At 47.0% G+C, this 52,919-nt stretch overlaps 1 protein-coding gene across 4 annotated transcripts; it reads right to left on the bottom strand.

Annotated features, from left to right (window-relative positions):
* Positions 1-14,506: 14,506 nt before the first annotated feature.
* Positions 14,507-26,445, bottom strand: LOC138916408 (proteoglycan 3-like). 4 transcript variants are annotated; one of them, XM_070228688.1, is made up of 6 exons: positions 19,811-20,059; positions 17,993-18,126; positions 17,234-17,544; positions 16,393-16,524; positions 15,450-15,561; positions 14,507-14,684 (listed from the first exon to the last, which is right to left on the bottom strand). In XM_070228688.1, exons 2-6 carry the CDS (start codon positions 18,051-18,053, stop codon positions 14,626-14,628), a joined length of 675 nt encoding a protein of 224 aa, XP_070084789.1. In that variant the 5' UTR covers positions 18,054-18,126; positions 19,811-20,059; the 3' UTR covers positions 14,507-14,625. The 4 variants fall into 4 exon arrangements, with proteins under 4 accessions (XP_070084789.1, XP_070084788.1, XP_070084786.1 ...); XM_070228687.1 differs by lacking the exon at positions 19,811-20,059 and adding an exon at positions 18,500-18,603; XM_070228685.1 differs by lacking the exons at positions 14,507-14,684; positions 15,450-15,561; positions 16,393-16,524; ... (1 more) ...; positions 17,993-18,126; positions 19,811-20,059 and adding exons at positions 23,267-23,437; positions 23,657-23,768; positions 24,287-24,418; ... (1 more) ...; positions 25,700-25,769; positions 26,361-26,445.
* Positions 26,446-52,919: the final 26,474 nt, after the last annotated feature.

A 52,919-nucleotide genomic window follows, 5' to 3' on the forward strand; every position in this document is an offset into this window, starting at 1 on the left:
CAGTGTGCCCAGGAGGGGTCAGATGTGTCCCACCCAGGAAATTGTCATCGCCAAAGAATAGACAGATCGGAGCCCGTGCCTTGATACCTGGATGCAGTGTCCTTTCCAAAGACTGTTAGAGGAGGCATCCTCTCTGTGCCCTGGAGTCACACCCAACACATTTGGGGATCATCTATCCGCTGGGGGTCTGGCAGCAAGAGGAGCTCCAGGAAGAACCACTGGGGTCTTTGCCCCAAGCTTTAAATTTAGGGAAGAGGGTCGACAGCACCTGGGAAGCGGGCAGCCAACACCTTTGGCTGAACAACAGCTAGCACCAGATTCACACATGATGATGAATGGATGGACGTCATCTCTAGAAGCTCCAAAGGTGGCTCTCTGGCAACATCTGGCCCCCTGAGTTCTGTTATTAGGCACACTCTCCAGTGTGCTGACCTAGGCTGCACACACGGTTCCCTGTCAGGAGGCAGCCCCCATGCCAGCTGAGGCAGCAGAGGGGGAACAGAATGGGGCGGGCCCAATGTCCCAAGATGTGAGTGAGGGGAGTCGCCAGGATGGGGTGATTGGGGGATGAATAAAATGTGACATCGACCTAAGCTGGGCTTGTAAGCAGCCACTTACAATCACGTTTTGGACTACTATTTGATGACAAAGAAAAGTCTATGAGATCGTTTCCCTTATCACACACATAGTCACATGAAGAGAGGCGTACATACCAACGTGTTAACCATGGTCATTTCTGAGCAGTGCAGTTAACAACGATATTTGTTTTTCATGCACTTCTTTGTTTTCTGACTTCTTTTACAACCACCACATGTTTATGACGTAAGAATGAATGTAAAGAGACGGTAACACCTAAAATGAACGTGACCTTAGGAGACAGACAAATCTGGATCTAAACGCCAGCTCCACAATGCGCCAGACAGATGCTCTTGGACATAACTTGCTGCTCAGAGCCTAACTCTCTTCATCTGTAAAATGGGGCGGGTGAAAGGAGATTGTCACACAGAGTTCCTGATTCCGGCTGTCAGCTGTTGTTTATTTTATTCTACTTGTCCAGCTGTTCTTTAAACTGCAGGCACTCTGCTCTTCATGGAAGTGTCCTCTGCCCCAGGAGAGGCCCCACCCGGCACCACAGCCTGTGGAGGAGGAGACTTGCCTCCAGTTCCTCTCTGCTGAGGATGGAGCTTGAGAGGAGGGTTGCACCAGGAACCCAAAACTTGTGAAACTCCTGTTGCTTGCTTTCTCATTTAAAAGAGCAGTTGGTCCCATCTGAGGAAGAAGTTGCAGCAAGGGGCTCTTGGGGCAGAAAGAGGCAGCTGTGCAAACAGCTGCGCTTCTCTCTCTCTAGATCCAAGTGTTTCCTACACTTGCTGAGGGATCCAAACATCTTTTTCCTTTTTTGAAGTTTTTAACACAATTTTTTATCTTTTTTAATCCAATGACACTTTTCTTAAAAAAAATGGTAATTCTGACTTAAATTCAAAGTATTTAAATGTACCACAAAGATTTTTCAATATCCCATTCTATTTCTCCAACTAAAACTCAGGGAAAATATATTGATCTTGTCTATACCTTTAAGATTAAGGCAATTTTCCAGACAACTTTTTTAGTATCAGCTTTATGGAGATATGTTCACATACAAGTCACCCATTTAAAGTGTATACAATTCAATGGTTTTTAGCATATTCAGAATTGTACACTCATTATCAATTTTAGAAAATTTTCATCACCCTAAAAAGAACGCCTTACCCATTAGCACTCACTACCACCTTGCCCAGCTCTAGGCAATCACTAATCTACTTTCTGCTTCTAGAGAGTTGCCTCATCTGGACATTTCATATAAATGGAGTTACACTGTATGCAGTCTCTAGCGACTGGCATCTTTCACTTAGCATATTGTTTTCAAGGTTCATCCACGTTGTAGCATGTGTCAATACCTCATTCCTTTTCATTGCCATATAATATTCCATTGTATAAATATACTATATTTGATTTATCCATTCACCAGTTGATGGGCGTTAGGCATCCTTTTTGACTTAATATGTTAACTGCAATCATAGCTATCATCTGTTGAGTGCCTACCATGTGCTAGGCACTTGATCTAATTTCTAATCCTTCCCACAGTCCAGAGGGCAGGTCTATTTCTCCCTTTATACTGATAAAGAAACTGAGATGTAGAGGTGAAGTGGCCCATCCAAGGTCACACTAGTGACAGAGCCGGGATGAAAAAAGGGTTGGCCTGGCCCCCCAGTCCATCTTCTTCCCACTGCCCCATCCCACCCCATGTGCTCTGCTTTCTCCTTCCAGTTGGCACTGAGGCCAGAACAAGAAAGAATTCACTCATTCAGTGATCATTCATTCAATGAGCCCTAACCAGCACCACATGGACAGCAAGTATGCATTAGTCACTGAGCCAGGTAAGACCCATATGCCGCCTCCTGGAGTCGGCTGTCCAGGTGAGGACAGGTCATCATGCAAGGAGGCTTGTGCCAGTCACCAAAAAGGGTGTGACCAAGTGCCGAGAACTCAGAGCTGTTGGAGAGCCCAAGGAAAGATTTTGAGAGAAGACGGCATTTTGAACAGGACCCCAGTAGACCAGGCAAATTTCCTCAGCAGAGATGGGAGGAGCCACCACGCAGAGGAAGTGGTGTGCTCACAGACGCCCAGACCAGGAACCTTGGTCCACAAGAAGGAATTCTGTCCTCCTGGAGGTGGGAAGTGAAGAGGGTGGGGAAGGTAGGGGAGTGGTTGGAATCACATTGCTGAGAGCTGTGAGTGCCAGGCTGGAGTCTGAGCTTTGCCCCATGGACAGCAGGAAGACGTGGAAAGTTTGGGAGCAAGACAGGATGAAAGCCATTCATGAGCACTCTGATGTCCCCAGGCCCCTGGAAATTACCCTTCCAGCTGTTCACAGAAGAGCTGTGTTTCGGCCCTTTGTGTATCTCTGTATCCCCAGCACCTAGGACAGTGCCTGATGCATTGTAGAGGCTCCATAAACATTTGTTGATTGACAGACTGATTGGATGAATGAATCTGCCTGCCAGCCCCCTCACCCTCACTGTCCTCTCCTGGCCCCTCTCCGGGCTAAGTGGAAGAAAACACCTGGTGTATTCCAGATTGTCCCATCTCACCCACCTGCCATCTCTCTCCCTCCAAGTCCCTCCTTTTCTCCCTCCTTGCTACCCCTTTCCTTTCTGGTCATGAGTACATGAAGGAACAAATGTGCACATGCTCCCACCACTGGCTAGGCAGTAGGAATTACGTTAAATTCTCACTGTTGCCCTCAGGGATAGAAATGATTCATTGCTTTTTGCAGGCGAGGAAGTTGTGATCCAGAATGGTTAAGGGAATTGCCCAGATGCTGGATGGCAGAACTGAGACTCACCCATGGCCCTTCTGATTTCATCAAATGCTTCCAGCTGAGGGTGGGGAGTATTGTGGTGGGAGTAGGATGGCGTACAGAGGAAGAGGAGGCAAAGGAAGGGACTCCTAGGAGGGGGTGAGGGTGCAGAGGTGGAGGGGCTTCTCAAGCCCATCCTAGAACCAGGTAGCTGGATACCAGTCTGAAGTCTCCTACCCCACTCTGGGTCCTGCTGCCACATCAGGATGCTGAAGCCAGATTCCTCGACTCCACTCCTGTGTCCACTCCCCAGTAAGCTGGGGTATGAGGCAGGAACACACACAAACACACACAACATCCCCAAAGCTGAAGTGGTGAAACAGTAGTTGCCTTAAGCAGAAAGAAATGATTGTTCTGCAAAATTCTTCACCCAAGAACATTTTTATATAATTCCCAAAGTCAATCATCATCTCCTTTCTTGTTGAGGAAAACATCCCTAAGAGGCTTTGTCAGAAATCCTTCAGTCGAGCAGGCCAGCTGGTGCCCAAGGCTCTCTGGGTGGCCTGATTCTCTGCCACTCCTCTTAAAACCTTCTAGATTGTAAGCTTCAGAAAGAACCTCCAATTCCAGAATCCTCTCATTTTACAGATTGGAAATTGACGCTCAGCCCAGAGGAGGGTCTGCTCAAGGGCCTCCAGCATCAGTGGCAGAGCTGGATCTCATGTCCAGGGTCCTCCTCACCCCACCCCGTTCCTCCTCTTTCTCCCAAGGCTCTCTAACCAAGCCTTTGTTGCTAGAGTGCATTCTCAGCCTGCGGGTCCAATGGGCATGGATGCCTCTGGACCCCAGGCTCAGAGCCAGGTGCCAGAAGCCCGGATGTGACTTATATGTGGCCCTGACCTCACAAATGAGGGTATTTGGCTCCTCTCAAGGTCCAAGGCTACACTGGGAAATCCTGGGCAATGAACTCAGCTAAGGATGCAATGAGTTCAGGAGAAGGTTATCTGGCTTGGCCAGAGACAAAGTGAGTGGAGCGAAGGCCCTCCCACCTGGGAGTCCCAACAGGCCAATCTTTTGGAGAAAGGTGTTAGTGTCTGGTCTACAAATCAAAACCTTCAGTCCTAATTCCTACTTGCTGCGTGACCTTGGTCAAGACACTGCCCTTCTCTGGGCCTCAGTGGCCTTTTGTATAAAAGGAAATGATTGGACTGACCTAGAACCCAAGGTTAAAGTTCCAGGGTTCTGTGATTATAGAACCACAATCCAAAGGTTATGGGGATCTTCTAGCAGTTTGGGGGTCTTATAAGACGTGGGGTAATAAAAGTAGTGCCTGTGTGATATAGTGATTTAGAATAAGAAATATCTATTTGGTCCTTGTCCCTAGTCCCTATCACAGGACTTCTAAAATCCTTCAAATTCCTCAGTGATAAGAGCACTAGGAGCATCTTTTGTTCTAATGAGGTGACTCTGGGTGGGCTCCTGGATGGCTCCTGGAAGAGACTGGTCATGAGAAATACCAAGCCATAAATAGAAGATTGGAATTTTCAGCCCCGCTCCCCACTTCTCTAGAGAGGGGAGAGGGGCTGGAAATGGAGTTAGTAATTGATCATGCCTACTTGAGGAAGCCTCCACAAAACCCCAATAGTAGAGGGTTCGGAGAGCTTCTGGGTTGGTGAACATATCCACATACTAGGAGGGTGACACACCCCAACTTCCCAGGGAGAGAAGCTCCGGGGCTCAGGACCCTCCCAGACCTCGCCTACATATCTCTTCATCTGACCATTCATCTGTATCCTTTATCACATCCTTTAATAAACTGGTAAATGTAAGTAAGTTTTCCCCCGAGTTCTGTGAGCTAGTCTAGCAAATAATCAAACCCAAGGGGGAGGTGGTCATGGGAACCTCTGCTGTGTAGCCAAGTCAGACAGAAGTTGTGAGTAACCAGGGAACACACCACTTGCGACTGGTGTCTGAAGTGGGGGCAGTCTCGTGGAACTGAGCCCTTACCTGTGGGATCTGACTCTATCTCCAGGAAGATGAGGTCAGAATTGAGTTAAATTGTAGGTCACTCAGCTGTTGTGGCAGGACGGCTTGGTGTGGGAACACCCCCCACAAACACACATTTGGGTGTGAAGTATCGTGCGTAAAAGTAAAGGAGAAACACAGGAAGGAAGACTGAGTTTTTCTTAACACATGGAGGCTGGAGAAGAGGGAGGAGAGGGAAGAGGAGGAGAGGGAGTCAAACACCAAGAGAGACGAGATAAAGTCATTATGTGCCAAGCACTTAAAGACCAAGGGACCTGGCTATTTCCTGGCCCAGCTGGCCCTCCAGTCCCTCTGACAACTAATCTCTCACAAGCATGCCAGGGGCTGCTTGCTTTGGGTTCTATCAGCTCCCAGCAGGGCACCGCTTATCAATGACCCAGGCCAGTTGGAGTGGCACCCTGGATGAGCGAGAGCAAGTCCTTGGCCTTTTTGACTCATCTGCATGGGAAACCCCATTGCCTTCCCTCCAGCCCCAGGGGACCTGATATCCCACCACTGTGGGTCCCAGGAGACCTCACTGGCTAAGCCTCTGGGGAGTGACGGGGGTGAGGAAGATGACAATTAAGTCTGAGCAACCTGGCCATGAGGCCTTGTAGGAGCTATAGACAAGGGTCCCCGGGATGAAGTCAGAGTGACATTTTTAGGTTTTGCTAATTTCATAACCCCGGGCCCAGGCCAGCCCTCTCAGAAAGCCTGTCACATAGAACACACATTCACACCTAGCAGAGAAAGGAGTCAAGGAAAGGGAAGTAGGGGTGTGGGAAGAGAGCAGGTCTAGCCAACTTCACACTCTGGGCTGTTTCTCACACAGCTGCTGCGGCAGTGCCTGGCAGGGCTGCCGAGTTGCCTGGCCCGAGGCTCCCTCCAAGAGAGGCTAATGCCAGAAGAATTCCTCTTGCTCATCTCCACCAAGACTGGGCCTTTGGACTTACATGGCTACGAGGCGGGCCATGGTGGTCTTGAAACTGTCAAAGAGTTAGCCGGTGGGGAATGTCATGAAGTTGTTCATGAAGGACGCCAGGGTGAAGATGAGCGAGAACTTCTCATCCTGGGCTTTGCAGTCTGGAGGCTGGAAACGGGGATCTCAGAAGCCAGAGTGGATGGGCCAACCTCCCATCCAGCCCAGCCTTCCTGCCAGGTGGGTTCCCAGCCTGGCTCCCCTCCAGAGCAGCCTCTCCCGTCTTGGACAGCTGGCTGGTGGAAAGTTCTCCCTTCGGTGAGCTGAAGTGTGGCAGCCTCTAATTACCCCTCAGGAGCTAGTACTTCCCTCTCCAGGCACCTCCTAGACTGAGGTTGAGGGGTAGGGGACAGGGGAGGCTGACACCCCCTTTCTCTCACTGTAGAAAGGTTGGCAGGGTGGGCAGGGGATGGAGTCCTCCCTACCCCTTCCCACCAAGTGAGAACCAGCCTCAGCCTCCTAGAGAAGTCATCACTCCCTTACGAGCCTGTCCCATGGCATGCTCATCAGCGCGGTATTGCCCGTCAGCCTGGCATTTGGTTCACACAGCTCCTCAAAGTGATGCTCTGTCTTAAAGACAAACACCAGCGACACCCAGCCGAAGAGGATGCCTACAAAGCCAAGACATTCCAGCAGCCACCACACTTCAGTGGACATGAAGTTTGAAGATCCAGAAGGCCTCTCCCATGGAGGGTCCAGATCTTCCTAGCACCACCTCCATAAGCCTCCCACCTCCCATGCCTTATCATCTTTGATCCCCACTTCCACATCACCTCGGTTCCACATGGACACACAGAAGCCACCAGAGGCCAGGGGCTGGCTGAGAGCCCAGTACCAAATCTTCCAGGCACTGCCATCAACCCAGTACAAGCACTGGCAGCTGCCCTAGAGGAGAGAGGAAGGGAGAAGGTGGGCTGGAGCATGAGGCAAAGGGAAAGCAGGAGGTAGAGCTGGAACTGTCCCTGTCTGATCCTCCTGCTGCCTGCTGGGCATTTGCCTTCTCTGTTGGACCATCATGGACACAGTCCTCGTCAACCAAAATGTTGATCCACAGTGATCAGCACCATCACATTCTATGCATCCTCGTGACACACTCATCCTTCTGGCCCTGACAAGAGGTGGGACAGGAGTTTCAACCCCATTCTAGAGATGAGGACCCAGGCTCATAGTCCTGCCCAAGTCATACAGACAGTCAGAGGCTGAGCAGAACTTGAACCCAAACATACTCACCTAAAGCCTTGGCTCTTCCCGATGCCTAGGCAGCCACCTTGCTATCATGCCCAGGTGTTCAACTCTCCCCAATTCTTCAGAGGATCAGAGAGCAGAAGCACAAAGAAATTTGCAGCATGTTGAGCACAGGCTTGGGTCAGAAGGGGCTCCCCATTTAGATCTGGGACCCCTCTTACTCAGCCTGTGCTCATGCCTCAAATCCAGACTTGACCCTGGCTGACACTTCTGGCTGAGCACTGGATGTGGTAGGGAAAGATGAGGTTATGGATGGAGACGAGTTTGCCCCAGTAGCACCTCTGCCAAGTATACTGCAAGGCAGGATAAAAGAGGAAAAATGGGGTACCCCTCCTCAGGAATACACATGACATTAGCCCTGGGTCTTGAAGTCTCCACAATTCATTCCCCCACTCGCCAACCCAATCACACAGCCATTTGAAGATGGGAGATCAAAATGTAACTTCTGTTTCCACTTGACCCTCACTTCTTACCCTCTCTTACCCACCTCTAACACTTCTGTGAGCCTCAGCCCCTCCTGACACCCCCAGGGTCCTCAGTGAGGAAAATAAACAGTGACTCAGAGCCTGGGGACATCCCCTCCCTGCCTTCCTCCCCACCCCTGGACTCAGCCTCAGCCACAGGCCACTCACCTGAGCTTGACTAAAAGTCATGGCTCTCGCCACCACAACAAAGCGGCAGGTCTTGCATCCAGGGATGCTCACCTGTTTGACTGTATCCTCTTCCTTAGGGCACTGAAAGTCTTTGTCCATCTCTTCTAGGACTGAGACTGATTTGACAGCCCCCTCTTCCTCAGGGGCATCTTCACCTCCAGAGCCTCGCTCCTCCTCTTCCTCCAGCAGCGTCAGTCCCTCCCTAGGAGCCTCCATTGTCCCGTGTTCTGGCATCTCCCCATTCTAAGGCAGGATCTCATCTCCCAAGGGGCTCTCAAAGTTGGATGTTTCAGTCCCTGGCAGAGAGAAAGTCCAACTGCAACCCCTCACATCTTTTCCTGTTCCTCTCTAGAACCAAGGACAGTTCCCTCCTTGCCCTAGCCATCAGAATGCTCAGCCTTGGAAAGAGAGGAACCTAGAACCACGCCTCCATGAGGATAACCTAGCCTCCCACATGAGGTCATGGGGTGAAGATCAAGGACTCAGCACCAGGCCCTTGTGGGTTTGGGTACTGATTCCATCATCTACTAGCTTTACTTCATTTGCAATAAGCGTATACAATACTACATTCCTCATGGGGATGCTATGAGGATTAAAGGAGATAATGCATACAAAATGCTTAGCACAGTACACTAGGTGAGCTCAAATAAAAGAAAGTCATTATGGTGATCATCATGGGCATTATCTATAAAGGACAAAATTGAGAATGTCATACTACAAATGAGGCTGCAGATATACAGATGCCCCAAGGAGTCCCTCTAACTCCAGGTTCTACAGTCTCTGTTCCCTTAAATGCACACATCTTGCAATAGAGGATGGCCAGCAAAAGAGGTGGCTTTGTGACTCTGACCCTACAGACTTTAGAAAGGAGCAGAAGAGAAAGAAAGACTGAAGGCTAAGGAGACTTACCCAGATGAAGAGCTGAAACTGCCCCAGATAGAACAGCCAGAAATAGGGAGAGATTCATCTTGGCTTTTTCCTGCAATGGGGAACATAGTTTGTCAAACACACACATACACATACACACACACACACACACACACACACACCCCACAGCCACACCATTAGGGGACATTGGGAGTGAGGTAAAGAAACAGCAGGCATGAACAGAAGCCAGGATGGGCCAGAAAAGCTAATGCTGAGCCCAGCCTTTGATTCTCCAGGATGCTAGCACTTCTTTCTGAATAGAATGAAGCAGACCATGAGGGGCAGACAAGGTTGGCTTTCCCGTGGACCTGAATGTGAAGAGGGGAATATTATTTTTATGTTTTGTACTTAATAAGCCCCTCACAGTCTCTGAAACAAAGAGAATCCAGAAACAATGATTATTGGCCTTCCTAGGCCACGCAGCACTTAGAAAGTAGGTTCCCTCCTCAGAGCTCAAAAAGCCACATGTGCATCTCTGGTTCCCCAGAAAAGGAGACCTTTCACGTAACTCAGAAGGAATGTGACAGGCAGAGGATGAGAATTCCTGTCCCTGCTGACACCCTTGCAACCTGACAGCCACACACAATCCCAGCCAGCCCTCCAGAACCTCCCAGACCAGGCCAAATGCCTCCCAGGAGATGAACATTTACTTGGAATAAGTTCCACTACACCAGAAAGCACCTACCTGCCCAGAAGTCTTCCTGGGTCCTGAGGAATTCCCAAATCCCAGATCTTCCTTCTCTCCATCCCACAGTGACATTTTATGTAGGGACTTCGGAGGAAGTTCCTCAGAGGAAGGAAGGTTTGCCACAGCCTGAGGGAGGTGGGAGGGCTGATAAGAACCCTTCATTTCTTCACTTCTTTGGGGACACCACTCATTACCCTCCAGCTTCTCTCCTGTCACCCCTTTCAGGAACCTGGGGGTGGGGGGGGGGCCACTCTCAGATGTCTCAGAGCCTGTGGTTCCAATCCTGTACTGCATTTCAGAATCTTCTTGGGAGTTTGTCCAAAATGCATGGTTCTCCTTCTTTATTGGTGGGAATGTGAACTGTCACAGACATATTAACCCGGAAGTAGGTTTCATTGGCTTCACAGTAAATCTGCCTCCAGGAAAGTTGGAGTGTGGGCATGACCATGAGGACTTAGCAGAAATGAAGTTAACTGTAGATGAGGGCTGGCCCCTCGAAGGAAGGTGCAGAGAAAAGGGGTGTGGGCAGCTTTGGGAGTAGTTTGGGACGATCAAGCAGTGGGCACTTGCAAAGGCCCAACACCAGTGATCTCCCACCGCAGGGAGAGAAGGGGTAAGATTCCCACACACAAGGCCCATGTCGCTTCCCTGACTCTGCCTTCACCCCTCAGCTCCATCCGCAGGATGGTGGGATAATACCACCCCAGGAGCAGCCTCCAGAATAAGGCCATGTCTGGAGATCTGATCAGCAGACAATGAAGACGGCACTGCATTCTCCAACCAGGAGGCCCACAGGCATTCCCGGTGAATCCAGCTCTCAGGAGCCTGGGCTGGGGCTGAGGACGTTCTGTGAGGAGGACATGGAGGCAGCGGTGTCCTGGAGGGACCCCCTTCCCCAGCCCTCTCTTTTCCCACACTGGGCTGGTCCTCCTGTGGGTGCATCAGCCCCTCCTGGCCTGAACCCATGGGTGTGAGCCTGACACTGTCCTCCCACAGCTGAACTAAGTTAGCGCTTCTGTGTGCTAGACTTCGGGTTGACATCAGTACTAATAAAGTAGCTAACTTGTCTCTCCTGCGTGCTGGTGTCCTCAGCACAGTCACCAACATAATCACATGGACCTGCACACCAACCCTGGTGAGCTTGCTGTGGTTTGTTATTAATCCTATTTCATAGAAGAAGAAATGTGCAATACATGGAAATTCAAACTGGAAGCCATGCTCATTCCTACCACTACACTGCTTCCTTAATGACTCTGCACAAAAGCCAACATTTAGTGACAACCTGCCATTGCCAGGCCGTGGGCTAAATGCATTACAGATGTTGTCTAACTCAACTTTTATTTTATTGAAGAAGAAATTGAGGCTTAGTAAGGCTAAAAAAATTGAAATGTAGAACTGGGACTCAGACACAGAGCTTTGTGACTCTGGTGGCTGGGATCCTGACTTCTGTGCTATGTCTGTCCGGGAAAAATTAGGACATTCCTGGGCACCTTCTTGTCTATATGTGTTGGGTTCAACCAGGTTCTGCTGCAGTAACAAGTAGGCTGTGAAATCTCAAGGTTTACTACACACAGCAGGTCAGACAGCCCCTTCCATCGGGTAGCTATGCCTTCAGGGACACAGGGACCCCCAGATCCCTGTGGCAAGGACAGTGAGAACAGGAAGATCATAGGAGGTCATTTAAAGGCCAGGTCTGGAAGAGACTTACATCATTTCCTCCCACATTGCATTGGCCACACCCAGTAGCATGCTGCAGAGCCCAACTTTTTTTTTTTTAAGATTTTATTTTTTCCTTTTTTTCCCCAAAGCTCCCTGGTACATAGTTGTATATTCTTCGTTGTGGGTCCTTCTAGTTGTGGCATGTGGGACGCTGCCTCAGCGTGGTTTGATGAGCAGTGCCATGTCCGCGCCGAGGATTCGAACCAACGCAACACTGGGCCGCCTGCAGCGGAGCGCGCAAACTTAACCACTCACCCATTGGGCCAGCCCCTGCAGAGCCCAACTTATGCAAGGAATACCAGGAAACACACTCTACCTCAGTCCCCAGCAAGAAAAAATGGTGAATATTGCACTCTCTGCTTCCTTATCCCCTTTTCAATGGCTTCTCTTCTCCACAACTGCCCTCTCCCCATGCCCACTGACAGTGGCACACATCCTTGCCTTCTGTGTTCCTTCTCACAGAACCACGTTCTTGGCAAGTTACCAATCAACCTCCCAGACGAATTAAGAGATAATGCTCTTAGGGGTTTCTTCTCCTAAGAGTATTTGCTTTTTAATCAAAGGCTATTCAAGACTGCAAGACCTTAAACAACCAAAGGAATGAATATATAATGGTTGAAGTTGAGCCCAATAACAGACAGTGCTGGATATTTGAGGGACACCTTATCTACCCTTGCCTGCCTCAAGCAAGCTTCAATCTGGAGACGTCTAAGCCCCTCCTCTCCCTGCCCTCCCTCTACCTCCAGTCTTGGCTGGCAGGACAGTGGGTGACCGGGATTGGCTAGAACCAAGTCCCCAACAAGGAGTAAAGTGGAGTCTTGCCATTCAGCCGAAATACCAGTCCAAGAGCTCCCTATGCAGATCTTCCTTTACTGCCTATCACTCCCACCCCTGAAAGCCAGATTCTACTGTTCTTTTAGAAGCAGAGTGTCAAGAATTACCCTGTTGCAGGGTCGGCCCTGTGGCTCAGTGGTTAAAGTTCCACACGCTCTGCTTCAGTGGCCTGTGGTTTGCAGGTTAGGATTCCGGGTGTGGACCTACTCCACTTATGGGCCATGCTGTGGAGGCATCCCACATACAAAGGAGAGGAAGATTAGCATAGATATGAGCTCAGGGCAAATCTTCTTCACACATACACGAAAAAGAATTCGCTTGTTGCAGTATGCAATGCAGGGACCTAGGTGGGGCCCTGACCCCCAGGCAGCCCCCATTCCATGCCGTTGGGGAGACTGACATGCTGTGATTAGCAGCTTCCTGACCCAATCTGCAACCAAAGCTGAGGGACACACCCCTCTGTGGAGGACAGGCCTCTTCACCAGAAGCAGTCCCTGAGGTCAAGCATTGGTGAGATTCATGGCAAGCCCAAGACCCATGGTCCCGTTGTCAGAGGCCCGCTCATATTCAGGGAACTCAGCCCTGCTGCTTCTTCGCCACCCGCTTCCCCTGGGGTTCTCCGACCCTGTCCTGTTCCACCACCTCCAGAGCCTTTAGAAAGAAAGCACATCTGGGAGACCGTTCTTTTAGTTCCTGAAACTCCACATCCCATCAGATGCCGGGACAGGCACACACACATGTTCACACACTAATGTAGACCTGTACACAGGTGTGCTCAGACACACACTAACATGTATACACACCTCAAAACATACTGGCCAAAGGCACCCAAGTACACACGTGCGTGCACAGACACATTCAGGCATCTTACGGTGCGGAGCTTCATAGGTGTCCACGGACACACAGGCCTATCCATTAATACAGAGATGTACAAAATGTACACTCTCAAACAACACACAAATACACACTGACTCAAAGATTTACGCACATTTACATATACAGATTCACACATACACAGATACACACAGGTATACAAAGAGTGACTCGCTTACACACCAAAATACACATACACGCATGTGCATGTGCATCTCCAGAAATATTTGCACCTTCTCCCTGTGCCCCATGTAGAACGACACCCAAAGAAGTATTTCTGTCTCAGAGTGCCCCCCTCATTCTCTCCCCACAACCCAAGGCTGTCTGCCCTCTTAATACCCAGTCTCAGATCTGAACTCCTGCTGCATCAACTCCAGATCCTACCGGGAGCCAAGCATCCTGCCTCGAACAAGGTAAAGAGCAGCAACAGTGCTCTCTCTCTATGTCCCCTGGGTCAGAGAACAAGGGATGAGGGAGAGAAGCTGAAGCCTGGGGCTATAGACACAGCATGGGAGCCAGAGGCAACCAGATACCCTGACTGGCCCCAAGACTCTAATGCTGGGAAGCACCTCTCCCTCCTGAGAATGTAACCCCTTTAGGGAGGTAGACTGTGGATGGGGGAGAGGGAAGGACAGGCACCCTCCTGGGTATGGAGTGGGGAACAGATCTCAGAAAAAGTTGGGGCCTTTCAATTCACCCACAGTGGCTGGAAGAATGGAAAACAGGGGCCAGTATCTGAGGCCAACAAAACAGAAGAATAGAGGAACAGGCTGCCCCCAGACAAGACTACTTTCTCCTCCCTCCCACATGCTTATCCAGATGGCATCTCACTGCTCCACCCCAATCCTTCAATCAGCAAGATCAGCTCCGTTTTGGAAAACCACCCCACTCCCACCCCACCCCACCCCGCATACTGAACCCAAACAAAATAGGAGGGCCAGTTCCGCACCCCCCACGGAATGGGATCTTCCCCCAGAGCCTGGGGGAGAGGGGTGAGAATCCCTGAGCCAGGGCTGAGAAGGGTCCTCCAGAGTCCATGCTCCGCCCCCAGGTGGCGCTGCAGCCCAAAACCTCAGCACCCCCACCCACCCCTACCGGGAGCCCTATAGGCTCCACCACCTTTTACTTTCCTCAAAGCCCCACCCTGCAGGAGTGATGGCTTTCAGGTGTTTCGAACCCCAGGGAGTCCTCCAAAGTGAGCGATGAAGAAAAGAGTCAGGAAATGCTGTGGGAAGTCTGGTTTTATTTCGAGGAGGGACAAGGGGACAAGGCCAGTGTCCAGGGGGCTGACAGGATGCTGTGAAGTGAGGAGGCTTCAAGGCAGGGTCTCCGTGCCAACGGCTTAGGAGGAGCAGATGAAAGGCAGACGCCTGCTGCAAGGAACTCGTCGCCAGTGACCCCCTGGCAATAGAGAGCACAGTGAGGTCAGCTGCCCATCTGAGTGTGGCTTGTGCCCCGCTCCTTCCCTCCTCAGGCACCTCATACCCTCCCTCGCCTGCTGTGGCTGTGATCAGTCAGCCATATGTTGCCTACACATCCCTACCAGCTCACATTTCGTGAGCTCCCACAGCGAGGGAGACAGGGTGATTGAGTGCTTTCATCTTCACAATGACTCCAAGAGATGGGTGCTAGCTCATCCCCATTTCTCAGATGAGGAAACTGAGGCTTAGTGGGGGTAATAATTTGCCTGTGTCTCTACTGGCCCGTGGCAGAGCCGGGATGTGAACCGCAGCAGTCTTACTCCAGCGCCTGTGGTCTTAGCCATTGTACTGTGCTCCCTCACATCCCTCATCCATGCTGTTGGAAGCTGGAGAACTGTCTGTCAGCCATCCCTAATTCCCACATCTTTCCTTAGTCCCTCATCCACAGTTTAGTTCACCTCTGCTACTCTCATCTGTCGCCATCATATCAGAAGAGGGAAAGGACCCCCACCCAGGCAGTAAGATGGAAAGCCCGCATCTAACCCCCACACAGGACACCCCATCACCTGGTTTTGCTTTGAGGAATCTGTCCCTACATCTCAGCCCTTCTCACAGAGAGGACGTGGCTCTCCAGTTGGGAGAAGGGTGTGAGTTTGGGGAGGAGTGTTGAGACAGCCCAAAGGGACAGTATGTAAGAGGTCACCTTACCCCCATTCCCCTTGCCCTGGTGCTCAGTTCCCCTCACCTCTGGTGCATAGAGCCACGCAGCGGCCTCTCCCCTTTCTAGGTTGCCCTGAGGCCCAGTAGCTAAAATTCCAGCGGCTCCCATCAGTCCAGCGAAATCTCCTGCGGCAGCGCTAGAGAAGGGATAGGCTGCATCAGAGGGCAGAAATCCAGGAAGACAGAGACAATCACAGGCTCCGGAGAATGCACACCGAGCACCAAGCATCCCTTTCTGGACACTCACTATACGTATAGTCTCTTCTCGCTGTTCACCCGGCTAGAAGCCAGATACCCTAGAGATCCATCCCTGAGTGCAGGCAATGGCATCATCACACAGAGTAGGCTTCTCAAACTTCATTGTGTATACAAATCTCCTGGGGATCTTGTTGAAACGCAGATTCTGATTCAGGAGGTCTGGGGTGCGGCCCAAGATTGTGCATTTCAAGCAAGCTACCAAGGATGCTGATACTACTGCTTCATGGACCACACCTGAGTAGCAAATGTGATGGCACTTATTCATCCACAATCCCAGAGCCACTCTAACAGAAGAAGGACTCCATTTTTGACATGGGGCAACTGAGGCTCAAGGAAGTCATTCAGCTAGTAAGTGACCAAGATGGGCATGGAACCTATCTCGTGACGCCAGGGGTGTGCTGGTAAGTGTTTAACAACCATCTCTGGGGGAAGGTGAGAAGGCAGAGGGACTTGTAGCAGTTGCCAACTTCCTTGGTGTAAATTCATCCACCATGGGAGATTTCAAGCTACAAGCGTGAAGTCACTGAACATTGAGTTGGGAAGAGACATGCATAATCAGTGGTTCTCCTGAGCCAGTACAAGCCAGCTCCAGCTCATCCCCACCTGCCTAGGGTCACCTCAGCTGCTGGGATAAGACTTGAGGCCAGCAGGTGTACCCTCGAGGTGACCAGAAAGAACTTCCCGTACCTGGGAGTTGGCCCCACACTTACCCAGCCTCTCCTGATGCCTCCAATCCAGACCTGGCCTTGGTTGATACACCTGACTGAGCACTGGAGGCGATAGTTTAAGTGGTAGCTGTGTATGGAGACAAGATTGCCTCGGTAGCACCTCCTGCAGACATTCTGCAGAGACAAGAAGAGGTGGTGTAAAGAATTCACTCTCCTTTTACTCAAGTCCATGAGTCTCCAGCAGAGAGCCTACATCCCTTTTCAGTTCATAGATCAGGACCTACTGCCCTCCTCAGTATCATCGCTTGCTCCTTTTACTGTTGTCAGGAACTTCTTGCAGGAAATAATAATAATACTCAGCATCATTATAGCCCCCATTTATTGAGAGTTTACAATGACCCAGGGAGTATTCTAAATACTTTCCATGTATTATTTCATGGAAACTTCACCAGAAGTCTAGGAGCTTGGAACTATGTATCTCCATTTTACAAATGAAGATACTGAAGCTCTGAAAGGTGAAGTGACTTGCCCAGGTAACACAGCCACTGACAGGCAGAGCCAGGATTGAACATAGGTCTATCTAATACCAAAGCCTTTTGTCCAAATAAGTGGTTCTCAAAGTGCAGTCTCCAGGCAACAATATCATCATCACCTGGGAACGTGGTATAAATGCAAACTCTTAGGCCCGACCCAAGACTTGCTAGATCGGAAATTTGGGGTAAGGGGCCCAGAAATCTGTTTTTTAACAGATTTCATCTCACTAGGAGATTCTGGTACACATTAGACTTTGATAACCACTAGTCTAAATGAGTATGGAACGGAAGGCTGAATCCACTCTCTTCTTCTCCCCCAGGTCCTCCACAGTAGCTTTCCTGCCACTCACCTGAGCTTGTTTAAACCTCCTAGGAGTTCGCACCAAGCGGTAGCGGCAGGTCTTGCACCCAGGATGGTGCAATTCAATTGTTTCCTCTTCCCTGGGGCACTGCAAGTCTTCACCTAGGGCTGCTGGGTCCGACTCCATGGCCTGCTCATCCTCAAAGGTGTCTTGATTGGTGGAAGCCTCAGCCTCCTCTCCTTCTGACTGGATCACCTCCTCTGTTAGGGCCAACTCTCCCTCCTGCTCCCCTGAACCTTCCACATCCTGGGTCAGGTCTGCCTGTGTCTCTCGGATGTCCAAATGGGGGTCATCACTCTCTGGGAAGAAGAGGTAACTTGCCATCAGATGAGTTCTCCCCTCTTCCAGTGCCATGGACAGCTCTGATCCCACTCAAGCCTTCCTATGGATGCCACCTGACGACAAGACTGGAAGGATCTCCAAGGTGTTGAGTGAGGCAAGAACTCTTGGGTCATATGCACAAAGGGATGAGAACCTGACTTCTAGCTGACACCACAGGTATGTATTTTGAGTTGGGAGAATTCACCTGTGGGAAGCCCTTCACCTACACGAGTGGGTGGTTTTTCCTTGTGAAGGAGCCCTGATAGAAAGTTCAGGTCACAGTTGTGAGTCCAGGAGAAATCTTAACAGAGATGAGCTAGGTCAACTGAAGAGGGGAGGCTGTGGCCTCGGCCCCACCAGTGCAAAAAGGGTGCAGAAAAGAGGAGAAAAGAGAAATATAGACGAGACGAGAAGGGGAGGACTTACCCAGATGAAGAGCAGCAACTGTCCCCAGCAGGAGAAGGGGCAGGAGCAGAGGGCATTTCATATCTGCTCAGTCTTGTGACAGGGACACAGCTCCACCTTGCCTCCCTGGGATGTCCAGTGTGTCTGCACAGCCCCTGGCACACGGCAAAGAAGAAGAGTTTGTTTAACTGGTTTATTAAAGAGCAATCTAGAGAGCTTGCTTCTCGTCCAGTGAACAGACCCTGAGCTGGAGAATCAGGGAAAGGACGTGGGGGTGTTGGCTCAAGGTGAAAAGTCCCCTCTTTCCTGAGAACTCCATCACTGCTCACTGGAACAACACTTAGCCCAGACCCTGGAGGAACAGGTCTGCTCAGGTCCAGGGCCTATTTCACTCACAGTGGAGAAGAAAAGGAAGAAGTGTAGCCATTAGGCTCTGAAGGACAGACCTCTGAGGTGTTTGCCAGATAGGGTTCTGCTTCCTCCCAAGCCCTGGACCTCTCCTCCATGGGCAGCCAGGGGAGCACTCACCTCCTGAGAGTCTGAGGCTCTGGTCTCAGCGTCTCTGGCTGCTGGGCCCCAGAGGCAGCCCTTATACTGGGCTTTTGGGGAAGTGGGAAGAGACTCAGTGTGGGGTGTGGGGCATTGGAGCTGATCAGGAGTTTGCTCAATCCTCTCCCCCATGAGCCCTGCTCTCTACTGGGGTCTACTGCCATATGTGGGTACGCATCCACCCTGGTGTGATTGAGAAGACCCCAGATGTCTATTGTCGAGGCAAAGTTATTATTAGTGCCCCTAAAGGGCCCCGGCCTGAACAATGCTCCTTAACCCCAGGAGCAGCCTCCCTTTGGTCAATATCCCAACAAATGGAGTGGAGCATCCAGGGATCCGGGAGACCATGAGAGGAGGAGGGAGGAAGTGAAGGGAGCCTCAGTGCCCCTTGGCCCTTATCTAGAACAAGTCCTTTATATGCATCGCGTCCCTGAAACTTCACTTTCATCTCATTCCCTTGAAAATGTATGACTATCCCTACTTCACAGACATGAAAAGTGAGATTCAAAGAGGGAAAGTGACTGGACAAGATTTCACTGGAAGTGGGTGAACCAGGATTTCGAAGTCTTTTTGGCTCTACAACCTCTGTCTCTCTGACTCCCCTCCCTCCCTCCTTTCCTAACTCTCCTTGTCCCTCTCCCTCCCTTTCTCACCTTTAATGTGTGAAAGACCTATGCTCTTTCTTCTGCACTGAGGATCTAGATCAAGATGCTCAACCTTTGCACTCTTACTATTTGGAGTCCATTCTTTGTTGTCGGGGGCTACCCTGTAAATTGTAAGAAGTTTAGCAGCATCCCCAGTCTCTACCTATTAGATGCCAATAACACCTCTCCCAGTCATCACTATCAAAATTGTCTCCATGCATTTCCAACTGTCCTCTGGGGAGCAAAATGGCCCCAGTTGAGTATCACTATCTAGAATATGACATTTTGTCCAAACTCAGCTCGTATCTTCTGGCAAGGCGGCAACAGCTTGAATGGAAAGCTTCATGCAGAGTCCTTCAAACATTGGTGGACCAGCTTCCCCACCCCACCCCACTCTCCATCTCCCTCCCGCCATCTGCCACCACAGGGTCCGGAATAGGGGGAAGTGAGTGATGCATTCGTCTCGAGTGCAAGATTGAAGGGAACACTACAGAATTCAGTAGTCAAGGCAAATAATATTTCAATGCAATCTTTCTTAAAAGTCAAAAAAAATGCAAAAATATCAAACCCAGCTTTCATCAACCAAGCTCCAGCCAAATTCAGTGCAGTCCAAGGAGAGACTAGCAAGTGCTAAACAGTGACTTACCTGGATATCACTGCCAAGAGCTAGTGGACTTGTTGGGATGGAGGACTCAACTCTGTGACCTCCTGGTTTTCCTCAGATTCCAGCCCAGACCCCAGTTCTCAGGGCACCAGGAACAGGTAACTCAGAGGGTGAAAAGGCCTGGATTCCTTCCTCTCTTCTGCTCTCCCAGGGGACCTACAAATGGAGAAGTATCAGAGAGGTCACTTCTTGGCCTGATTGCAGGGTAACCGTCCTGGCTGTTATCTCCCCAGCCCAACGGACCAGACCCTCAGCTTATCTAGCTGACTGAGGGGATTGGCCAATTCCAGGGCCCCCAAACCCTGGTCTCTAGGTTTCCAACTTCAGATCTCTTAGTGGAGGAGGGGATAGAGGACTAGACTTCCTCCTTATTGTTCTCCCCCCTCTTGGGGTCCAGGCCAGGGGCATCATTTCACTGAGTGGTTGGGTTGACCAATAAGGTCAACTACTCTCGTGAACCAGCACCATGACAAGCTTTGCACGTGTTGTCTCATTTCAACGTCCATATTTCACAGATGACGAAACAACATCTCAGAGCACTTAAACAGGTGCCCAAGATCACACAGCAAGTCAGAGACAGTTCTACACCAGAGACAGGCTCTTTATGCACTCACGACTGCCTTCCCTCTGCCTCCTCTCACTCACCTCCCTTCTCCACAGCCTGCTCCTCCTCTGCATTGACCCAGTTTTCTTTGCATATGAACCCTGGGAAAAGTCATTCCAATGACTTGCTCAGTCACCACAGTGATGCCTATCTAATTTAAAACTGAAAATAACATTTTTAAAGATCTACCATAGGCCACATATTATGCTTCGTTAAGGCTTTTACATCCATTATCCTACTAAATTAGTCACTAAAATCATCCTACAATCTGGTGTTGCCAACTCTAGCCTATATATCTGCTACAAAAGCTCAGAGAGGTTGAATGACTTGCCCAAGTCCACACAACTCATAAGAAGTGGCATGCTGACCCTACTCTGTCTGACTCCCAAGTCCTCCCTTTATTGGACACACCCAAATTTGTTACCTCCAGACACTCTAGCCAATGGTGCCAACATTTTCAACATCCGTCAAGTTCCAAGTCTCTGGCTCACTGTTTGCATTTATGTTCATAGGGTTTTCACACTCTGCCTCCTGAGAGTCTGTCCACCCCCACATTGTGCAGAGGGTGTGTCTTGCCATCTTGAGAGGCAGTGTTGTGTGATGTATAATGAAATCACAGTTCACAGAGTCAGCCCTCTGTGTCTCAGTCTTCTCATCCGTAAACTGAGGCTAATGCCAGAACCTACCTCTAATGAGATCAGCTTCAGTACAGCTCTCAGAACTGTCCCTGGCGGATGGTGTTGGGAGCGGCCCTTGTCAGGAAAGCAGGGCTACAACTGTGACCCTAATCAACACACAAGCCCTGAGTGTAGATTCGGCTCTGCGCTTCGGACGGTGTGAGGAGCTCCTCAGGTTCCATTGTAAACACACCATCTTCCTCTCACAAAGCTTAGTTAATATCTTGTTGGAGAAAGAAAATGCACACAGAAACCCATATTTTCAAATGTAAAGCCAGTGCTCTTATTTCACTCATTCATTTTTGTACAACATTTTTTGTGGATGTATAGCATGCATTCTGTCAAGTATGGTACGCTGCTCAGGGAAGTTTTACAGAGTGAATGCTCCCACACAACTGTGCCCACAACAAGATACAGGACGTTCCCGGGAACTCAGTCGTCTCCTTCATGCCCCTTCTTGACGTTAATCCCCCGAAGGGGATCTCCACGGACTGGAAGTCACACTTCTATCACAACACATGCCCCCAACAGAAGAGATTTGTGAGGGGCAACGCAAAATCCACCTACCGCTTAGCACAGAGGCTGGCACCCAGTAAATGCTTAATAACTGGGTGATTTTGTTACTCTTTTTATTAATATAGGAATAGAGGGAAGTAATGCCTTCCCACACCAGAATATAAGGTCCGTGAGGGCAAGGAGTGAAAATTCTACTTCAGCTGCATCCTCCACAGTACCCAGCACAGGGCTGAATCCGTACAGTATTTCAGAATTCCAGCATCTTTGAAATCAACAGACTATCGTGGTACAATTACAGTATTACAATGGACCTGTTTTATTTCTATCTCTTTCTCAATTTGCTGTGCAAACTTCAGCAAGTAGCTTCTCCTATCTGAGCCATACTCAAAAACTTAAAGGTCTTGATTGGCCTCTCTCTATGACCTTGATCCCATCTGTAATTCTCTCGATTTGAGGTGTCCTGGAGGAAAGGGGCTTCAGGACACTGACCCCTTACTTTCTGCTTGCCTCCCAGGTGGAGAGAGGATTCAGAATGCCTTCCTTCCTCATCTCTGATTGAGACACCCTCACCTCCAGCTAGGTTGGAGTCCTATGCCCCAAGATGAACACAAGGTAAAGGGAGTCCATCCTGCCCGCCTCCCTCTGCCCCCTGCACTGTGCTCCATCCCCATAAGATCATGTCCTGGAGGGGAGATCAGCCAATGCCTCCACCCAGAGAAGCAAAATGGTTAAAGCAACATGCTCTGGAGCAGATAGTAAAACCACAGGCTTGCTTGCATCTGGGTATTCAGCCTTGAGAAAATCTTTTAACAGGTCATCCCTTCTCTGAGCCTGGCTCTGTAAGATGGGATAATAATTATGGATCACACAAGGTCATCTCTGTATAGTGCCTGCCACAGAAGGGGTCATTTGTATGTGCACTGTGTGGTAACAGTTAGTGGATATTGTTGTGCTTATATTATAAACAACTGTATGTTCCCCAACAGTAAGGGGCTGTGTCCTAACATATTCCCAGGCCTTATATAGGGTTGAACATATAGCAGGTTGTCTGATATTGGGTATCCCAAGGAGCAGATCCTAAGTCAAGAATTTGTGTGCAAATTTGTTTGGGAGGTGCAAGGGTACTAGTAGCAAAGAGAATAATTCACAAGAAAATATGTGTTGTAAAGACAGCTACCTCCATGGGTAGCTGGAAGTTAATTCCACTGGGAAATGGTACCCAGGGCATGCCTTAGAATTATTCCCCCCGAGGACTGGGGTGCTCAGATACCCACTCCTGAGAGTTGTCGGCTGTACCTGGGTCATGACAATTTCTTAGCACATTAAGGTAAGCACAGTCTGTAGGAGAGAGAGGCCAGGACATTGAGGATCCACCGTGAAAGGTTCAAGAGGGATGGATGGGGTCCTGGCAGAACCTGTACATAGGCGCCCGGTAATTTGGTGTTGTATGAAAAGAGCTAGCTGAGCCCATACCTCTGTCTTCAGGATGGCCCCACCAACATCATCCCATATTTCATGCTTCGTGAGAGTGATAACTTCTGGTCCCTTTCATGATGGACAGTGGAATAGGGAATCATTGTAGGACACAAAGTTCATGAGTGGGGCTAAGCCGAGTGGATCAAGGATCAGAGGAAAAATAAATCAATTTCAGCAAAGCAATTTTACTGCTGAGGGTGAAGGGAGGGGAGGCAGGCAGGCGAAAGGAGGCAGTGTCCTAGGAGGGGGCAGCTCTGAAGTCTTGGCTGGGTTCCGCTCAGTGGGAACAGACAAAGGGGAGGACCATGTCACACCGAGATAGTCTCCAGCGACCTCCTGTGAAGGCAGAACCAGAAGCGGCCTTCAGCCTCTTGTTTCCCCTGACTCAGCCCCAGGAGTTTTCACTCCCCACCCCACCCCACACTTCAGTGGAGATGAAGTCTGTAGATTCAGGAGGCGTCTCCCTTGAAGGGTCCAGCTCTTCCTCGCAACTCCTCTAGGAGCCCATCCCACCTCCCCAGGCCTTTTCAGATTTCATCCCCACTCCCACCTCACCGTGGGTATACATGGACACACAGCTTCCACCAGAGGCCGAAGGCTGGCCAGCAGCCCAGAACCAAAAATCCCAGGCACTGCCATCCATCCAGTAAAAGCTCCTGCAGCTACCCTAGAGGATAGAGGAGGGAGAAGGTGGGTTGGAGCATGAGGCAAAAGGAAGACAGGAAGGAGAGCTGGCACTTTCCCTGTCTGTTCCTCCTGCTGTCTGCCAGCTATTTTCCTTGACTATTGGACCATGATGGACACTGTTCTGGTCAACCAAAATGTTTATCCACAGTGGTCATCACCATCACATTCTATGCATCCCTGTGATGCCTTGATCCCTCTGGCCCTAACAAGAGGTGGGACAGGAGTTTCAACCACATCCTAGAAATAAGGAACCAGGCTCACAGTCCTGCCCAAGTCATACAGACAGTCAGAGGCTGAGCAGAACTTGAACCCAAACCTCCTCGTTCTAAAACCTTGGCTCATCCTGATACCTAGGCAGCCCCTTTGATGTCTTGCCCAGGTGTCCGTTTATCCCCAGTTCTTCAGGGGATCATAGAGCAGAACTACAAAGAAATCTGCAGTAAGTTGTGCACTGACTTGGGTCAGGAGAGGCTCCCTTAGAGCTGGGACCGGTCTTACCGGATATCTGACTGCACCACCAATCCAGACTTGACCCTGGTTGAGAAATCTGGCTCCCCACTGGATCTTGTAGTTACAGGTGTGGTCATGGATGGAGATGAGGAAGCCCCCATAGCACCTCCGGCAAGTATCCTGCAAGCCAGGATAAAAGAAGAAAATGAAGTGCCCATCCCACAGGAATTCACACTACCTTAGCGCTGGGTCTCCAAGTCTCCACAATTCATTCCCCCACTCCCCACGCCAACCCCACAGCCATTTGAAGACTGGAGATCACAACACAACTTCTGTTTCCACATGATCCACAACTCTTATCCCCTTACCTGCCTCTAACACCTCTGAGGGCCTCAGCGCATGCTGGCACCCCCAGGGTCCTCAGTGAGGAAAATAAACAGTGAGACAGAGGCCAGAGACATCCCCTCCACGCACTCCTCCCCACCCCAGGCCTCAGTCACAGCCACAGGCCACTCACGTAAGCTTGATTATATTTCATGGCTGTCGACACCACAATAAAGCGGCAGGTCGTCCATCCAGGGGCGCATTCCAGTTTGACTGTATCCTCTTCCTTAGGGCACTGAAAGTCTTTGTCCACCTCTTCTAGGGCTGAGACAGACTTGACAAGCCCCTCTCCCTCAGGGACATCTTCACTTCCGGAGCCCCCCTCCTCCTCTCCCTTCGTCAGCGTCAGTCCCTCCATAGGAGCCTCCATTGCCCCACGTTCTGGCATCTCCCTATCCTGAGGCAGGGTGTCATCTCCCAAGGGGCTCTCAAAGTTGGGTGCTTCAGTCCCTGACAGAGAGAAAGGCCAATTGCACCTCCTTCACATCTCTCTCCCTTCCTCCACAGAACCATGGACAGTTCCCACCTTGCCCTAGGCATCTGAGGCTTCAGCCTTGGAAAGAGAGGAACTTGAAACAAGGCTCCCTGAGGAGAACCCAGTCTCCCACATGAGGTCATGGTGTTAAGAGCAAGGTCTTAGGGTCAAGGGGTTGTGGGTTTGTGTACTGATTCCATCATCTACTAGCTTTACTTTATTTGTGATATGTGTGTACAAATGGGCAAGCTCCCAAGGGGAGCTCGTGGGGATGACATGAGGATTAAAGGAGATGATGCACAGAAAATGTTTAGCACAGTGCACTCAGTGAGCTCAAAGGAAAAGGAAGTCATTATTGTGATCATCATTAACATTATGAAGAAAGGACAAAACGGAGAATATCATACTATAACCAAGACTGCAGATATACGGATGCCCTGAAGAGTCCCTTTAACTCCAGGCTCTAGAGACCCTGCTCCTTTCAAGGCAGAGATCCTGAAATAGGGGATAGCCAGAGAAGGGGTGACTTTGTGACTCTCACCTTATGTAATGTAGAAAGGAGCAAAGGAGAGAAAGAAAGACTGAAAACCAAAGAGACTTACTTAGATGAAGGGCTGAAACTGCCCCAAATAGAAGAGCCAGAAGTAGGGGGAGTTTCATCTTGACTTTGTCCTGAAATGGAGAACACAGTTTGTCATAAACATACACAATCACAGCAACACCATTAGGGGACCTTGGAGTTAGCTGGAGAAAGAGTAGGCATGAGTAGAAGTCAGGATGGACCAGAAAAGCTAATGCTGAGCCCAGCCCCTGAGGCTCCAAGATGCTAGAATAGAATGAATCAGACAATGAGGGACAGCCAAGGTTGGCTTTCCTGTGGACTTGAGTGTGAATAAGGGAGTTATTACTTTTACTTTTTGTACTTAATGGGCCCCTCACAGTCTCTGAAACAAAGAAGATCCAGAAACAATGATTATTGGCCTTCCTAGGAGTACACAGCACTTAGAAAGTGGGTTGCCTCCTCAAAGCTCAAGAAGCCACATGTGCATCGCTGCCTTCCCCAGACAAGGAGAGCTTTGGCATACCTCGGAAGGAATGTGAAAGGTAGAGGATAAGAATTCCTGTCCCTGCTGACACCCATGCAACCTGACAGCTGCACACAGTGCCAGCCAGCCCTCCAGAACTGCCCAGTCCAGGCCAGATGCGTCCTGATAGATTGAACATTTACTTGGAACCAGTTCCACGACACCAGAAAGCACTTACCTACCAAGAAGTCTTCCTGGGTCCTGAGGAGTTCCCAAATCTCAGATCTTCCGTTGCTCCGTCCCACACTGACATTTTATATAGTGGCCTTGGAGGAAGTTCCCCAGAGGAAGAAAGGTTTGCCACCGCCTGAAGGATGTGAGAGGGCTGATAAGAACCCCGCATTTCTTCACTTCCCTAGGGAGCCCACTCATTGCCTTCCAGCGTCTCTCCTGTCACCCTTTTCAGGAACCAGGAGGCCATTCTGAGATCGCTCGGAGCCATTGGTTCCTATCCTGTACTGCATTTCAGAATCTCCTTGGGAGATTGTCCAAAACGCACAGCTCTCCTGCTTTACTGGTGGGAATGTGAACTGCCACAGACGTTTTGGAAGTGAATCTTCCAATATGTAGTAAAAGTAAAAGTATCATTTGATAAATTTCAGTCTTGGAGACTCTCCTTTGGAAAGAAAACCAGCTATAAATAAGAACACTTTTAGAAAGTTGTGTATTGCTTTACACTTTGTAGAAATGAAAGTTTCCACGGCAACAAGGAGCTGACTCCCAGCTAGATGGATTGGTAGTGAATAGAAAGGAAGGAAACAGGGGCATTCCAGGTGGAAGGAGCAACATGAGCAAAGGTGTGGAGGTGGGGCGACCTTGGCACATGCACAGGACAGTGTCCGTTCCTTCATAACTGATGCTAACAGTGTACACAATGGAAACGACTGGGAAAAACAGGGAAGAATACATCCCATCTTAAGGCAAGGAATGGAAATGTCCTTCCTCTGTATCCACTGATCTCCTTAAGGAGATCGAAGCAGAAGTCAAGGGAATGAGTCAACAAGAAACCAGACAGAAGCTTTGAGCTGCCTCCTGCTCACTTGCCTCCCTTAGCCTTGCCTGCGGGGCCACTTTGCATGTTGGACAGAGCTACTGCAGTCAATGACAAGATGGAGCTGATTCTTGGAGGTCAGTTGGCCGCTCAGGCACCTCTCCCCCAAGGAAAGTCTCCTCTAGGTCACTCAATCCACAATCTGAAAGCCACAGCTTAGTGACCCTGGAAATTCCATTTCATGAACATCCAGTGGAGGTATGGAGCAATGGCTGAGGGTGTGTGTTCTGGAGTCTGACAGTCCAGGTTTGAATCTAGGATCTATCACTTACTAGCTGTGTGACCCTGGACAACTTCCTTCACCTCTCTGTACATCATATCATCGTTTATAAAGTGAGGATAACAGTACCTACCTCACTAGGTATTCAGTGTGTAGTGGACATACTGTGAGCTGCCTGACTCCGTTACCACCTTCCTGAGGTTTCTGGAACTCCTCCTCCTATGGATCTTGGTGGGTAGCGGCCTCTCATTATTGAAGATGAAAGAGCCAAATAGGTTCCCAGCCTCCTTTACAGCTAAGGGATATGACTCGGCTCTGTTGAACAGAAGCATCCATTCAAGTCTTTGAATGTGGACCTAATGACCAAAAAGTGGGGGCCACGAAGACCTCTCTCTGGTTGTGGCAATGGCAATATCACATTCCTGGCACTGCAGTGGCCATAGTGTTAGAAGATGGATCCAGAGTCCCTATGGTCCCAGCCACAGGGTCTGAATTATAGCTGCGGCAGTGGGGTCCTCCCCAGACCTGTCCTGTGTCCTGGTTTTGGCCCCAAGTCTGCTTCTGTAGCCCTTCCTGCACTTCTATTAGCTACCTCACTTCCTTTGAACAAACTCATTTTTCTTCTCAGATCAACAAGCGAGAGTTTCTTTTGCCTGCCACTAACATCCCTGAGCGATGCAGGAACTGACATTTAGTTATTGCTCAACAAATGACAGCTACTCATCTTAATAGGCAGAAGTGATCAGGGTCTTTGGGGCTGACCCACATTAATCATCTCTCAAGAGACCAATGTCTATATCTGGTCCCAATAACGTAATTTAAGTTGACCTATGCCAACAATGGGCACACTTGCCTGGGCCCTCTGATCAGTGCATTCTCTCCTTGTATCATACACTACAGTGTGTTCAGTAGACCTAGATTTTTTTTTTATTGAGGGTATAATAGGTTAAAACATTGTGAAATTTCAGTTGTACATTCTTATTTGTCAGGGAGCTTATAGGTGCACCACTTCACCCTTTGTGCCCACCCATCACCCCCCTTTCCCCTGGTAACCACTAATCTGTTCTCTTTGTCTTTGTGTTTGTTTATCTTCCATGTATGAGTAGAGTTATACAGAGTTTGTCTTTCTCTATCTGACTTATTTCGCTTAAAATAACACTCTCAAGGACCATCCATGTTGTTGTGAATGGGACTATTTTATCCTTTTCTTGGCTGAGTAGTATCCCATTTTATGTATATACCACATTTTCTTTATCCAGTCATCAATCAATGGGCACTTATGTTGCTTCCATATCTTGGCTATTGTGAATAATGCTTCGATGAATATCGGGGTGCATTCATCTCTTTGAATTGCTGATTTCAAGTTCTTTGGATAGATACCCAGTGGTGAGATGGCTGGGTCATATGGTATTCCTATTTTTACTTTTTTGAGAAATCTCCATACTGTTTTCCATAGCGCATGCAGCAATTTGCTTTCCCACCAGCAGTGTATGAGGGTTCCTTTTTCTTCACAACCTCTCCAACATTGATTTTCTGTTTTGGTTATTTTAGCCATTCTAATGGGTATAAGGTGATATCTTAGTGTAGTTTTGATTTGTATTTCCCTGATCAGTGCTGATGAGCATCTTTTCATGTGCCTATTAGTCATCTGTATGTCTTCTTTGGAGAAATGTCTGTTCATAGCTCGTGCCCATTTTTTGATCAGGTTATTTGATTTTTTGTTGTTGAGTTGTGTGTGTTCTTTATATATTATGGAGATTAACCCTTTGTCGGGTATATGACTTGAAAATATTTTTATCCAGTGGTGGATTGTGTTTTTGTTTCAGTCCTAGTTTCCCTTGCCTTGTAGAAGCTGTTTAGTCTGATGAAGTTCCAATTGTTTATTCTTTCTATTGTTTCCCTTGTCTGAGAAGACACAGTGTCCAAAAAGATCCTTTTAAGACTGATGTCAAAGAGGATACTGCCTATATTTTCTTCTAGAATCCTTATAGTTTCAGGTCCTACCAGTAGGCCTTTGATCCATTTGGAGTTTATTTTTGTGAGTGGCGTAAAAGAATGGTCCATTTTCATTCTTTTACATGTGGCTGTCCAGTTTTCCCAGCACCATTTGTTGAAGAGATTTTCTTTTCTCCATTGTATGCCCTCAGCTCCTTTGTCGAGGATTAACTGTCCATAGATGTGTGCTTTTATTTCTGGGCTTTCAATTCTGTTCCATTGATCTGTGCGCCTGTTTTTGTACTAGGACCATGCTTTTTTGATTACTATAGCTTTGTAGTACCTTTTGAAGTCAGGGATTGTGACGCCTCCAGCTTTGTTCTTTTTTCTCAGGATTGCTTTAGCAATTCGGGGTCTTTTGTTGCCCCATATGAATTTTAGGATTCTTTGTTCTATTTCTGTGAAGAATGTCCTTGGGATTCTGATTGGGATTGCATTGAGTGTGTAGATTGCTTTAGGTAGTATGGACATTTTAACTATGTTTATTCTTCCAATCCATGTGCATGGAATGCCTCTCCATCTCTTTATGTCTTCATCAGTTTCGTTAAGGAAAGTCTCGTAGTTTTCACTGTTTAGGTCTTTCACTTCCTTGGTTAAATTTATTCTATTTTATTCTTTTCCTTGCAATTGTGTATGGGATTGTGTTCTTGAGTTCTCTTTCTGTTAGTTTATCTTACAGTATAGAAATGCTACTGATTTACATAAGTTGATTTTGTACCCTACAACCTTGCTGTAATCGTTAATTACTTCTAGGAGCTTTCCAATGTATTTTTTCAAGGTTTTCTATATATAATATCATGTCATCTGCAAACAGTGAGAGTTTCACTTCTTCCTTGCCTATTTGGATTCCTTTTATTTCTTTTTCCTGCCTAATTGCTCTGGCCAAAACCTCCAGGACTATGTTGATTAAGAGTGGTGAGAGTTGGCACCCTTGTCTTGTTCGTGTTCTGAGAGGGGTGCTTTCAGTTTTTCCCCATTGAGTATGATGTTGGCTGTGCATTTGTCATATGTGTTCCTTATTATGTTGAAGTACTTTCCCTCTTATCCATTTCATTGAGAGATTTTATCATAAATGGCTGTTGAATCTTGTCAAATGCTTTCTCTGGGTCTATTGAGATGATCACGTGGTTCTTCTTCCTCATTTTGTTAATGTGGTGTATCACGTTGATTGACTTACGGATGTTGAACCCTCCCTGTATCCCTGGTATAAATCTCACTTGTTTGTGGTGTATGATCTTTGTAGTGTATTGCTGTATTTGGTTTGCCAATACTTTGTTGAGGATTTTTGCATCTATTTTCATCAGAGATATTGGCCTGTCGTTTTCCTTCTTTGTATTGTCCTTGTCTGGTTTGGGGATCAGGATGATGTTGGCCTGGTAGAATGGGTTAGAAAGTGCTCCATCTTCCTCAATTTTCTGGAATAGTTTGAGAAGGATAGGTATTAAATCTTCTTTGAATGTTTGGTAGAATTCTGCAGAGAAGCCACCTGGTCGTGGACTTTTATTTTGGGGGAGGTTTTTGATTACTGTTTCTATTTCTTTACTTGTGATTGGTCTATTCAGATTCTCTTTCTTCCTGATTCAGTTTGGGGAGGTTGTAAGAGTCTACGAATTTATCCATTTCTTCTAGGTTGTCCAATTTGTTGGCATATAGCTTTTCGTATTATTCTCTTATAATCTTTTGTAATTCTGTGGTATCAATTTCTCCTCTTTCTTTTCTGATTTTATTTATTTGAGTCTTCTTTTTTTCTTAGTGAGCCTGGCTAAAGGTTTTTCGCTTCTGTTTATTTTCTCAAAGAACCAGTTCTTTGTTTCATTGATCCTTTCTACTGTCATTTTTGTTTCAATTTCATTTATTTCTGCTGTAATTTTTATTATTTCCCTCCTTCTACTGACTTTGGGCTTTGTTTGTTCTTTTTCTAATTCTGTTAGGTGTGTTTGAGATTGCTTATTTGAGACTTTTCTTGTTTATTGAGGTGAGCCTGTATTGCGATGATTTTCCCTCTTAGGGTCGCTTTTGCTGCATCCCAAATGAGATGGTATGATGTGTTTTCATTTTCATTTGTCTCCAGATAATTGATTTCTCCTTATTTCTTCAATGATCCATTGGTCATTCAGTATTGTGTTGTTTAATCTCCACATGTTTGCCCCTTGCCCACCTTTATTCTTGTAATTGATTTCTAGTTTCATAGCATTATGGTTGGAAAAGATGCTTGATATTATTTCAATCCTCTTGAATTTCTTGAGGCTTGCTTTATTTCTCAACATATGGTCTATCTTTGAGAATGTTCCATGCACACTTGAGAAGAATGCGTAACCTACTGTTTTTGGATGGAGTGTTCTATATACATCTATGAAGTCCATCTGGTCTACTTTTTCATTTATTTCTACAATTTCCTTGCTGACTTTCTGACTGGATGATCTATCCATTGGTGTTTGTGGACTGTTGCAGTCCCCTACTGTTATTGTATTGTTGTTGATACCTCCTTTTACTTTTGGTAATAGTTGCATTATGTAATTTGGTGTTCCTGTTTTGAGTGCATATATATTTACGAGTATTATGTCTTCTTGATGCAGTGTCCCTTTTATCATTATGAACTGCCCCTCTTTGTCTCTCTTTACCTGTTTCGCCTTGAAGTCTATTTTGTCTGATATAACTATGGTAATACCTGCTTTCTTATGTTCACTATTAGCTTGGAGTATCATCTTCCATACCTTCACTCTGAGTCTATGTCTGTCTTTGGGGCTGAGGTGTGTTTCCTGGAGGCAGCATATTGTTTGGTCTTGTTCTTTAATCCATCCTGCTACTCTGTGTCTTTGATTGGAGAATTCAATCCACTTACATTTAGAGAGATTATTCAATTGTGGGGGTCCTAGTGCTGCCTTTTTATCACTCATTTTCCAGTTCTCCTGCATTTGCTTTGTTTCTTGTCCCATGAATTTTAGACTACCAATTCAGTTAGGTAGTTTTCCACGTTGGATTTCGTCTTATTTTTAATTTCTGTCTCTGTTCTAATTATTTGCTTTGTGGTTTCCATGTGGTTTGTATAAAACATCTCATAGATGAGATAGTCCATTTTCTCATAGCCTCTTATTTCCTTAGACTAAGCCAGTTCCATACCTTTCCTCTTCCCTTTCTAAGTTGTTATTGTCACATTTCTTTTCTTCTTGTGTTGTGAGCTTGTGGTCAAAATCACCAGACTATATTTATTCTCGGTGTTTTCCTTCCCTTTATCTTTAATGTTATGCTTAAGTATTTGTTAACCTGTTCTGATGGAGAGCTGTGATTTTCTGATTTTGCCTTTCTCCTTATATCCTTTGATCAGGGTTTGGTAACCCCTTTCCTCTTTTTTTTTTTTTCCAAGTATGAGGGCTTTCCTGAGAATTTCTTATAGAGGGCGTCTTGTGGCAATGAACTCCCTTAACTTTTGTTTATCTTGGAAAGTTCTTATTTCTCCATCACATTTGAAGGATATTTTCATTGGATAGAGTATGCTCGGCTGCCAGTTTTTGTCTTTCACAATTTTGAATATATCATTCGACTCTCTCCTAGCCTGTAAGATATCTGCTGAGAAACCTGCTGACAGCCTCATAGGGGAATCCTTTGTAGGTTATTGTCTTCTCCTTTGCTGCCCTTAATATTTTCCTTGTCATTGACTTTTGCAATCTTCACTACTATCTGCCTTTGGGTTGGACTTTTTACATTGACAAAGTTTAGAGATCTATTGGCTTCTGTCACATGGATTTCCAGCTCCTTCCCCAGGTTTGGGAAGTTCTCGGCTATTATTTCTTGAACAAGCTTTCCGCTCCATTCTTCTTCTCTTCTCCCTCTGGGATACTTATAATCCTTGTGTTGCATTTTCTACTTGAGTCAGATATTTCTTGGAGAATTTCTTCATTTCTTTTTAGTCTTAGTTCTCTCTCCTCCTCTATCTGAAGCATTTCTATATTCCTATCCTCCAAACTGCTAATTCAGTCCTCCATATTATCAGCTCTACTGTTCAGGGAGTCTAGATTCTTCTTAATCTCCTCTATTGTGTTTTTCATCTCCAACATTTCTGATTGTTTCTTCTTTATAGTATCAAGCTCTTTTGTGATGTAGCTCCTGAACTAATTGAGTTCTCTATCTGTATTTTCTTTTAACTCATTCAGGTTTTATTTATTTATTGTTTTTGTGGAAGATTAGCCCTGAGCTAACATCTGCCACCAATCCCCCTCTTCTTGCTGAGGAAGACTGACCCTGAGCTAACATCCATGCCCATCTTCCTCTACTTTATATGTGGGCGGCCCACCACAGCATGGCTTGACAAGCAGTTTGTAGGTCCTCACCCGGTATCTGAACCAGTAAACACCAGGCTGCCAAAGCAGAATGTCTGAACTTAACCACTGCACCTCTGAGCCGGCCCCTCTTTGAGCTTTTTAATGATAGCTATTTTGGATTCTTTGTCATTTAGATTACAGATTTCTGTGTTTTGGGGATTGTTTTCTCGGTACTTGTAATTATACTTCTTCTGGAGATTTAATATATTTGTTCATACTGCTTTATGATGTGGATTTGTGCCTCTGCAGAGAGATAAAGTTTGGTTGCTGCTTTCACTTGCTGCCACTGTGAGGGAAAGGGCATCAGCTGTGTAATGTGCACTGACCAGGATCCCTGTCAGCTGTTCCTGACCAAGCCTGGGCCACTCCTCGGGATTGCAGTGGCCCTGGGGGGGTCTCCTGTAAACTGGGTGAACAATCACATGACGGCTTCGGGTTGCTGCAGTCTGGTTCCAAAGACCCACTTAGACATGCTGCCTCCTTCGGACTGCAGTGGTGTTATGCGCTTTCATGGTAGGTGGGAGCTGGTTCTCCCTGACTTGCAGCCCTGCTGCCATCAGGACCTGCTGGATCTCACTTGCCCACTCTGGGCCACAGCAGTGCCAAGGGGGTTTAATGCAGCCAATCGGCAGCTCACCCAGCCATGCCACTTCTGCTCATATGTCGCTCAGACTTTGTGCTTGGTGAGTGGGGCCTCTCCACTAGGGCCTAGCAGAGACTCTCCCTGGGGCCACCATGGGACTGTGAATTTTCCCATTGGACTGAGGAGAAATCACACTGTGGCTCCAGATTGTCCCCACCCACCCATGCAGTCCCACTGGATCTCACTTGCCCCCTCTAGGCCACAACAGAGCTATGGGTGTTTAATGTAGACCTAGATTTTTAATTGGAACAAAAAGCTGGAGGTCTTGGAGTTCAGTGACTTTGAGCGAGGAGACCTGATGCCCATCATCTCTACTCCAGCCTCAGACCTGCCCCCTTCCCCGAAGAAATGTTAGATGAATACTGCAAGATCCCAAGTCTTAGAATTCCCCTCTTCTGGCCCAAAAGTTACTATAGCACCTGGATGTCCCTAATCAGACTTGCCCATTTCCATATCAGCATTCCCATGGAGGATCCCAAGAGACCACCCCTGCATTTTATCTTTCCTAATCTCATTCTCAGGGACTCATTCCAACTTTCAGTACATGGGGGAGCTTGCTGTAGCCCTGCTGCAGCCTGTCCAGGGGAAGACTTGGCACTGAGGGCTCTCCCATGGCACAAGTTGGGCTGCAGGACAATGCGTACAACATGTGTGTACAGAGCACTGGGTAGAGTTCACCTTGATTATGGTGGCCAATACCAAGGAGCACAAGTTTATATCCTTCCCGTGACCAACACACAGCAGCTTGAAGATAGAAAGCTCTGCAGATCCAGATACCAATATCACACTGTTTAGCCTTCATGCTAACCTGCATCATTCCCCACTCCCTGCTCCAGGGTTTATCAACCTGTCAGTGATGAATGAGTTCAAGGGGCCATGGATTCTCCAATCCTATGATTGGACAACATACGATGTGATGTTCCTAGGGTGAGGGTCCAAACCTTCCATGACATTCTTTTATGGGCTCCCAAAAGAAAAAGGACCTCTAGATTTAGGGAATGATTTGTTCTCAAATCTCATCTCAAATTTGTCCATTGCCAGGAATGACCTCTAACCTTCTTCAACAAAAAAGTCCTGCTTGGCCCTTCAGATAGTCGGAATTCTAAGATGTCCTCCAAGCTCCTTCTCCTACCCCCATGCACACATGCAGCACAATCCCTGGGAGTGTAAATATGATGTATTTTTACTCCTGTGGTTGTGTTATGTTATATGGTACAGTCCAATTTAGGAAAGGGAGATTATCCAGGGTGAGTCTGGCCTAATCAGGGGAGCGATTCAAAGTAACTGAGCTCTTCCTGAATGAGAGATTCCACGCGTGAGGGAGATTCAACTTGAGGGAGATACTCCACTGCAGGCTTTGAGAATCGAGGGGCCAATGTGGCAAGGAATGTGGGCAGACTCTAGGACCTGAAAGCACCCCCCATCTGACAGCCAGCAGGGAAACAGAGACCCCAGTGCTACAAGTACAAGGAGGAGAGTTCTGCTACAACTAGGCGAGCTTGAAAAAAGACCCTGAACTCTAGACAAGACCACAGCCCAGCCAACACCTTCATTTTAGCCTTGTGAGATCCTGAGCAGAAAACCCAGCCATGCTGTGCTCACTTCTGACCTATAGAACTGTGAGCTAATAAGGGCATGTTGTTTAAAGTCACTAAATTTGTGTCAACTTGTCATGCAGCATAGAAGACTAATACAGCCCTCGTGGCCCATTTTCCTCCCAGGATGAAATTGATAGTTGCTGCAGTTGGCGGGAGGTCAGGGCTGATTGACACAAAGGAGTGTCCCAAAGGAACGGATTTGAGGACTTCCTGGAAAATATCCCAGGGATAGCTGATCAGGCAGCACAGACAGAGAAAAAAGAGAAACTCGGTTCAAGGCAGATGTCCCACCACCTTTCCTTTCAGACCATAACAGTCTGGGAAGTCACTTCTAGTTCCAAGTTCTGCCCTCAGAGACATGATGGACTTCAGCGACCAGACCCTCAACGCTGATCAGCTGGCGGCTGACTGGGCTTGGCCAATACCCCTGTGGGGCAGATAAGACATGGTGAAAGGACTGAGATCATCCAGGGGTGAGCAGCCCAGGAGATAGAGACCTGGACCGTTGCTCTGTGAAATCACCCTCAACAACAGTTCCTCAGACACTTCCCCATTTCGATGCTCCAACGATTGACATAGACCAACAATACTGGCGCTGGAAGGGCCCTTAGAGGTGATCCAGTCCAGTCTCCATGTCTCAGATGTGGAAAGTGCCCTTAACTGGACTCAGATGTCCTGAATCCCAGTTCAGTATTCTTCCTGTACCCTCCGTGAGATTACCCTCCTTCCCCTCCAGGCACCTCCTTCCCCTCCAGGCACCTCCTCTCCCAGAGACTTCATACACACAAGGCTGGAAGGAATATGTCTTTGCAGTCAGTGCCTCCCCCTGCACCACCTTCTTCCTTCAATATATCCCCAGTCCGTCTACTACTTTGACTTCTGCTGCCATCTCCCTAGCCCAAGCTGCCATGTTTGATAACACACATCAGAGCCCATCATCCCCATACTTCCCATTCAATGTCTTCCTTCTGCACTAGCAATTAATCCAAACTCATTACCACTGCCTAAAAGGCTCCTCGTGGCTGGCTCTTGTCTGCTTGTCCAACCTCACTGGTATGAGTGACCCTAGTCATACTGGTTTCAGCCCCATTGGGCAAGCTAGAGTTTTTGTACTAGCTCCTTCTCATCCGTCAGGTCTCAGCTCAAAGGTTGCCTCTTCAGAGAACCCTTCTTTGAGAACTTTCTACATAAAGAAGCCTACTCATCCCACTCTCGTGTCTAGTTACTTTGTCCCACATCTTCCCATTTATTTCCATCAGAGCATTTACCAAAATGATATCATCTTTTTTGTTTATTAGTTTCTTGTTTATTGTCTGTCTCCTCAGTATGAAGATAGATCCATGAGAACAGAGACCTTGTCTTTTTTGTTCACTACCTAGGACTCTACCCAGATCATTGGGTAGAGTTTTTAATTATATGTTGAAATAACTAATCAACTGATTAATCAACTTCAGCTTTATCCCCTGGAGAAAGTCCAGCTGAGTTTAGATCAGAGTATAAGTCCATTAATTTTGATTCGACAGGTATTTTTCTGAGTTCCACTTGCCATAGGCACAATCCTGGGCCAGGCTGTGTGCTCTGGATCATTCATTCATTTATTCATTCATTCAACAAATACTCAGAGGTAGTCTCTACTCTCGGGGAGGCTTCATGTAGCTGATAAAGCATGGCAAACAGAATGAACCTATTAGTCAGTCAGTAAGACAAGGCCCTGGATTGAGTGGAAATCTAGAAGCATGGCACTTATATAAACTGAAGATGCAAAGTTCCAGTGCTACCTGAGTCACATTAAGGGCAAGGGCAGTCAGCGAGGGCTTCCTTGAAGAGATCTTACTTGGACTGGGCTCTGGAGGACTGACAAACAGGATAAGAGAGACAGAGGAGCAGTGGGAAGTACTTCTAGGGGCCCAACCATGACCAGGATACTGCTGGAATTTAAGCCAAGATATGGATGATTTGGTGTTTCCTGGAAGTTAAATTGAAGAACGAGTTGGCTTCTCTGCTTTGCACCAAAGCCCAGCTCCTCCAGCAACGTACACTTGCCTGTCAGTTCCTCAAACCCCTCTTACTCCCCACACTCTAGTAATCTACTTTCTGCCCACCCCGCTGGTTCACAGAAACTACTCTTACCAAGGTCCCCACCAGACAACCAATTGCCAAACCCAACAGACACTCTTCATTTCTTATCCTACTTGACCTCTGTCATACACAATACATCTTTACTTCCTCCTTCTTAAAAGCTGTCTCCTTTCTTAGCAACTTTTCTGGTTATTTCTTCCCAGTTTGGGACTGGTAGGCTCCCCTTCTTCTTCTGGAAACTTAAATATTGGTAATCACCTCATCCCTTGGTGCTCTTTTTTACTAACTCCGCACAATCACCATGGACTATCTCATCTACACCTATGTCTCGAGGTTGCATATATATGCTGATCACTCCCAAACTCCAGCCCCAGACCTGTTCCTCACCAAGTCAGGTCCCCAGCTGCAGACTCACATATACAGCCATGCAATAAGCTTCCCAACCCGGACGCCCGATGAGCATTAAGAACTGACAAATAAAAGTGACAAATAAAAGTGATCCCACCCCTGGCCACTGGAAAAGCCCATAACACCGTTGCAGACCCCAAGGAGAGAGCGCATCTAGGTGGGCAACAACAGTAGGCACCTGCAGCCTGAAGCCCCCCGTGACGGCCCCCACGGCAGAGGAGGGAATCCAAAGGGCCACTGTGGCTACGAAGAGGGGCCCAGGCCCAGTTAGCAACTACGGACAGGGTTCCTGGTTGGTGAAGTATAAACAGCTGCTCCCCCCACTGCAGCAGCTGAAACAAGTGAAAGGAGCAACTAAACTCTATCTCCATGCGGAGGCACAAATCAACATCATCAAGCAATATGAAAAAATACATTAAATCTCCAGAACAGAAAGAAAGTAACAAATACACAGAAAACAATCCCAAAGAAAATGAGATATATAACCTAAATGATGATGACTTCAAAACAGCCATCATTAAAATACTCACTGAGTTAAGAGAGAATTCTGACCGACAACTCAACGAGTTCAGGAGCTATGTCACAAAAGAGTTTGATACGATAAAGAAGAACCAAACAGAAATACTGGAAATGAAGAACACAATAGAGGAGATTAAGAAAAATCTAGATGCTCTGAACAGTAGGGCCGATAATATGGAGGAAAGAATTAGCAATTTGGAAGATGGCAATATAGAATTGTTGCAGGCAGAGGAGGAGAGAGAAGCAAGACTTAAAAGAAATGAAGAAACTCTCCGAGAATTATCAGACACAATTAGGAGATGCAACGTAAGGATTATAGGTATACCAGAGGGAGAAGAGAAGGAGAAAGGGGCAGAAAACCTATTCAAAGAAATAATGGCTGAGAACTTCCCAAATCTGGTGAGGGAGATGGATCTTCAGGTGACAGAAGCCAATAGATCTCCAAACTTTATCAATGCAAGAAGACCAACTCCACGGCATATAGTAGTGAAGCTAGCAAAAGTCAACGACAAGGAGAAAATATTAAGGACAGCCAGGCAAAAGAAACTAACCTACAAAGGAACCCCCATCAGGCTATCAGCAGATTTCTCAGCAGAAACTTTACAGGCTAGAAGAGAGTGGAATGATATATTCAAAAATCTGAAGGACAAAAACCTACAGCCGAGAATTCTCTACCCAGCGAAAATATCCTTCAAATACGATGGAGAAATAAAAACTTTCCCAGATAAACAAAAATTAAGGGAGTTCATTGCCACAAAACCTCCTCTTCAGGAAATCCTCAGGAAAACCCTCATTCCTGAAAAATCCAAAAAAGGAAAGGGGCTACAAAACCAAGAGCAGAGGAGATAAGTAGAAGGACAACAACAGAGAGTAGCAGCTCTACATCAGAACAGATTAAACCATGGGACGAGAAACAAAGGAAACTGAAGAAAACCGGAAAACAAGACACAAAATGGTAGTGGTAGGCCCCCACGTCTCAATAATCACTCTAAATGTAAACGGATTGAACTCCCCAATCAAAAGACACAGAGTGGCAGGATGGATCAAAGAACAAGATCCAACAATATGCTGCCTCCAGGAAACACACCTCAGCCCCAAAGACAAACACAGACTCAGAGTGAAGGGATGGAGAACAATACTCCAAGCTAATAATGAACAAAAGAAAGCAGGTGTCGCTATACTAATATCAGACAAGGTAGATTTCAAAGCAAAACAGATAAAGAAAGACAAAGAGGGACAGTATATAATGATAAAAGGGACTCTCCACCAAGAAGACATAACACTTATAAATATATACGCACCCAACACAGGAGCACCAAAATTTGTAAAGCAACTCTTAATAGAACTAAAAGAAGACATCAACAACAATACAATAATAGTAGGGGACCTCAACACACCATTAACACCAATGGACAGAACATCCAGACAGAAAATCAACAAGGAAATAATAGAATTAAATGAAAAATTAGACCAGATGGACTTAATAGATATATATAGAACACTTCATCCAAAAACAGCAGGTTACACATTCTTCTCAAGTGCACATGGAACATTCTCAAGGATTGACCATATTTTGGGAACCAAAGCAAACATCAATAAATACAAGAGAGTTGAAATAATATCAAGCATCTTTTCTGATCATAACGCTATTAAACTAGAAATCAACTACAAGAAAAAAGCAGAGAAAGGTGCAAAAATGTGGAGACTAAACAACACGCTTCTCAACAAACAATGGATCATTGAAGAAATTAAAGAAGAAATCAAATATTATCTGGAGACAAATGAAAATGAGAACACGACATACCAAATCATTTGGGATGCAGCAAAAGCAGTCCTAAGAGGGAAATTCATCGCAATACAGGCTCACCTCACTAAACAAGAAAAAGCTCACGTAAGCAACCTCAAACGACACCTAACAGAACTAGAAAAAGAAGAACAAACAAGGCCCAGAGTCAGTAGAAGGAGGGAAATAATAAAAATAAGAGCAGAAATAAACGATATTGAAACAAAAAAGACAATAGAAAGGATCAATGAAACAAAGAGTTGGTTCTTCGAAAGAATTAACAAAATTGACAAACCCCTAGCCAGACTCACCAAGAAAAGAAGAGAGAAATCGCAAATTAATAAAATCAGGAATGACAGAGGAGAAATCACAACAGATACCAATGAAATACAAGAGATCATAAGAGAATACTATGAAAAACTATATGCCAACAAATTGAACAACCTGGAAGAAATGGACAAATTCCTAGACTCCTACAATCTCCCCAAACTGAATCAGGAAGAAATGGAGAATCTGAATAGACCAATCACAAGTAAGGAAATAGAAACGGTAATCAAAAACCTCCCCAAAAACAAGAGTCCAGGACCAGACGGCTTCTCTGGAGAATTCTACCAAACATTCAAAGAAGACTTAATACCTATTCTCCTCAAACTGTTCCAGAAAATTGAGAAAGATGGAGAACTCCCTAACACATTCTATGAAGCCAACATCACTCTGATCCCCAAACCTGACAAGGACAACACAAAGAAGGAGAACTACAGGCCGATATCACTGATGAACATAGATGCAAAAATCCTCAACAAAATTTTGGCAAACCGATTACAGCAATACATCAAAAAGATTATACACCATGATCAAGTGGGATTTATACCAGGGACACAGGGATGGTTCAACATCCGCAAGTCAATCAACGTGATACACTACATTAACAAAATGAAAACCAAAAACCACATGATCATCTCAATAGATGCAGAGAAAGCATTCGACAAGATCCAACACCCATTTATGATAAAAACCCTCAGTAAAATGGGTATAGATGGAAAGTACCTCAACATAATAAAGGCCATATATGATAGACCCACAGCCAACATCATACTCAATGGACAAAAGCTGAAAGCCATCCCTCTGAGGACAGGAACAAGACAAGGGTGCCCACTTTCACCACTCCTATTCAACATAGTTCTGGAGGTGCTGGCCAGAGCAATTCGGCAGGAAAAAGAAATAAAAGGAATCCAAATAGGTAACGAAGAAGTAAAACTCTCGTTGTTTGCAGACGACATGATCTTATACATAGAAAACCCCAAAGAATCCACAGAAAAACTATTAGAAATAATCAACAACTACAGCAAAGTAGCAGGGTATAAAATTAACGTGCATAAATCAGTAGCATTTCTATACACTAACAATAAACTAACAGAAAAAGAACTCAAGCACTCTATCCCATTCACAATCGCAACGAAAAGAATAAAATACCTTGGGATAAACTTAACCAAGGAAGTGAAGGATCTATACAATGAAAACTACAAGACTCTCTTGAAAGAAATAGGCGATGACATAAAGAGATGGAAAGACATCCCTTGCACATGGATTGGAAGAATAAACATAGTTAAAATGTCCATACTACCTAAAGCAATATACAGATTCAATGCTATCCCAATCAGAATCCCAAGAACATTCTTCACAGAAATTGAACAAACAATCCTAAAATTCATATGGGGCAACAAAAGACCGCGAATTGCTAAAGCAATCCTGAGCAAGAAAAACAAAGCCGGCGGAATCACAATCCCCGATTTCAAAACATACTACAAAGCTACAGTGATCAAAACAGCATGGTACTGGTACAAAAACAGGTCCACAGATCAATGGAACAGAATTGAAAGCCCAGAGATAAAACCACACATCTATGGACAGCTAATCTTCGACAAAGGAGCAGAGGGCCTACAATGGAGAAAAGAAAGTCTCTTCAACAAATGGTGCTGGGAAAACTGGACAGCCACATGCAAAAGATTGAAAATTGACCATTCTTTTTCACCACACACCAAAATAAACTCAAAATGGATCAAAGACCTAAAGATTAGGCCTGAGACAATAAGTCTTTTGGAAGAGAATATAGGCAGTACACTCTTTGACATCAGTTTCAAAAGAATCTTTTCGGACACTGTAACTCCTCAGTTGAGGGAAACAATAGAAAGAATAAACAAATGGGACTTCATCAGACTAAAGAGCTTCTTCAAGGCAAGGGAAAACAGGATTGAAACAAAAAAACAGCTCACTAATTGGGAAAAAATATTTACAAGCCACTTATCCGACAAAGGGTTAATCTCCATAATATACAAAGAACTCACACTACTTAACAACAAAAAAACAAACAACCCGATCAAAAAATGGGCAGAGGACATGAACAGACATTTCTCAAAAGAAGATATGAATATGGCCAATAGACACATGAAAAGATGTTCATCATCGCTAATCATCAGGGAAATGCAAATCAAAACTACACTAAGATATCACCTTACCCCCGTTAGATTGGCAAAAACATCCAAAACCAAGAACGACAAATGTTGGAGAGGTTGTGGAGAAAGAGGAACCCTCATACACTGTTGGTGGGAATGCAAACTGGTACAGCCACTATGGAAAACAGTATGGAGATTTCTCAAAAAGTTAAAAATAGAAATACCCTATGACCCAGCCATCCCATTACTGGGTATCTATCCTAAGAACCTGATATCAGATATCTCAAGAGTCCGTTGCACCCCTATGTTCATTGCAGCATTATTTACAATAGCCAAGACGTGGAACCAGCCTACATGCCCAGAAACTAATGATTGGATAAAGAAGATGTGGTATATATACACAATGGAATACTACTCAGCCATAAAAAAGACGAAATTGGCCCATTCACAACAATGTGGATGGACCTCGAGGGTATTATGTTAAGCGAAATAAGTCAGTCAGAGAAAGACGAACTCTATATGACTCCACTCATAGGTGGAAATTAGTATATTGAGAAGGAGATCTGATTGGTGGTTACCAGGGAAAAGGGGGGGTGGGGGGAGGGTACAGAGGGGGAAGTGGTGTACCCACAACATGACTAACAAAAATGTACAACTGAAATCTCACAAGGTTGTAATCTATCATAACATTAATAAAAAAAAAAAAAAAAAAAAAAAGAACTGAACATGCGTCAGACTGAACTCACCACCCACATACACACTCACGTGCACCTACAAAAACCTGCTCCTCTACTTGTGGTCACTTTCTCAGGAGAAATCATCCCCTTGCACCCATATCACCAAGCCAAGACTCAGGGACCATCCTTGACCTGCCCTCCTCCATCACCCATGCATCCATAAGTAACAGTGCTCTCTCTTCCCCACCTTGTCTACCCCCCACCCCAGCCCTATTTCCTCTGCCTCTCTCCTAATCAATGGCTGACCATCTTTCACCTAGATCATTTCAATGGCCCACAAATTACTTTCCATGCCTCCAGGATTACCACCTTCTCCCACCTCTAATGTGTTGTCCACCTGCTGCCAAAATGAGCTGTCTAAAACCCAGAGCTAATGACACCAACACTTTTCAATTACGTCTTCTTGCTCTTGGGCAGATGCTCTCTTCAAGGTCAGACCCCTATGTACCTCAGCCTCAACACTGTTGATACTTTGGACTGGATGCTTCTCTGTTGTAAGGGTCCTCCCATGCATTGTAGGATGTTTAGCATCAACCCTGTCCTCTACCCACTAAATGCCAGTAGCACCTTCCTCCCAGGTTGTGACTATCAAAAATGTTTCCAGACATTGCCAAATGTCCCCTCAGGGGCAAAATTCCCCCAGTTGAGAGCCCCTGCTCTATAACCTCAACTCCCCAAACACACACACACACATTGTGCTCCAATCATTTTGAACACCCTGCTATTTCCCTAACATGCCATGAGCTCTCAGGCCTGCATGCTTTTGCTCATATCATTTCATCTGCCCAGAAAGCCCTTTCTTCCATAACCACTGGGCTTACTCCTTCTCTTCATCTATGTCTCAGCCAAGGATTGCCTCTTCTATGACGCCTGCCCTGGTTCTCCCAGAGAGAAGTAGAAAAGAGTCTAATCAGGGCTTATTTCTACCCCAGTCCCTGTTCCATCTCACTCCAGCTTTCTTCTGATTTCGTTTCCTCGGTGGACCAAGGCATACTCACCTGTGTATCTCTGGTACCTCCACACTCCTAGAAACATGCTCGGGGCACAATTCATGTCTGCCAAATGAGTGAATAAACGACAAAAGGCAATTCTTGTTGAAGAGTGTCACAGACTGAATGGGGCAGAAGCTCCCTGAAATGAGACCTTACGCAGGAACTTTAATAACAATAACAACAGCAGTCACTAGTATTTAGGAAGCATTTTTTATGTGCTAAGTTGTCCGTATCATTTAATCTTCTAAACAACTCTATGAGGCAAGTACCATTGTCATCCGTAAATTAAAGATAAAGGACTGAAGCTCAGAGTGGTTAAGACACTTTCCAGGTAAGTGTCAGAGCCAGGATTTGAATGGGAGCCTGCCCTCTTACCCTTCACACCTCTCACCCCGTGGTGGCAAATGACTAGCACAAAGCATTCACGGTCATTCTCTAATGTAAGTGACACACATGGCAACCCTGTAAGTTAGTGGGACAGATGATGATATGGGAAGCAGGAAGAAGGTGCTCCTTGGAATGGGAGGGACCCGGGCTCCATTCCTGGCTCTGCCACTCAGGAGCTGGCCCACTTCAGCAGACACCTTATCTCCCATTCTCCGTTTGCCCATCTGTGAGTTAAGGATGACAACTTCACTCAGGCTTTGGGGAGGATGAATTGAGAAGGTGGTTGTGCAATAATCTACTAAGTGCCTGACACATGGTAGATCTTCAACAAACAATCCTGAATATTATCCCTATTTTAGGCATAGAGAAAGTGAGGCTCAGAAAGGTTACGTGACGGTCCAAATTTCACAAACTAGCAAATGACAGAGCTTGAAAAAGAACTCGAACTCATCTGTCATCCACGAGGAGAGGTTTTCTTAGCATCTTCTGCGTACTCATCACTGCGTGGGACAAGTCACAGCCCCACCATTGAGGAACCAAGTCATAAGCACCTGGAGTTATAGCTCTGCTCTCCCCAGCTGGAAGCTCAGAGCTGGAATCGGAGGTTCAGTTGGTGGGAATAGCCCAGGCATGGGGCTCTCACAGACACAGCAAAGGAGGTTTGCGCCCAGGCAGTGAGGGCCTAGGGATGTAAGCCAACTCACAGATTCGGCAATGAACAAGAAAGGTGGGCTGGCCTGTGGTTATTGCTGTAGTGGGCTTTCAGGTTTGCTGGGCTCAGCACCAGGCTGGCCACACACCATCCCGGAAACAGCTGCTGTCAGGCCCCAGGGAGACTCCTGGAGAGGGGCTGGGTACCTCAGGGTCTTCCTCCTATATAGGCCATGCTCTCTTGGTCAGCTGTAAGAGGACAGCATTCTGACCCAAACCATACATCCTTCTATGCCTGCCCAACATGACACCCCCAGAAACATCCCAACCCTCACCAACGCCTTCTGGCTCATGTGTTCCTGCAGTGTCTGCAAGCAAGTCTCTGTGAGTGGGGGAACAGAAATATCAGAGTGGTGGAGGGCTAAAGAGGCTCTTTCCTTTCTTCCCTCCCCCTTTCCCTCCCTCAGTCCCTTTCTCCCTCTTTCCTTCCTTCCTTTCTTTTTTTTTCTTTTTGAGGAAGATTAGCCCTGAGCTAACTGCTGCCAATCCTCCTCTTTTCACTGAAGAAGACTGGCCCTGAGCTAACATCTGCGCCCATCTTCCTCTACTTTATATGTGGGTTACCTACCACAGCGTGGCCTTGTCCTACCCCCTGGTGCCTTGTCCGCACCCAAGATCCACACTGGCGAACCCCGGGCCAGCGAAGTAGAACTTGTGAACTTAACCGCTGCGCCACCTGGCCGGCCCCTCTCCCTCTCTTTTTTTCTTTCTTTCTCTTCCTCCCTCCCTTCCTTCCTTCTCCCCCACTCTTTGTGTCTCTCTCTGTGTCTGTGTGTGTGTGTGCGTGTGTTTGTCTGTGTATGTGTATGTGTGTGCCTGTCCCTTATGTATCCAGTATTTCTTGACCCTCCATTCTGTGCCTGGTAAGGTGCAAAGCCCTGAGGATACAGTGGGTAAACAAAGATACAGTTAATGCCCACATGCAGTTCCCAGCCTAATGGTAGACACACATTAACTCTGTTTCATCCTATGTCAAACTGCAACTGTGACAAGCTCTATGCAGGAGAGGTGCCTGGTGTGAAGAAAATCTGTTCTAGTTAACAGAACAGAAGGAAAGTCTGAGCAGAGAGGTGAAGGAACTGTAGGAGTTAACTACGGGTTGGGTGGGTGCATTCCAAGTAAGGAAAACTAAACCAGTTCACTTTTAAATGGTGCCCTTGAGATTTAATGTGATTTTTTGTATATAATAAAAATTAATAGCTGCCCTTAATTGAGGACCCACTGTGTGCCAGGGCCAAGCGCTGTTCATGTGGAGTCTCATTTATCCTTACTACTCTCTGAGGTGGGCTCCATACCCCCATTTCAGGTGAGGAGACAAAGGCAACTGAGCGGCTATGACTCGGTCAGGGACAAGCAGCCTGAGAAGGTGAGAAGGAAATGCGGGGCTGCATGCCTGTCCTCTTCCCCAGCCCCAGCCATCTCTGACCCCAAGCCCCTGGCTCCTGAAGGAATGTACAGCCCAGCCCCTGATGATTCCCATTTCTGTGATCATGGGTTTTCCACATTGACTCCTGGAGAAACAGAGTAGTACAAAAATTGGATATGAAGATTGATGTTTTTCATTGACTTTGGCTTAAGATTTGGGGTAATTAGAAAGTCTTTTTCCCTTCGTAATGTTCCCATTCTAAAGGCTACAAGAGAATCTAGGCTGTTTTGTTAGGGAGAAATCAGCTTGGGCAGATGCCTGCAGAGTGGTTTCTGTCCTGAACCAGGTGGTGACATACCAGGCTCCACCAGGAGTGAAATGTAGACACACCTTTTGCCGCCCTCCCCTCAGGGGATCTCAGATTGTACCAATAACATCCACAGTCACACATGCCAGTTGGTTTGTATGTCCTCTTTGAAGTGATTTACATTCACTGATTGACTTAATCCTTACAACTCCATGATGTAGTCCTACTGTTATCCCCATTTTACAGATGAGGAAACTGAGGCACCGTGAATCTCAGTCTCAGACCTTGTGTGGGGAAGAGCTGGAGGTTGGTTTTGGATAGTCCAGCCGCAGAGCCCGAGCTGCCTCACCTATTATTCCCAAACGTTCTCTCTAGTCCTCCCTACGAGTCCCCGTGGTACTTATTTTCTCCGTTACAGGGGAGGAAACTGAGGCTCCACATGATTAAGGGTTTCTTCAAGGTCACATAGCTGGTCAGCACTTGCAAAGCCCAGAGCCTTTCTCATGCACCTACTGCTTGAGTCCACCTTCAGGCCTGGGAGGGAACATTGGACTCAGGAAACAGAATGCTGAAAGGCCGATAAGCACATGTGTGAGTTTAGAAAAAAGAAATCAAAACCCCTGGAGTGGGGGCTGGTGAGACCACTAGCTGTGGCCCTGGGTTTAATGAACCTGCCAGTGAGTCAGCCCCTCTGTTCACAGAGACGTGGGTTGCAGTGTGCCCAGGAGGGGTCAGATGTGTCCCACCCAGGAAATTGTCATCGCCAAAGAATAGACAGATCGGAGCCCGTGCCTTGATACCTGGATGCAGTGTCCTTTCCAAAGACTGTTAGAGGAGGCATCCTCTCTGTGCCCTGGAGTCACACCCAACACATTTGGGGATCATCTATCCGCTGGGGGTCTGGCAGCAAGAGGAGCTCCAGGAAGAACCACTGGGGTCTTTGCCCCAAGCTTTAAATTTAGGGAAGAGGGTCGACAGCACCTGGGAAGCGGGCAGCCAACACCTTTGGCTGAACAACAGCTAGCACCAGATTCACACATGATGATGAATGGATGGACGTCATCTCTAGAAGCTCCAAAGGTGGCTCTCTGGCAACATCTGGCCCCCTGAGTTCTGTTATTAGGCACACTCTCCAGTGTGCTGACCTAGGCTGCACACACGGTTCCCTGTCAGGAGGCAGCCCCCATGCCAGCTGAGGCAGCAGAGGGGGAACAGAATGGGGCGGGCCCAATGTCCCAAGATGTGAGTGAGGGGAGTCGCCAGGATGGGGTGATTGGGGGATGAATAAAATGTGACATCGACCTAAGCTGGGCTTGTAAGCAGCCACTTACAATCACGTTTTGGACTACTATTTGATGACAAAGAAAAGTCTATGAGATCGTTTCCCTTATCACACACATAGTCACATGAAGAGAGGCGTACATACCAACGTGTTAACCATGGTCATTTCTGAGCAGTGCAGTTAACAACGATATTTGTTTTTCATGCACTTCTTTGTTTTCTGACTTCTTTTACAACCACCACATGTTTATGACGTAAGAATGAATGTAAAGAGACGGTAACACCTAAAATGAACGTGACCTTAGGAGACAGACAAATCTGGATCTAAACGCCAGCTCCACAATGCGCCAGACAGATGCTCTTGGACATAACTTGCTGCTCAGAGCCTAACTCTCTTCATCTGTAAAATGGGGCGGGTGAAAGGAGATTGTCACACAGAGTTCCTGATTCCGGCTGTCAGCTGTTGTTTATTTTATTCTACTTGTCCAGCTGTTCTTTAAACTGCAGGCACTCTGCTCTTCATGGAAGTGTCCTCTGCCCCAGGAGAGGCCCCACCCGGCACCACAGCCTGTGGAGGAGGAGACTTGCCTCCAGTTCCTCTCTGCTGAGGATGGAGCTTGAGAGGAGGGTTGCACCAGGAACCCAAAACTTGTGAAACTCCTGTTGCTTGCTTTCTCATTTAAAAGAGCAGTTGGTCCCATCTGAGGAAGAAGTTGCAGCAAGGGGCTCTTGGGGCAGAAAGAGGCAGCTGTGCAAACAGCTGCGCTTCTCTCTCTCTAGATCCAAGTGTTTCCTACACTTGCTGAGGGATCCAAACATCTTTTTCCTTTTTTGAAGTTTTTAACACAATTTTTTATCTTTTTTAATCCAATGACACTTTTCTTAAAAAAAAATGGTAATTCTGACTTAAATTCAAAGTATTTAAATGTACCACAAAGATTTTTCAATATCCCATTCTATTTCTCCAACTAAAACTCAGGGAAAATATATTGATCTTGTCTATACCTTTAAGATTAAGGCAATTTTCCAGACAACTTTTTTAGTATCAGCTTTATGGAGATATGTTCACATACAAGTCACCCATTTAAAGTGTATACAATTCAATGGTTTTTAGCATATTCAGAATTGTACACTCATTATCAATTTTAGAAAATTTTCATCACCCTAAAAAGAACGCCTTACCCATTAGCACTCACTACCACCTTGCCCAGCTCTAGGCAATCACTAATCTACTTTCTGCTTCTAGAGAGTTGCCTCATCTGGACATTTCATATAAATGGAGTTACACTGTATGCAGTCTCTAGCGACTGGCATCTTTCACTTAGCATATTGTTTTCAAGGTTCATCCACGTTGTAGCATGTGTCAATACCTCATTCCTTTTCATTGCCATATAATATTCCATTGTATAAATATACTATATTTGATTTATCCATTCACCAGTTGATGGGCGTTAGGCATCCTTTTTGACTTAATATGTTAACTGCAATCATAGCTATCATCTGTTGAGTGCCTACCATGTGCTAGGCACTTGATCTAATTTCTAATCCTTCCCACAGTCCAGAGGGCAGGTCTATTTCTCCCTTTATACTGATAAAGAAACTGAGATGTAGAGGTGAAGTGGCCCATCCAAGGTCACACTAGTGACAGAGCCGGGATGAAAAAAGGGTTGGCCTGGCCCCCCAGTCCATCTTCTTCCCACTGCCCCATCCCACCCCATGTGCTCTGCTTTCTCCTTCCAGTTGGCACTGAGGCCAGAACAAGAAAGAATTCACTCATTCAGTGATCATTCATTCAATGAGCCCTAACCAGCACCACATGGACAGCAAGTATGCATTAGTCACTGAGCCAGGTAAGACCCATATGCCGCCTCCTGGAGTCGGCTGTCCAGGTGAGGACAGGTCATCATGCAAGGAGGCTTGTGCCAGTCACCAAAAAGGGTGTGACCAAGTGCCGAGAACTCAGAGCTGTTGGAGAGCCCAAGGAAAGATTTTGAGAGAAGACGGCATTTTGAACAGGACCCCAGTAGACCAGGCAAATTTCCCCAGCAGAGATGGGAGGAGCCACCACGCAGAGGAAGTGGTGTGCTCACAGACGCCCAGACCAGGAACCTTGGTCCACAAGAAGGAATTCTGTCCTCCTGGAGGTGGGAAGTGAAGAGGGTGGGGAAGGTAGGGGAGTGGTTGGAATCACATTGCTGAGAGCTGTGAGTGCCAGGCTGGAGTCTGAGCTTTGCCCCATGGACAGCAGGAAGACGTGGAAAGTTTGGGAGCAAGACAGGATGAAAGCCATTCATGAGCACTCTGATGTCCCCAGGCCCCTGGAAATTACCCTTCCAGCTGTTCACAGAAGAGCTGTGTTTCGGCCCTTTGTGTATCTCTGTATCCCCAGCACCTAGGACAGTGCCTGATGCATTGTAGAGGCTCCATAAACATTTGTTGATTGACAGACTGATTGGATGAATGAATCTGCCTGCCAGCCCCCTCACCCTCACTGTCCTCTCCTGGCCCCTCTCCGGGCTAAGTGGAAGAAAACACCTGGTGTATTCCAGATTGTCCCATCTCACCCACCTGCCATCTCTCTCCCTCCAAGTCCCTCCTTTTCTCCCTCCTTGCTACCCCTTTCCTTTCTGGTCATGAGTACATGAAGGAACAAATGTGCACATGCTCCCACCACTGGCTAGGCAGTAGGAATTACGTTAAATTCTCACTGTTGCCCTCAGGGATAGAAATGATTCATTGCTTTTTGCAGGCGAGGAAGTTGTGATCCAGAATGGTTAAGGGAATTGCCCAGATGCTGGATGGCAGAACTGAGACTCACCCATGGCCCTTCTGATTTCATCAAATGCTTCCAGCTGAGGGTGGGGAGTATTGTGGTGGGAGTAGGATGGCGTACAGAGGAAGAGGAGGCAAAGGAAGGGACTCCTAGGAGGGGGTGAGGGTGCAGAGGTGGAGGGGCTTCTCAAGCCCATCCTAGAACCAGGTAGCTGGATACCAGTCTGAAGTCTCCTACCCCACTCTGGGTCCTGCTGCCACATCAGGATGCTGAAGCCAGATTCCTCGACTCCACTCCTGTGTCCACTCCCCAGTAAGCTGGGGTATGAGGCAGGAACACACACAAACACACACAACATCCCCAAAGCTGAAGTGGTGAAACAGTAGTTGCCTTAAGCAGAAAGAAATGATTGTTCTGCAAAATTCTTCACCCAAGAACATTTTTATATAATTCCCAAAGTCAATCATCATCTCCTTTCTTGTTGAGGAAAACATCCCTAAGAGGCTTTGTCAGAAATCCTTCAGTCGAGCAGGCCAGCTGGTGCCCAAGGCTCTCTGGGTGGCCTGATTCTCTGCCACTCCTCTTAAAACCTTCTAGATTGTAAGCTTCAGAAAGAACCTCCAATTCCAGAATCCTCTCATTTTACAGATTGGAAATTGACGCTCAGCCCAGAGGAGGGTCTGCTCAAGGGCCTCCAGCATCAGTGGCAGAGCTGGATCTCATGTCCAGGGTCCTCCTCACCCCACCCCGTTCCTCCTCTTTCTCCCAAGGCTCTCTAACCAAGCCTTTGTTGCTAGAGTGCATTCTCAGCCTGCGGGTCCAATGGGCATGGATGCCTCTGGACCCCAGGCTCAGAGCCAGGTGCCAGAAGCCCGGATGTGACTTATATGTGGCCCTGACCTCACAAATGAGGGTATTTGGCTCCTCTCAAGGTCCAAGGCTACACTGGGAAATCCTGGGCAATGAACTCAGCTAAGGATGCAATGAGTTCAGGAGAAGGTTATCTGGCTTGGCCAGAGACAAAGTGAGTGGAGCGAAGGCCCTCCCACCTGGGAGTCCCAACAGGCCAATCTTTTGGAGAAAGGTGTTAGTGTCTGGTCTACAAATCAAAACCT

Source organism: Equus caballus, chromosome 12, assembly GCF_041296265.1.
Source record: "Equus caballus isolate H_3958 breed thoroughbred chromosome 12, TB-T2T, whole genome shotgun sequence".
Lineage (NCBI taxonomy): Eukaryota > Metazoa > Chordata > Mammalia > Perissodactyla > Equidae > Equus > Equus caballus.

What these genes read in the sequence shown, in the direction of transcription:
- LOC138916408 (XM_070228685.1), bottom strand. Translation starts at nt 25,757, where the DNA reads ATGAAACTCCCCCTACTTCTGGCTCTTCTATTTGGGGCAGTTTCAGCC. An exon ending in GTGGTGCAGTCAGATATCCG is followed by an intron (nt 23,769 to 24,286) that starts GTAAGACCGGTC and finishes TCTATCCTCTAG; the next exon opens with GGTAGCTGCAGGAGCTTTTA. An exon ending in TGTGTCCATGTATACCCACG is followed by an intron (nt 23,438 to 23,656) that starts GTGAGGTGGGAG and finishes CTGCCTTCACAG; the next exon opens with GAGGTCGCTGGAGACTATCT.